The 72,089-nt window shown below is 44.4% G+C and overlaps 1 protein-coding gene and 2 pseudogenes across 1 annotated transcript; 2 read left to right on the forward strand and 1 right to left on the reverse strand.

Annotated features, from left to right (window-relative positions):
• The first annotated feature begins 9,874 nt into the window (after nt 1-9,874).
• Nucleotides 9,875-15,610, forward strand: LOC126068853 (melanoma-associated antigen B4-like). The gene is given in 5 exon segments (XM_049871543.1): nt 9,875-9,932; nt 10,055-10,663; nt 13,674-13,721; nt 13,724-14,473; nt 15,477-15,610. Coding segments are annotated over 5 exon segments (1,599 nt in total).
• An 11,187-nt stretch (nt 15,611-26,797) lies between these two features.
• On the forward strand, nt 26,798-28,075 carry LOC126069315 (melanoma-associated antigen B3-like; annotated as a pseudogene).
• A 37,409-nt stretch (nt 28,076-65,484) lies between these two features.
• On the reverse strand, nt 65,485-66,518 carry LOC126068854 (melanoma-associated antigen B2-like; annotated as a pseudogene).
• Nucleotides 66,519-72,089: the final 5,571 nt, after the last annotated feature.

A 72,089-nucleotide genomic window follows, 5' to 3' on the forward strand; every position in this document is an offset into this window, starting at 1 on the left:
GGAATTCAGTTCTCCAGCGCTTGTGCTCTGAACCATTATACTTTAAGAGATATAAAGAAACCTAGGATTTCAGTCTTAGGTCTGACAGTAACTTCTGCATCAATGAAAAGAATGTAAGTCTCCTTCATCTTTAAGGGTCTATCTAGCTACCCTTTTAGTATGATCCAAAGTAAAAAGTCTTTAAGCTGAGTCCAGTTCCTTGCCACTTACACTGTGCTTCATAGCTTGTGCATTAGTATCTGTCCTCCTCTATTGGGAAACTAAAGCCTTTTTTTATTTTTTATTGTATGTTAGATGAAGGTTTATAGAGCAAACTAGTTTCTTATTAAACAATTAGTACACATATTGTTTTCTGACATTGGTTGCCATTCCCATGACCTGTCAATACTCTTCCCTTCTTGATCTTGGGTTCCCCATTACCAGCTTTCCTGTCCCCTCCTGCCTTCTTGTCCTCACCCCTGGCCTGGTGTGCCCATTTAGACTGTTTTGTTTTATCCACCTGTCTAATCTTTGTCTGAAGGGTGAACCCCAGGAGTGACTTCAGTACAGTAAGGTTGTCCAGAGACCATACTTTCAGGGTTTCTCCAGTTTCTGTCAGACCAATAAATCTGTTTTTTTCTTTTTGTGAGTTAGAATTTTGTTCTACAGTTTTCTCCAGGTATGTCCAGGACTCTCTATGGTGATCCCTGTTAGAGCAGTCAGTGGTGGTAGCCGGGCTCTATCTAGCCGTGCTGGACTCAGTCTGGTAGAGGCTGTGGTAGTTGTGGTCCATTCGTCCTTTGGACTAACCTTTCCCTTTTATTTTTAGTTTTCTTCATTCTCCCTTGCTCTAGATGGGGTGGGACCAGTGGAGTATCTTAGATGTCCACTCACAAGCTTTTAAGACCCCAGACACTACTCACCAAGGTAGATTGTAGAACATTTTCTTTATAAACTATGTTATGCCAGTTGAGCTAGATATTCCCCGAAAGCACGGTCCCCACAGCCCTCAGCCCAATAATTTGGTCTCTTTTGGATTTTGGATGTGTCTATGGAGCTTCTGTGACCTTGCCTTGGAGAAATTGTGCTGGCTTCCCCAGTATTGTGTACTGTCTTATACTTCACCAAAGTTATCACTTATCTATTGTCTATTTAGTGTTTTTCTATCCCCACCCCTTCCCTCCCTCGTAACCATCAAAGATTGTTTCTTTTTCTGTGTAAACCTTTTCGGTACAGGAGTGGACTCATACAATATTTGTTCTTTTGTGATTGACTTATTTCACTCAGCATAATGCCGTCCTGAATCATCCATGTTGTAAGATCCTTCACAGAATCATTGCTGTTCTTTATCATTGTTTAATACTCCATTGTGTGTATGTACCAGTTTGTTTATCCATTCATTGTTCTTTATTGTTGTGTAATACTCCATTGTGTGTATGTAGCACCCTTTGTTTATCCATTCATCTGTTGATGGGCATCTAGGTTGTTTCCATCTTTTTGCTATTGTAAACTGTGCTGCAATGAACACAGGTGTGCATATATCTGTTCATGTAAAGGCTCTTATTTCTCTAGGATATATTCCAAACAGTGGGATTGCTGGATCCTGTGGTAGTTCTATTTCTAGCTTTTTAGGGAAACAACAAATCGATTTCCAACATGGTCGTACCATTTTACATTCCCACCAGCAGTGTGTAAGTGTTCCAGTCTCTCCACAACCTCTCCAGCATATAGTATTTTGTGTTTTCTTGGTTAATGCCAGTCTAGTTCAGGTGAGATGATATGTCATTGTAGTTTTGATTTGCATTTCTCTAATGGCTAATGATTGTGAGCATTTCCTCATCTATCTGTTAGCCACTTGAATGTCTTCTTTGATGAAGTGTGTCTATTCATATCCTTTGCCCATCTCTTAATTGTATTATTTGTCTTTTGTTGTACAGGTGTTGGATTTTCCTGCAGATTTTAGACATTAGACCTTTGTTGGATTTGTCATAGTCAAAATTTTCGTAGGTTCTTTTTTTTATTCTTTTGGTGAAGTCTTTTGATGAGCATAAGTGTTTAATTTTTAGAAGAGCCCAGTTATCTAGTTTATCTTCTGCTGTTTGTGTGTTGCTAGTTATGGTTTGCATTCTGTTAATGCCATGTATTCGGAAAACTAAATTCTTGAAGATTACCATTGTCTTTTCCTTTGCCAAATCAAGTAACATTTGAAGCTATATGAGTTCATTCTGAATTGTCATGCAGCTCTCCATGGGGAATTGATATTTGAACAGATGCCTGAAACAAATAAGAAAGAAAGCTATATGGATATCCAGGGAATAAGCATTTCTGGAAGGATTGTGGAAGGTAACTACCCTGCCATAGGACCATGTTCTGTGCCTCCAAGGAACACACAGGAGCCATTATCATTGACTGAAGTGAACAAGAGGAGAGGGTTGGGAGATAAGTTTAGAGAAGTACCCAGAGGCCAGTTTAGGCAGGCCTTGGAGACTGATTAGACCCTCAGAGAGCACCAAGATAGCTTCCTTTCCTTCTCTGAAATTCAGAACTGGAAACTTGTCATCGTGTTTTAGGGAATAAACCAATACCAAACAAGATGCAAGAAATCGACATTATGAATATAAAACACGAGTTCTAACACTCACACTTTCTTTTCTAAGCCTAAAAAATGTCCCTACACTGGAGTTGCATTCTTGGTCACCAGTCTAAAGGTAAATAGAGTTAGTGACTAAATTATAAGATTAAAAAAAAAAATCAAACACACCTTTCAAAATTACAGGAAGGCTTGACAAGTTTTATGCATCTTAACATAAAACAGCATTCATTTTATAATAATTATACTTTGAGAAACACGATGAAATAGTTGAAATAAATAATATGCACTTTTAAAGGTGGCAAAAGTTGTGTAATGGCAGATACTTATTCATAGGCCCAAAGGGGGGGGGGAAGAGAAGAGGAGAAGGAAAGACAAAGAAGCAGGGACTTATTTTTTGCATACCTTCTCTGCACCTTCTGAGTACCCCAGTGCTGGATGGATAAGACAAGGATTTAAGGGTCATCTGTGCAGATGTGTCAAAACAGAAACTACAGTGTCTGGGAGGATGGCCTGAGGCTAAAACAAACAGCTCTTCTTGAGGTCCTTTCCCCAAACACAAAGTTGTGTTCTTTAGAGAGTCCTGCAAGAAACCAATGTGTAAACTGTTTCAGTGCTGTGTATGTTGCAATGAGTTTTTACTAAATTAGTAGCAACAGGCTTCTGGCTTTAAGAAAGTTACTGGTAACAGACTTGCCCTCCTGAAAACTGGACAAGCTCTATTAAACAGCAGCTTTGGATGTTGGACAACAGAATAGTGCATTATGGAGACTGCCCAAGAGGAGAAGCCCTGGTAGAAGTTAAGAGCTTGGCTGCTAACCAAAAGGCTGGCAGTTCGAATCCACCAGGCACTCTTCGGAAACCCTATGTGGCAGTTTTACTCTGTCCTATAGGGTCTCTATGAGTCGGAATCAACTTGACGGCAGTGGGTTTGGTTTTTGGGAGAGTGCTGTTCTGAGCCCCTTGTCTTGTGCGGAAGCGTCCCCATATGACATTGCTCTCGGATAGGGATCCATTCTCTGCAAAGTTTCCAGGAGGCAAATGACTCAAGACTTGGAGGGATGTGACATTTCCAAGGAAGCCCTGAGTCCAAGAGACAGGAACCAAGATGAGGACATCCATAAGCCCCAAGCAGGACTGGCAATGTATAACCTAATCCTTCCTCTGATTTGCTCTACAGGGTCCTGACCAGGACAGTAGGAGACTTGTGGGGTCCTAGAGCAGTGCCCTCTAAGAATACTGTAAGGTGGCCTTTGTTAAAGCCAAGGAGGCATCTCTCTGCTGCAGGAGCACACACCCTCTTCATCAATTCTGAAAAATCAGCCATTGGAAACCCTATGGAGCACCTTTGTTCCCTGGCACACAAGGGGTCTCCATGAGTAGGAATCAACTCAACAGAAAGTGGTAAGGTTGTGAACTGCTTTAGTTTCTCTTAGCAGCCACATCCCCCGCCCCCATACCCATCACTGCATCTCTCCTTTTAGTTTCAGAGGAAGAGACATCCAGGAACCTCTGGGCCTCCTGAAATTTCTTGGTCTTATGAACTTGTCTTTCCTTTCAGAAGTTTATGTTGTTTTCTTCATCAACGACTTTCCCTTTGCAGTAAATATGCTCAAATATCATGAGATCTATCTGGTGCATTTTTTCCACCTGTGCATAAATGGCCACAGTGATTTATTACCCTCCCTGTTGTCCAAGCCATGGGAAGTCCCTTCCAACACTGACTCTGGGCTTGGCCATAGTGCTGGCTCTGCTCAATGGGATAATAGCAAACACGACGCAAGTAGAGACTTGAAAAGAGATACCTTGTGACCACCACCATGTGAAGAAACGCAGGCTAGCCTGCTGAATGGTGAGAGGTAAATGTTTTAAGTTTAAGAACAGATATAAAGAAACCTAGGAATTTAGTTTTTTCTCTGAAAGTTAGTTCTGAGTCAGTGTCGAGAATGCAAATCTCCTTTACCTTTAAAAGTTTGTCTAACCACCCTTTTACTATTATCCACGTCTGTTAGAAAGGAAAGTATACATGGCTGCTGTTGGGTGGAGTGTTCTGTATATGTCCATGACTTCAAGTTGGTTGACTGTGGCATTGAGATCTTCCGTGTCTTTATTGAGCTTCTTTCTGGATGTCCTGTCCTTCACCGAAAGTTGTGTGTTGAAGTCTCCGACTATTAATGTGGAACTGTCTATTTCACTTTTCAATGCTGTTAGAGATTGTGTTATGTATCTTGCAGCCCTGTCATTGGGTACATAAATATTTAATACAGTTATATCCTCCTGCTATATTGTCCCTTTAATCATTATATAGTGTCCTTCCTTATCCTTTGTTGTGGATTTAACTTTAAAGTGTATATTGTCAGAAATAAATATTGCCACTCCTGGTTTTTTTTTGATTGTTTGATATATTTTGCTTGATATATATTTTTTTTCCATCCCTTGGAGTTTTAGTTTGTCTCTCTGAGTCTAAGGTGTGTCTCTTGTAGGCAGTATATAGATGGATTGTGTTTTTTTAATCCATTCTGCCACTCTCTATCTCTTTATTGGTGCATTTAGTCCATTTATATTCAGAGTAATTACAGATTGGTATGAGTTTAGTGCTATCATTTTGTTGTCTTTTTTTGTGTGTTGTTGACAGTTTCTTTTTCCCACTTTAATTTTTTGTGCTGAGTAGTTTATCTTTATATGTTGCCTTTTCCTCTTATTTGTTGTCGTTGATTTTTTTTTCTGCTGAATCTTTTTTTTTTTCTTGTATTTTATTTTGATGAGTAGGGTTGTTAGTCTCCCTTGTGGTTACCCTAATATTTACCTCTATTTTTCTAAGTTTATACCTAACTTTTATTTCTTTATATCTCCTTATCTTCCTCTCCATATGAAAGATCCATGAGTACATTTCTTAGTTCCTCTTTATTAGTTTAATGTTGTCTTCTTTTATATAATGACATTGCTGTTTCCCTGTTTCAAGCGTTTTTTTTGTCTGGATTTGTTTTTGTGATTTCCCTCTCTGGGTTGACATCTGGTTGCTCTGTCCTGTGTTCTGGTCTTGGGTTGATATCTGATATTATTTTCTAACCAGAGAACTCTCTTTAATATTTCTTGTAGTTTCAGTTTGATTTTTATGAATTCCCTAAACATGCGTTTATTTGGAAATGTTCTAAGTTTGTCTTCATATTTGAGAGACAGTTTTGCCAGATATATGATTCTTGGCTGGCAATTATTTTCCTTCAATGCTTTATATAAGTCATCCCATTGCCTTCTTGCCTGCATGGTTTCTGCCGAGTAGTCTGAGCTTATTCTTATTGATTTTCCTTTGTAGGTGACTTTTTGTTTATCCCTAGCTGCTCTTAAAATTCTCTCTTTATCTTTGGTTTTAGCAAGTTTGATTATAATATATCCTGGTGGCTTTCTTTTAAAATCTACGTTATGTGGAGTTCGATGAGCAACTTATATAGGTATCTTCTCATCATTCACAATATCAGGGAAGTTTTCTGCCAACAAATCTTCGACAATTCTCTCTGTTTTTTCTGTTATCCCTCCCTGTTCTGCTACTCCAATCACTCATAGGTTATTTCTCTTGACAGAGCCCCACATGATTCTTAGGGTTTCTTCAGTTTTTAAAATTCTTTTATCTGATTTTTCTTCTAATATATTGGTGACTTCTGCACTGAGCTATAAGGGTGTCCAGGGGCCATACTCTCGGGGTTTCTCCAGTCTCTGTCAGACACTAAGTCTGGCCTTTTTTATTTTTTTTTATTGTGAGTTAGAATATTGTTCTACATTTTTTTTCCATCTCTGTCTTGGACCCTCTATTGTGACCCTTTCTCAGTAGTCAGTGGTAGTAGCCAGGCTCCATCTAGTTGTGCTGGACTCAGTCTGATGGAGGCTGTGGTACTTGTGGTCTAGTAGTACTTTGTACTGATCTTTCCCTTGTGTGTTTGGTTTTCTTCATTTCCCCTTTTTCCAGATGAGTTGGGAGCAGTGGAGTATCTTAGATGGTCACTCAATTTTTGAGACCCCAGATGCTACTCATTATAGTAGAATGTAGAACGTTTTCTTTATAAAGTATGTTATACCAATTGAGGAAGATGTTCCCCAATACCATGGCCCCATAGCCCTCAGCACAGTAATTTGTCCCTCATGGACTTTGGCTGTGTCTATGGACCTTCCATGACCTTTTACCACAACAAGGGTTCTTGTCCAGTCCTATTAGCCAAATGAAATAAGATGGACGCCACACCACCAGTTGTAAGGGAAACAGAAAGTAGAAATTTATTGTCTGCACAGACAAGGAGCAATGCGGGGTCTAGTGACCATAAGGCCAGGTACTCACTGTCTGAGGGGGTTGGGGAGCTTTTTATGTCCAATGGCTTCTGGGGGTTGGATTTGGTGCCCTGAACTCTCCGCCCTTAGCCCTCCCATGTCCACATTTGGAGTTCTGAGTGCTGAATCATGTCATTAATGTTCAGGTCCAAGGACAGATTGAGGATACAGCTCTTTGGGTCCTGCACATGTACCAAAATCTTGGTTTGCGCATGCACAGGACTCTGATGCCGAGTTCAAAATGTTGTTAGGGCTGCAGCATGGTTGGGCTAAACTGCAGTTAGAAGCTGTGACTTGGCAGGCTGCAAGGGGGCGAGGATCTGTGGCCGAGTGGGGGGAAATCTCAGCAGAGGCTTCAATCCCCCCTGTAACAGGTTCCTTTTAATCTTATAAGGCATTTAGGGCTGAAGGTCTCATCTTCTGTAGCTTCTTCCTGCTGGCTAGGGGCCAGGGAGGGAGGGCCTTGGTCCAAAGGGGCAGCCCCCTTTATGCAGAGGGTGGAACCTTGTCCCTAACTGGAGTACAGTGGAGACCCTGAGTGCTAAAGGGGCGACCTACCCCTAAAAGAACGTCTTCTCAGAGTGCTGACCCAGCCTGCGCTCTTGTGAGGACCCAGACAGGGGTAGCATGAGGCACGCCCTCACTGCTCCCTCTAGGGTCTCTGCGAGGGAGGGTCTTGTTCTCACCCTGTGAATCAGGTTTGTAAAGGCAGAATCCCTAGGCTCCGACAGGTATCAAGGTGAGGAACATGAGTGAGCACAAAGGGACCACCCAAGTCTCCACAGTGGGGTCTCAGGGGTCCCACCCTTTCTGTCGCCCTTGGAGGTCCCCACAACATCCTTGGCCCTTAGAGGGCCCCCTCTAGCCTTAGCCAGATGTGATGTACCCTGACATCCTGTCTCCACACAGGAAGTGCCAGAAAGTTGCCGCCCCTGATCTGAGGGGCACGGCTCATCATTGGAGGAGGGTGGAGTCTCAGGACTGGTCAGGAGTCGAGGTGAGGATCCTGAATGTAAGCTACCGGGACTACCTAACCTAGAACAGAGGAGGTACCACCAAGTCTCGCCCCCAACCGCCAGCCACAAGTCCACCAAGCTGATTTCGACCTGGAGAGTTTCTGGACAGGCAGGCCTTGGTCCAAGGAAGCACCCCAGTTCTCACGAGGGAAGAAGCCCAGACCCTAACTGGAGGTGAGGCAAGGACTCTTACTGCTAATGAGGAGGCCCCCCTGCAAAAGAGGGGTGCCCACAATCCACCCCTGCTCTCAGCTCTGGGAGCCCCCGGGCAGGGGTAGACAGATGTGCAGCACCCTGACTTCCTTCTAGAGAGATGAGGGCCTCGGACTGAGCCAGAAATCCCACCCCTGGATTCAGGTGGACTCACGTTAGTAGAGGGAGGAATCCCAGGTCCTACCCAGAAGCAAGGTCAGAAGCCTGAGTGAGGAATGAATGGGTCAACAATTGAGAACTCTGGGGTCAGGTGACCCCACTGCCCCAGACAGCCCTAGGATTCCCAAAACGGCCTGCAAAGGATGTGGCTCACTCTTTCAATTCTGAGGTCTCAGGAAGATGTAGTCTTTGGTCTGAGGGATGTGGCCTCATGACAGCAGAGGGTGGGGTTCCAGGAATGGTGCAGAGTGAAGGAAGACATGATTGAGGTACTGGGACCACTCAGTGCAAAATGGGGAGGGTTGCAGTGGGCTCTGGTAATGCCATTAGCTCTGGAAGCCCAGGACAAATGTGGCAAGTTCAGAGGACTCTGGACTTCTGCCTAGAGTGTCTGAGGGAGATGAGGGCCTTCGTTTAAGCCCCAATTCAGGAGATAGAGGGATCCCAGATATTGGTGCAAGTTAAGGTAAAAATCCTTCAGAAGACAATAGGGAATTAACTTCTCTTCTCCCCTCCCCCAAGGAGAGAGGAGGGTGCAGCAAAGCCTCCTACTGCTATTGTCCCAAAAGAGCCACGGTCAGAGGTGTCGGGCTGAGATGCCCCCTGGTTTGTTCCTAGGGACAGATGGTCTCAGGGACACGAAGTCCTTGGACTAATGGAGACCCTTATTCAGGAGAGGAAACCCTGGTGGCATAATGGTTAAGTACCGTGGCTGCTAACCCAAAGATGGGCAGTTCAAATCCACCGGGCGCTTCTTGGAAACTCCATGGGGCAGTTCTACTGTGTCTTATAGAGTTTCTATGAGTCGGAATTGACTCGACGGCAATGGGTACCAACGGGGTATTCAGTAGAAACAGGAGACATGGTGTCTAATAGAAGTCAAGGTGAGGATACTGAGTTCTGATGAGGTGACTCCTCCCAGAAAAAAGGGGGAAACAGAGAGCCCGAACACTGTGTTCAGACCTAGAGGACCTGGGTGTGGTTACGTAGTGAGTTACACTCACTAACTCTTAGGGCATTCCGGGGAGGTGAGGGACCTTGTAAAAGGGGGCAGCCATGGTGAAGACCCTGGTAGAGGACTGAGACCTCCAGGGAACCCCAGACAGAACGGGCCCTGGTGTGCTGTCATCACTGAGACGCCCTGCCAGGAGTGGAGGCCGAGCTGCTCCTTCAGTTTCTGCTTGTCGGTCCCAGAGGGAGTTGAGGTTTCAGGGTCAGATTAGTAGAGGGGTGGTGCTCTGGCCCCGCCGGCAGTTGATATGATGGCCCTACGAGTGAAATTAGAAGAACCCCAATAACCCCATAAAAGAGTCCATAGTGTCAGCCCCTGCTGTCACCCCAGTAATCCCCAAGCAGGGATGGTAATCTACAACCTAATCCTTCCTCTAATTTCCTCTATAGGGTCCTGACTGAGATATTAGGAGCCTTGTAAGGTCCTAGAGCAGCATCCTCAAGAATCCTGCATAGGTGTCGGTTGTGAAAGCCAAGGAGGCATCTCTCTGCTACAGGGCGCACACCCTCTCAGCCTCCTTCCTCCTGTGGGCTCGCATCACCTGCCCTCCTTCCACACTCAGGCCTGCTATCATTGAAGAGAGTCATCATGCCTCGTCGTCATAAGAGTAAGCTCCGCACCCACGAGAAACGTCGCCAGGCCCAAGGTGACACCCACAGTGTCCAGGATGCTTAGGCCACTGCAGCAGAGGAGGAAGGGTCACCATCCTCCTCCTCTCCTCCTATTGGGGGGCTTCCCCAGAGCTCCCCTGCTGCTTGCACTCCCCAGGGGTCTCAGAGAGCCCATCCACCACCACTCCTGCTGCAGGTGCTTCGGGCAAAAGAGCTCCTAGAGGGGCCGATGGCCAAGATGAGGGACGTCCAAGTTCTTCTATTGCCCGAGCCCCCAGTGAGAGGTCACGTAGAGACCCTATAACCAGGAGGGTGTTCATGTTGCCGCAGTTCCTGTTCTCCAAGTATGAGACGCAAGAGCACGTTACAAAGGGAAAAATGATGAAGATCATCAACAAAAGGTACAAGGAGCACTTCCCTGAGATCCTGAGGAAAGCCTCTGAGTACATCGAGGCGGCCTTTGGCCTTGACGTGAAGGAAGTCGATTCCAAAGGTCAATCCTATACCCTTGTCAGCAAATTGGAGATCACTGAGGAAGAGAATCTGAGTGGTGGCAATGGGTTTCCCAAGACCGGGCTCCTGATGCCTCTCCTGGCCATGATCTCCATGAATGGCAACCGGGCCACCGAGGAGGAGATGTGGGAATTCCTGAATGCGCTGGGCATGTATGATGGGAAGATGCACTTCATCTTTGGGGAGCCCCGGAAGCTCCTTACCAAAGATTTGGTGCAGGAAAAGTACCTGGAGTACCGGCAGGTGCCCAACAGTGATCCTCCATGCTACGAATTCCTGTGGGGTCCCAGAGCTCAATCTGAAGCCACCAAGAGAAAAGTCCTAGAGTTTTCGGCCAAGGTTAAGGATATGTATTCATTCAATGCCTTCCAAGTCTTCTGTGAAGAAACTTGGGGCGATGAGGAAGAGAGCCACAGGCAGAGAATGGGCCGGGTCTAATGTCAGGGATTGTCCAGCAGGCCCTCCCAACCCTAGTGAAGTCTGAGGCAGATTCCTCACCTTGTCGTTGAAAATGGCTGTTAACCCTCTGAGCAGTGGGGGCAACATGGGGCTGGAGAGAGCACATGTACTTCTTGTATCCCTGTTATACTTGAGTGACTTGTACATTTAGCTCGTTTTTTGTATTTTTCAAATGTTGTTCTTTTTAATTGAATGTTTATTAAGATTCAGAATCTAAATGTACCCTCATGCATTCATTGCTGTCTTCCAGATTTAGGAGTAAGAGTTTCATATTGTGTAAAACAAAATGAAAACCCTTGAATCTTTTCTTAGGAATCCAGAACTAGTTAACGTGGTATCGGAATAGAGATATTCTTGGAAATATTAAAGATATGCACAGGAGTTAGTTGGGATCACAAGGTAGAGGTAGGTAAACATAAATATTGGTCAGTTCTTGGTTTCCTTTATTCCATTCGATAAAAGTAAAAAAACACATGCCAGGATTTGTTTAGCTTATTCAAGGCCATTGTAGAAAATAAATTGTGATGATTTGACCTCTTGTTCCCTGGCTCTTATTTTCCCCAAAGAGTAATTGAGCATCTGCTCTTTGGAAGGCTTCATGCTAGTACCAGGGCCCTTTAGGCAAAGGTGTCGAAGCCCTGTGTATAGATTTTAGAGTCTAACAGCAGCTATGATACAAGGAGGAGGTTGAGATACTCTCCAAGACCTCAGGACTAGTAGAAAGGGGGTGAGCGCTTCAGGGTTCCCTCTAAATGCCCTGAGGCAGGTTATTTTGGGGCCTTGGGAAATTGTGATCTCTCAGTCTGCACTGGGGGAATTTTAAGTTAGGAAACATAGGGTTAGGAAGGGTAGGGGGTGAGGAGCAGGTTGGGTGAGGCTGGGGGCAGAGGCAAGTCCATATAGGCTATGGGAGGAGTGTGTAGGGTCAGATACTCCCATCGTGTGTCTCAGCGTGGAAGGGCTGTGCCTGGAATGGAAACCAGCTCTTCACACTGCCTCTGGGATTGGGGGGAAACCAGAGAGAAATCCCCCCTGGGAAGGACCAGAAGGTGTCTGCTGTTCTTGTCCCAGTGCTCTTGAGCATGACTGCTGACTGAGTGTGTTATGCACTTTATTTCCAGGGTTTCTGAGAAATAGGGAGATACTCCGTGTAAGGAAACCAGTATTAGTATCTTTTTGCCTTTGGCTGGGGGAGCCAGAAGCCATGCCATTGAAAGGACAGTAGAATGAGTTTGTCTTGAGTGTCATTTGGCAAACACCAAGTGAAGACTGGACTTTTGGCCGTGGTGATAAAAACTGGGGTGACATAGATGGAAGGGCAGTTGGGAGGGGAAATTGTTGGTCCTTGACAGCACTTCTAGGAGCTTTGTCTTATATTAAATTGGGACAGTCTACCCACACGCACGTTAAGAATATACTCCCTAATATGGATTGAATGTAACCACCATGTCCCCCCAAAACAAGTGCTGTAAATAATGACCCAATAACTATCCTTATAATGACATTTGGAAATACATGTTGTTATGTTAAAGACAGGGGATTGTAATGTGTATATTAAGTCAACCCAACACCTTCCCCAGGGCAGAAAGATGTGGCAGTCAGCTTCTGTAAAGATTTACAGCCTCAGAAACGCTATGGGCAGTTCTACTCTGTCCTGTTCCATCCCTCCGAGTCAGAATCTTCTGGACAGCAGTTTTTTTTTTTTTTCTGGGGGATGTCTTAAGTCCAATCACTTTTGAAATATAAAGGAGGTGATTGAGCAAGCAAGTAATCACAAGCGGGGAATGATAGTTGCCATGCCACATAAGACCTTCGAGGAAACAAGAAACAGAAGCTACAGAAAGACAAGGACCTTCCCCCATAGCAAACAGAGAATTAAAGCTTTGCCCTAAAGCCACCACCCTAAATTCAGATTTCTAGCCTTCTACACTGTGAGAAAGTAAATTTCTATTTGTTAAAGCCTTCCACTTGTGGTATATGTTATAACAGCACTAGATAACTATGACACTCCCTAATGAGTGATAAAATGCTTTGACCTTGAGTACTAACATAAATGTTGGCAGTGCAGACCCATCTCGTGGCACCGCAGAAAAAAGACCTGGCAATCTGTTTCTTCAAAAATTATAGCCAAGGAAACCCTATAGGGCAGTTTTACATGGGGTTGCATTTAATTGGAATTGACTCGAAGGCAAGGAGGTATTGTAAAATATTACTTAGTTTTTCTTCCTAAGTAGTATTTCTTCTCATTTGGTTTTCTTTGTCCTACCCAGTACCCAGTGCTTCTTTGTCCTAGAGCACTGCATATTCTTACAAACCCTGGAGAAAACAAAACAAAAAATTCTCAGATGGGTGGTTGGTGTTGTGTGGTGTCAAAATAATCCTAGTAATCAGTGCCATTCTTTAAAGACCCGATATGCTCAGTCACTTTGCCAGGTGCTTCTCTCATGCCTTGCACACAGTGTACCAGCCCTAGAAGACAGGGCTTATCAATCCCACTTAACCGAAGAACCTAAAGCTCAGAGAATTTGGTAATGTATTTGAGTTTGCAAGTCTAGTACCTGAGCAAGCTAGATGAGACCTCCGGTCTGAATCTGTCTGGACCCCACGCTGTTCCACCACTCCTCCCAGCCAGAGGCTTACCCTGTGTCTCTTAATTCACTGTTCTCTTCACTACAAAATGTTTCTCAGGTAGAAAATGAATAACGCTATGCCCAGAGCATTGAGTTGGACTGTATAGCCAGAGCTATGTGAATACTAAAATAAGTGAGAGATACGAATAAGGAAAAGGAAAAGATAATATTCAGTGGCTCAGGCCACTGCAGCAGAAGAGGAAGGGTCCTCTTCCTCTCCTCCTTTTTGGGGGTCTCCCCTGCTGCTGGCATTCCCCAGGGGCCTCAGAGCATCCCGCCCACCACCACTGCTGCTGCTGGTGCTTCGGACACAAGAGCTGCTGGAGGGGCCGAGGGCCAAGATGAGGGAGGTCCAAGTTCCTCTGCGGCCCCAGCCCCCACTGAGAGGTCTCAAAGAGACCCCGTAACCCGGAGGGTGAGCATGTTGTTGCAGTTCCTGCTGTACAAGTATAAAATGAAAGAGCCCATTACGAAGGCAGAAATGATGAAGATCGTCAACAAAAGGTACAAGGAGCACTTCCCTGACATCCTGAGGAGAGCCTCTGTGCACCTGGAGGTGGTCTTTGGGCTTGAGCTGAAGGAAGTCGACTCCAAAGGTGAATCCTATGCCCTTGTCAGCCAATTGGAGATCAGCAAGGAAGAGAATTTTATTGGTAGCAGGGGGTTTCCCAAGAATGGGCTCCTGATGCCTCTCCTGGGCATGATCTACAGGAATGGCGACCGGGCCACCGAGGAGGAGATGTGGGCATTCCTGAATGTGCTGGGGATCTACGATGGGAAGAGGCACTTCATGTTTGGGGAGCCCAGGAAGCTCATCACCAAAGATTTGGTGCAGGAAGAGTACCTGGAGTATCGGCAGGTGCCCAACAGTGATCCTCCACGCTACGAATTCCTGTGGGGTCCCAGAGCCCACACTGAAGCCAACAAGAAAAAAGTTCTGGAGTTTTTGGCCAAGATCAGTGCTACCGACCCCGGTGCGTTCCAAGCCGTGTATGAAGAAATTTGGAGATTTACGAAGAGAGGGCCGCAGGCAGAAAATGCACCGGGGCCAGTCCTAATGCCAGGGCAAGAGCCCCTTTCAGGGTGAAGTCCAGCATGTCCTCCCACCCCTAGTGAAGTCTGATGGAGATTCTTCACTTTGTTGTTGAAAATGGCTTTTATCTTCTTAGTGGCGGCGAGGTGGGGTTGGAGGGAGCATGTAAATATCTTCTTGTGTTCCTGTTACACTTGAGCAAATTGTAGATTTAGCACATTTTTTGTATTTTTCAAACATTTTCCTTTTAATTGAAGGTTTACTTAGAGTCAGAATCTAAATTCACCCTCATGCATTTATTGCTCTTTTTCAGATTTAGGAGTGAGAGCCTTTCTGTTTTGTAAAACAAATGGAAAATCCTTGAATCTTTTTTTGTGATCTAGAGCCAGATAACATGGCATCACAATAGGGGTATCCTTGGAAATGTTAGAGTCTGCAAGGAGTAGCTGGGATCACAAGAAAGAGGTGGAAATACATAAGTTGGTCAACCTTTGGTTTCCCTGAGAAATAGAAGCTACCCCTTCCTGTCAGGAAGCCACTGTTAGTAGCTCCCCTGCTGCTCACTTTTACCTCAGAGAGCCCCATCCACCACCACTGCTCCTGCAGGTGCTTCCTATACAAGAGCTAATGGGAAAGGGAATTTCCTAAGAATGGGCTCCTGAGGCCTCTCCTGGGTGTGATCTACAAGAATGGCAACCGGGCCACTGTGGAAGAGATCTGGAAATTCCTGAATGTGCTGGGGATCTATGATGGGAGGCGACACTTCATCTATGGGGAGCCCAGGTAGCTCCTCACCAAAGATTTGGTGCAGGAAAAGTACCTGGAGTACCGGCAGGTGCCCAACAGTGATCCTCCACACTATGAATTCCTGTGGGGTCCCAGCGCCCATGCTGAAACCAGCAAGATGAAAGTCCTGGAATTTTTGGACAAGGAGTATGATCCAGCACCCAGTGCTTTCCCATTGCACTATGAAGAGGCTTTGAGAGATGAGGAAAGGAGAGCTCCAGCCAGAGCTGATCCTACTGCAAGGGCCAGTGCACATTCCAGAGCCACATCCAGCACCTCTTCCCACCCCTAGTCAAGTCTGAGGCAGATGACTCACTTTTCTTTTGGTGACACTGTGTGATATATACATGGATTTCCTTAGGGAATTCAATCTGTTAAATTTATTATTTGTCCTTTTACCTACCTGCTCTTTTATTCTCCAAACATTAATTGAGCATGTGCTCCTGGAAGGATCCTTGATATTGCTGGAATTCTAAGACAAGGAAACCTCAGCCGCTGTCCATAGATTTTACAGCAAGAGCAGCTATCATATAAGGAAGAGGGTGAGATACTATCTCTATGAACTAAAGGATAAGTAAAAAGAAAGGTAAGATAGGATTTTCAGATGTGAGCAGTGAGATGCAAATGCCCTGAGGCCTCGGTGGAAGGGTATTTTAAGTTAGGCTTTATGGTGCGAGTGGTGCACAGGGCCAGACACTCCCATGATGGGTCTTAGCATAGAGAGGCTGAGCCTGGAATGGAAACCAGCTCTTCACAGTGACTCTGGGATTGTGGGTAAACCAAAGAGAAATCCCCTCCTGGAGCAGAACTGGAAGATGTGCTGTGCTCCTGTCCCAGTTCATTTGAACATATGCACTGAGTAGGTGTGTTATGCACAGCGTGTCCAGGGACTTCCTGAGAAATAAGGGCGACACTCCCTTGAGGTAGGATGCTCAGCAGCCTCTGGACTATCACTTGGCCCTGGTCTGGGGGAGCCAAAGTACTCTCAAACAGAAGGGCATTCAAATTAGGTTATTTTGTGGGCAAGTTGGCAAACTCTAAATGAGGTCTAGATTTTGGGGAAGGAGCTCAGGTGGCTCAACAATTAAGTGGGAGAAGAACCTGGTGATCTGCTTCCATAAAGGTCACTGCTGAGAAAACTCTTGTGGGTCAGTTCTACTCTGTCCTACTGGGTTGCTGTGAGTTGGAATCGACTCAGTGGCAACTGTCTGTCTGAGGACTGAAAAACAGCTTGGAAGGAAGGCAGGATCCAGCCTTTGAAACAACTTCTCAGGGCTTTCAGTTGTATCCAACTGGGAAAGTCATCCTCATACCCAAAATATAAAAGATACTCTAATGGGGAAATCTTTTTTTTTAGTTAAATGGGGAAATCTTAGTTTCCTTGTTAATCAGCATTTTGGCTGGTCTGATTTTCTTTGTCCAAAAACACTATGTATTCTCTGACATCACCTAGATATGAAAAAAAAAATCCTACTGGGCCGGGTGGCCCTCTGGGGTTGTTACTCAACCTGGGAAGGTGGGTCCTTGTGTGACGTACTCAGAGTTGCCAATAATCTGGACACCAGTCTTTGAGAAAGAAAGTAACTTTACTGCAATGCACAGAGCAGGGAGCGGGAAAGAAGTTCCTCAGATTCGACTCCCAGAGCTACAGGGGAGCAGGGCTTACATGTGACTTAGGCAGCAAGATGGTGGCCACGCAGGTGTTCTGGGGAGGGAAAATTCTAGAAGGTGGCCAGGAAACAGGAGGTGATGCAGTTTTTGTCAGACCTCTTGCTTTGGAATAGGGTCTGGGTGAAGATTTCTCTTCTGATTCATTCCACCTGTTCCTGTGTCCTCTCTTGCAATCAACTGGGTCATGGCTGGCCCTTCTGCACATGCTGGGTGGCCAAATCTGACTTGGGCTAGTTTAAGGACTAATGGAAATTTACTGGCATTCATAGAGTCAGGTTAGAACCTCCTCTTGATATGTAGCAATTCCTTAACCTTAAGGGATAAGAGTCAGCTACTCATCTGGCTACTTTCTGCTGACATGGGGTGGAGTTTTAGGGACCTAGGAAGAGGCAAGGAATGATTATCTCCTGGAGGCAGCAGGCAAAGAAGACTTAGAAGGTAGAAAAGGAGAGCTTAAATCTTCCCCTTACCTTCCCCACCAAACTCACAAAAAGAAATATAAATGTTTAAGTGGCTTTCAGTTTATCGGCACCACTTGGAAGTCCCCTGACCCAAAATCTAGCAGATCCAAAATTTGAACTCAGGCAGATGGTCTTCAGGATCCTTCTGCTATACTGCCACCAGAAACTTTATTGGTTTTCTTCTTCTGCCAGGCCCTTTCATACACTCAGAGAGGTTTTCCCTTCAATCTAATTAGAACAACCTCCCCATAAACACTGTATACCCGCCAATGGCCTCCAACTTCTGGGCACCAGTGCTACTCACCAGCTTTTGCTGCCTTACTCCACCTCTAAGATATAGGAGGGCAAAGAGAATGGCCAATAAATGTTGCTTAGGTGCTAGAAGTGAAGGAAATTGCCTGTATAAGCAGAACACATCCCAGTAACCCTGAAATGCAAGGAGTACTCACCCCGGCCCAGGAGACTGAAGGAGAACCTTTACCTAAGATACCTGGAAACACTAAGTTCCTGGACTACTTAAGGGTCATCTAGACCACTACATCCCCAGGGTGCCTTAAGGAGAGGTCTCCCACACAACATTTCATAAGGGCTCAGTTGGAGCCAGCTTCTGGTGGCCACCCGGACTCTCAACAGGGCAATGTAGCAACTCGATCCAGGGCAAACTGGTCTCTTATAATATAAGTATTCACCCACATTGCCCACACTACCTTAGGTTTCTAATTAGACCTTTTAAGCACCCAGTCACGGCAGTAGTAGTAACAGTAGTGGTCTCCAGGGAGCATGTAGCTCCCACCAAATTCATAAATGTCCTGACTTTGGATACAAAGGCACCTCCATTATCACTTTGAATTGAATAAGGTAGGCCAAATCCAGGAATCATTTCACTGAGGAGAGCCTTGCTTACCTCGGGTGCCTTTTCCATTCTGTAGGGAAGGCTCCTACCCATAAGGTAAAGGGGTATCTACAAACACTAAAAGATACTTGAAACCTCCTGGAGCTGTTGGCATAACTGTTAAGTCCACTTGCCAGTCTTCTCCAGCTCCAGTCCCACTAGCATGTACCCCAGGCATAGGAGGTGCTGGGCCTGTTTTGGCTTCTTCACGCAGGTGACACATTGTTGAGTCTTTTGTAGATTAGGTCCTTTATTCAGTTTGGCTAGCCAGTGAAACACAGCATGTGGACCGTAATGTGTGCTCTCATGGGCTAGCTTTATTATCGGGTGCATCAGGTGTTCTGGTATTAACACCTCTCCTTGGAAAATCTACAGCTACCTGTCTTCTGCTCTGTTCAAGGTCAAAGCCCCATTCACAAGCTCTGTTTGTATCACATTCAGTGCACTGGGGGTTTTCTGGTAGCTGAAGATTAGGAATTAAAGCAAAGCAAGTTTCGGGGGTTTTGTTCTAGCAGCTTGTTTGGCTGCCTGATCGTTTAACTATGTGAGACTCTCCCAACTGGTGCTGAAGGCAGTGTATACCTGCCACCTCTGTTGAGCATACATAGTACATTACTCCAAAAAGGCATCTCTAGTAGGCTTTCTTTCCTCCAGTCCCACCAGCTGAGACACTTTTTACTGCCACAGCCCTGGCAGGGTGTGGTGCGAGTTAAGGATGGTGACTGTCTCGCCAGTCCCTGAAGCTGTGTGGCAGTTCTGCCTGTGTTTGGCCACTCTCTATCCTGCCAATGAAGCCGGCTGACGGCTGGGACTACAGATTTGTTCCTGCCTGGGGTGGCTGGGGGGGCCCCCCTGTGTGCCTGGGACAGCAGCAGAGTCCATGTTTTCCAGTTCTCTGGTCTGTTGTGTAAGTTGTCCTCCCACTGTTATTGCAACCTGGGGTTCCCTGTGGGCTGCAGGGGAGCCCCAGGGCCCCATCAGTCCAAGTCATCGGCTGACAGCTGCAAAAACTATGGGTTTCCCGCTCTGGCAGGGCTGACCGCCAGGGGCACTCTTATTTCCAGTGGACTTTCTATTTGCAGTAGACACACTGTCTGGGGCTTAGGTGGCCTTGGGTCGGCCACTGTCCTTTTGGGGCCGAGGACTTATTCAACTTGAAGTCTGCCTGGGTGGCAGGTATCCTCTGAGAGCTGCTACCAGAAACACGGCCTTTTTCTTTATACCTGGTTTCAATTATTGAAGACCTTAAAGGCAATCTCAAGAAGCTGTAGTCAGTCCTAGACCTCCTTCTAACTTTTGAAGTTTTCACCTGGTATCGGGGGCGCTCTTGGGTGATGAAACTCATTATTTAGGAACCAAGCATTCTCTGGGTCTTCAGGGTTTATGTCAGTAAAATGCCGGAATGCTTCCTACACCTGTTCTATGAAGCTGGAGGGATTTTCCTTGGGGCCTTGTTGTACATCCTGAACTTTCCTAAGGATCTCCTGTTTTGGGGTCCCTTTCTGTCAAACAATTTTTATCATGTTCTAGCTCTCCTGCCCCCAGCTGATAACCTGTGGCACGTACAGCCTGGGCTGCTGGGAGTCTAACGCCTTTTTGCCGGTTGAGGTTATGCAGCCTGTCAGCGTGTTGGCGTGTCGTTTCTGAGACCATCTTCTGTTCCTCTGGAGTCAGGTGGAGAACGGTGTATGGACCCAGATAAACCCTCTAGGCTGGCCGTTGTGATCCAGTCGGCAGACATTTATCTCAGTGGAAATTGTCCTGAGGAAATCTGGCTGGGTCCCTGGCCAAACTGCACCCCACTATGCGTGTATGCTGGAGACACTATTCCCTAGGCAGGACTGGAAGTCTCTGACTCAGGAGGCCTGGGAGCAATTTTCCGGAGGAGTGGCAGAGGGTTCCGCCAAAGGAGTAACGCTGCCAGGCCTACACCTCCAGGTGGAAGGGGTATGGATAAATGCAAATCTCAGTGCGGCTCAGGTGGTCGACCTAAGCCCCCACTCTATAAACAAGGAGCCTGTGTTTCCCCTGGGCAAATCCTAGTTCCCCTGTTAGCACATCCAGTTTAGTCCTGGCTGAAGGCGGAGTTACATGCTCTCCATAATCTCTAATACTCAGTGTTCATTTCTAGCATACATTTAAGTCTGCTTTACATTAGGTAGGAGAAACGTTCACTATCCATAGTACATTCAGATAAATGCAGAAACCTAAACACAATCCTTTTAACATATTCCAGTTTAGTCTTTTCTACACCTTAACGGGAGCCCTGGTGGCTCAGTGGTTAAATCCTACGGCTGCTAACCGAAGGTCTGCAGTTCAAATCCACCAGCTCCCCCTTGGAAACCCTATGGGACAGAGTAGAACTGCCCTATAGGGTCGCTATGAGTCGAAATCTTCCCATTCGTATGCATTTCCCCTTGGGGCTCTGGCTTGATGGACCCAGAAGACCTTGGCCCCCTATCAATCATCCCTTTTAAATGGCCTAGCCTTGGCCCCACACCTCTCCAGGTGGGGCTTTGCTCCCCCTTTACCATTAGCTTACACTGTTTTTGTAGGTTTTTATTTTGCCAGAGAGACATAAAGATTTGCACTTAGGGGATTTCATCCCATTTTCTCCGTCTTTTGCAAAACAGATCTAACTGTAAGATGGGTTAAGTGACCCCAAATTAGAATCCACATAAAAAAAAAAGTGCGCCAGGGATCTCCCATTTTTGACTCACACTCACACACTCAGAATCAGAACCAGAAGCTAACTAACAACCAGAAACTAGGCTGCCCATTCTCTGCTGTCTGCTAGGTGGAATGCTGGAGTAACGAGGATGATCTATTAGGGCTTCAGTTCCCCCAGTGGGGTCGTCTTAGTCCTACTTCCATCCTCCAGATACCTCCAATTCCAAACACACACTTAAAAAGAGAAATTCTGAGGGCACTTACCTAGTGGACGTGCATTCCTGAGTTCGTATCTAATTCTCAAAGCAAAAGTGCCTCGGGCCGGTCGCCGCCTTGGTGACAGTTAGGAGACACACAGGATCCTCCGAACAAGAGGCTCGATGGTCGCTGAGGGTCAGTGGACTTTCCGCTCATGGTCGAGGGGCTGCCGGGCTCCAGACAGAGGGTCTGTGCGACACTCTGGCCCCACATCGGGCTCCAAAATTGTTACCGAACCTGGGAAGGTGCGTCCCTGTGCAGCACGCTCAGACTTGCCAATAATCTGGACACTGGTCCTTGAGAAAGAGAAAATAATTCTATTGCAATGCGCATAGCAAGGAGCCAGGAGGAAGTTTCTCAGATCTGATTCCTAGAGCTATGGGGGGAAGCAGGGCTTATCTGTGATTTGGGCAGCAAGGTGGCGACTGCACAGGCTTACCGGGGAAGGAAAAATTCTAGAAGGCGGCCAGGAAACAGGAGGTTAACATGGTTCCTGTTAGACTTCTGGCTTTGGAATAGGGTCCTGTTGATGACTTTTCTTCTGATTCATTCCATCTGTTGCTGGGTCCGCTATTGGGGTCAATTAGCAGTCACAGGTGGCCCTTGTGCGCATGTGGGGTAGGCCAAATCTGGCTTGGGCCACTTGAAGGACTAATGGAAATTTACTGGCATTCTTGGGGTCAGGTTATAGGGTCAAAATAATGATAGTAATACCTGCCATTCTTTAAAGTCTCAAAATGTGCCAGGCACTGTGCCAGGTACTTTACATACATCGAACGAATTTCGAGAATCCTAGAATACAGGACTTATCAAATCCACTTCACAAATGAAGAACCTGAGGCTCAGAAAGTTTGCTAATGTGTGCAAGTTCACAAGTCTAGTACATAACAGAGCTGGACTAGAACCCCGGTCTGAATCCCTCAGGAGCACACACTGTTCCACTCCTCCCAGCCTGAGACTTACTTTGTGTCTCTTAATTCACTGTTCTTCTCACCACTGCAAAATGTCTCTCAAGTGAGAAAAGAATATCTTTGTGCTCAAAGCACTGAGTTGGAATACACAGCCAGAAACATAAGAATACCAAAATAAACCAGTGGTATGAATAAGTGAGATAAAGAGATACTTCTCACTGAAATCATGATCATCTACTTATGCTATCTCAGATAACCTCAAAACATACAGGCTCACAAAATCAACTTGGACAGCCCCTTTCCTGTAGAAAGTAAACCTTTTAGGACAGAAGTCAAAATAGATGCCAGAACTAAAACCATTCCCGAAGCCTACTCTTCAGACAAAGATTAGACTGAACTATAAAACAGAAAACAATACTAGTGAAGAGTGTGCTTTTTAGTTCAAGCAGATACAGGAGACCAAATGGGCGGCTCCTGTCCAGAGGCAGGTTGAGAAGGCAGGAATGGACAGGAGCTGGTTGAAACCTGGGGTGGGATGGGGAAGTGTGCTGTCACATTATACGGATTGCAACTAATGTCACATAACAATATGTGTATGTATTTTTGTATCAGAAATTAACTTCAGCTGTAAACTTTCACCTTAAGCACAATAAAAAAAAAAAAAGGACAGAATTGGTTATTAAAAAAAAAAACCAGATGCCAAGTCTGGCTGATGAAGTGATGGACTAGATCCCCGTGTATTTTCTCTGGGAGCCCAACACCTGCCCTGTTATCTTGTGCTGCAGCGTCCCCGTCTCACATTGCTCTCAGACAGGGACCCATTCTCTGCAAGGTTTCCAGGAGGCAAATGACTCAAGACTTGGAGGGATGTGACATTTCCTGGGAAGCCTTTAGTCCAAGACACAGGAACCAAGATCAGGACACCCATGAGTGAGGACTGGGAAGATGAACACCCCAGAATATAGGGATCACTCAGTGAACTACTGGCACCTGCTCTCAAACCTAGAAAGCCCCAGGCAGGACTGTCAGGCAGAGCATCCTGTCACTTATCCTTTAGAGTTCTCAGGGACTTGAGAGCCTTTGCCTAAGAAGGGCACCTCAAGTCAGTAGATGCAGGAGTCTCAGTCTCTGATAGGTATCAAGCTGATGATCCTGAATGAGGATGATGGAAGGACCCAGACAGAATAGTGGTGTCCCATAGAGACTCATCTCTGCTGTCACTCCTTCGAGGTCCTGAAGAGCTGTGGACAGATATGCATCACCCGGATTCCAAATCATGGTGCCATGAAGGTGTGGACCTTGATCAGAGAGGATCTTCAGGTAAGTAGAGGGTAGATTCTCAGAACTGATCGGGTGTTGTCTTGGTCATCTAGTGCTGCCACAACAGAAATACCACAAGCCGATGGCTTCAACAAAGAGAAATTTATTCGCGTATAGTGCAGTAGGTTACAAGTCCAAATTCAGGGTGTCAGTTCCAGCGGAAGGCCTTCTCTCTCCGTCACCTCTGGAGGAAGGTCCTTGTCCTCAATCTTCCCATGGTTGAGGAGCTTCTCAGGTGTAGTGACCCTAGGCCCAAAGGATGCACTCTGCTCTTGGTGCTGCTTTCTTGGTGGTATGAGGTCCCCAACTCTCTGCTTGCTTCCCTTTCCTTTTATCTCTTGAGAGATAAAAGGTGGTGCAGGCCACCCCCCAGGGAAACTCCCTTTACTTTGGATCAGGCAGGTGACCTGAGTGAGAATGGTGTTACAATCCCACCCTAATCCTCTCAACATAAAATTGCAATCACAAAATGGACGACAACCATTCAATACTGGGAATCATGGCCTAACAAACTTGATATACACATTTCGTGGGGGACCTAATTCAATCCTTGACATTCCACCCTTTGGCCCCCCAAAAATTACATTCTTGCAACCTGCAAAACATATTCATCCCATCATAGCATAGCAAAAGTCTTAAATCAAGCCCAAGTCCAAAATTCAAAAATTCCTTTTCATCTGTGAAATCTAGAACACAAGTTATCTGCTTCCAAAGGTACAATGGCAGAAATGGCACAAGCTAGACATACTGCTTTGAAAACAATCCTTTGTTCTCTGAGACAATTTACACAATGGCCCTGCTGTCCAGACTCTAGGTATTGGCCACACTCTCCGGATTCTGAGTGGAGGCCCCTTGGCCCTGGGCTTCAGCTCCGCCTTCCAGGCTTACTAGAACTGCAACTCTGCTCCCTAGGCTTTAGATGCACTATTCCCCTAGTCCATCTTAGTAGCAACTCCACCCTTAGAAACACCAGAGGCCATGGCTCCACCCTTTGAAACCCCTGAGGTCATAGCCATACCTTTTTATACTGAGGCAGCTCCGCTTCTTGTGTTTTTTGTCTCTTCAGCTTCTGTTTCCCGGTTTCTTGGCCTCTTGGCTCATCGGGCCTCATGCCCACTATTGCCCTGCTGGGGCAAGTGTTCCAAAGCTCAGTAGCTCCACTGATAAGTGCCCGGAGGCACCGCACTCCGCCAGGAAGCCTCCTGCACACAGGCACTCAGCTCTCCCCCTCCGTGAGTCAGTTCCAGTGCTGTCTCACGCTGGTCTTCTGCTGCTGCTGCTGTTCCCTGCTGTTGCTGCTTCTCTGTCGCTTCAGGTTTTCTGCAGCGCTGGTCCTCTGCTGCTGTCGCATGTATACCCATTCACAGTTTCCAAACTGCTTCCACGTTGTATCTGTCAGAGCAGAACACCACTCCCAGTACCAAACTCTGTCTTGGTCATCTAGTGCTGCTACAACACAAATACCACAAGTGGATGGTTTCAACAAAGAGAAATTTATTCTCTCACAGTCCAGTAGGCTATAAATCCCAATTCAGGGTGTCAGCTCTGGAGGAAGGTCCTTGTCTTCAATCTTTCCGTGGTCAAGGAGCTTCTCAGGTGCAGGGACCCTGGGCCCAAAGGACCTGCTCTGCTCCTGGTGCTGCTTTCTTGGACTTATGAGGTCCCCAACTCTCTGCTTGCTTCCCTTTCCTTTTATCTTTTGAGAGATAAAAAGTGGTGCAGGCCACCCCCCAGGGAAACTCCCTTTGCCTTGGATCAGGGAGGTGACCTGAGTGAGGGTGGTGTTCCAATCCCACTCTGATCCTCTTAACATAAAATTACAATCAGAAGGCTGAGCCAAGATGGCAGAATAGACAAGCCTCCGGCGAGCCCTCTTACAACCAAAACCCGTTGCCGTCGAATCGATTACAACTCATAGAGACCGTACAGGACAGAGTAGAACTGCCCCATAGAGTTTCCAAGGAGCGCCTGGTGGATTTGACTGCTGACCTTTAGGTTAGCAGCCGTAGCACTTAACCACTACACCACCAGGGTTTCCCCTCTTACAACAAAGACCCGAAAAAACAAGTGAAAGGAGGGAGGAGTCTTGGGCTTATCTAGAGTCAAGGTGAAGACTATGAGGACAAATGAGATGCAAACAAGGAGTGCCACAAAGCCCCACCCCTAATGTTGGCCCTGGGAGGCTCCATGCAGTTTCAGCCAGACTTCTACCTGAAGGGTCTCAGAGAGATGAGGACCTTAGTCTAATGGAGGCTGCCTGATTCTGCTATTGGAATTCACCTAGTCCTTAACAGGAGTCAGTGTAAAAATCCAGTATGAGGTCTGAGGGAACTGGGCACCCCATAACTGAGTATGCCCTCTTCTCTCAGCTGTGGGAAACTCTAGAATAAGTGTCAGCCTGAGGTACCTCCTCATTTTCCTCCTGAAGTGGGCTAAGGAGGTATGGACCTTTGTCTAATGGAACAGCCCCAATTCTGCAAAGGGAGGAGACCTAACAGGAGTTACAGTGAGGACCCTGTATGAGGACTGATGGTATCACTCACCACAGAAAAGTGGAAGCGGCAGACAGTTCCTGCTTGCAGTCTTTGCAGGTGTGTGTGAACCTTCCTTTCTTTTCGCTGCTTTCAGTTTGGTGGGAGCCTTGATCTGAAGGGAGTGGCCTCAGATCAGCAGAGGCAGGTGTCCCAGGCCTTAACTACAGACAAAGGTGAGGCTCTCAGGCCCTACTTAGAGCCAAGGTAAGGACTCTGAATGACTACTGAGGTCTCCAAGGAACCCAAAACAGAAAGGGCCCAACTGAGTGTGCCCTGACAGGGTGCTACTTCACTTTATCTTAGGTGGTCCCAGGGAGATGGGGATATTGGTTCAATGCGTCAAATTTAGAGCATAACTGAGAGAGGGGGCGAAGGTGAAGGCCCTGCCAACAGTTGACACAATGGTGTCGAATTTGAACTGAGTGTGCCATCCACCCCAGAACAGAGGAGGTCTCACAGAGCCTAGACCTGCCAATTCCTGCTCTCAGCTCCAGTAAGCCCCAGGCAAGGCTGGCAGGATGCAGCCTCAGGCACACTCTAATTACTTCCAAAGGGCTCTCAGGGAACAGGCTGACCAAGCTGCAGGAGCCCTATAAATTTCTAGATTAGTACCTTCAAGTAAACCTGCAGCAGTTGTCTTCTTAAAGCCTAAGTAGTATCTCTCTACTTATGGTGCTAACACTGACTCTTCTCCCTCTTCCAGGGGGCCTACGTCACCTGTTGTCCTGCTCACACTCCTCCTGCCTGTGTCCCTGACCAGTCATGCCTCACAGTCAGAAGAGTAATCTCTGTTTACGTGAGAAACGCCGGCAGAAACAAGGTGAGACCAAGGTTCTCAGGGGTGCTCAGGCCGTGGCAACAGCAAAAAAAGAGTTCCCCTCCACTTCCACTCCTCCTTTTGGGTGTACTACCCAGAGAAAGCCTGGTGTTAAGTCGTGTAGCACTCTGCAGGGGCCTCAGAGACCCCTATTCACCCCCACTACTCCAGGGGCTTCATGTGCAAGATCTTATGCAGGTGCCAAGAACAAAGATGAGAAAAGGCGAAGTTCCTCCCAGGACCAACCATCCACTAAGCGGTCCCACAGAGACCCTCTAACCAAGAAGGTGGGTACACTGGTGCAGTTCCTGGTGCAAACGTATAAAATGAAATAACTCATCATGAAGGAAGACGTGCTGAGATTGTCAACAAAAAGTACAAGAACCACTTCCTTGAGATCCTCAGGAGACCTTCGTTGAGCATGGAGGTGGTCTTTGACATTGACTTAAAGGAAATTGACTCATCAGGCCATCCTACGCCCTTGCCAGCAAAACGGACCTCCCTAACTATGGGATTTTTTTTTTAACAATGGGATGCTGAGTCGTGGCAGGGGGTTGTCAAAAACTGGTCTCCTGATGATTCTCCTGGGCGTGATCTTCATAAAGGGCAACTGCACCAGTGAGGAGAAAATCTGGGAATTCCTGAATAAGATAAGAATTTTTGCAGGGAAGAGACACTTCACGTTTGGGGAGCCTAGGATCACCCAAGATTTTGTGAAGCTAAAGTACCTGGAGTACCGGCAGGTGCCCAACAGTGATCCTCCAAGCTATGAATTTCTCTGGGGTCCCAGAGCCCATGCTGAAACCAGCAAGACGAAAAACCCTGGAGTTTTTGGCCAAGATCAATGATACTGTGCCAAGTGCTCTCCCATCCTTGTATGAAGAGGCCTTGAGAGATGAGGAAGAGAGAGCCAGAGCCACAGTTCCAGACCGGGCTGATCCTACTGCTATGGCCAGTGCAGTGCGTGTTCCCGTGCCAGGTCCAGCAGCTCCTCCCAGGCCCAGTGAAGCGTGAGGCAGATTCGTCACTTTGTGGTTGAAGAGGGCAGTCATTGTTCCATGTAGTGGAGGGCTGGGTGGGACAGGAGGGAACACAGTGTCTCATACCTTTCTGTTTCTGCTCTGTGTAGGTCACTTAGGGATTTAACTGTATGTTCGTTCTTTATTTTTCAAATGTTAACCCTTTCAAGCGAAGGCTGTTTTTAGCATTCTAATCTAAGTTTATTAATGACATGGATAACACATTTAGCAATGTTTCTCAGGTTTAAGATGAAAAGCTTTGCTATTTTTTTGTAAAAAAAAAAAAAGAAAGAAAGAAAAGGAGGGGGAAACTTCCTTTTTAGTGATCCGAAGCAAGATAACGTGACATTGGAATAGGCATTTCTTAGGAATGTAAAGAATACAGCAATAAAAAAAACATGAAATCAAGACAGAGAGAAAAAACTAAGACAGTAAATATTTAACTTTTAACTTGAAGGCAATGGGTTTGGTTATTTTGGTTAATCTCTACAAGGTCCTCCAAGGTTGCTATGAGTAGGAATCCATTCGAAAGCAATGGATTTGGTTTGGTTTTTGAATCTCTTTCAGTCTGTTATTAAATAAAATAAAAAGATGCATAACTGTATTTGCTTAACTTATTTAATAATGTAGTAAAAATTAATAAATTAGGAGTCCTGGTGGCACAGTGGTTAAAAAATCACCTGGTAACCAATAGGCTGGCAGTTTGAATCCACCAGCCACTCCTTGCAAACCCTATGGGGCAGCTCTACTCTGTCCTATAGGGTCACTATGAGTCGGAATTGATTCGTCAGTAATGGGTTTATTTTTCTGTTCGTTTGTTAGTTTATTCACCTGCTCACTTATGCCTCCAAGATTAATTGAGCATGTACTATTTGGAAGATGCAGTACTAATGCTGGGAATGTTAAAAAAAAAAAAAAAAGGAGACTAACCACTGCCAAAGAAGTTTATGGTCTAGAAGCAGCCATCATGTAAGGAAGATGGTGATGTACTCTAAGACCTAAAAGACAAGTGAAAAGAGTGAGAAGGGGGATGGTTTGGGATGAGAGCCCTCTAGTGTAAATGCCCTGAGGCAGGGCAGTTTGCAGCTTTGGGACACTTTGATCCCTCAGTGGAGGTCATGTTAAGTTAGGTTGCATGGGGTGGGGGAGTGAGGGGATGAGGGCTGGACTAAATGACGCTTTCTGCAGGAGTACGCAGGGCCAGACAAAAACCCATGATATGTCTCAGCACCGAAAGGCTGAGCCTGGAATGAAAACCAACTCTTCACAGATACCCTGAGATTGTGGGTAAACCAGAGAGAATTCCCCACCAGGGGCAGGACTGAAAAGTGTCCTGTGTTCTTGTCGTGGTGCACTTCAACACATGCACTGACTGGGTGTGTTACGCACGTTACTTCTAGGAAGATTCTGAGAAGTAGGGTGATACTCCCTTGAGGTGAGCTGTCAAGAAGCCACTGTTCTGGCACTTTGTGTTAGGCTAGGGAACCAGAGCCCACTCCATTCAACAGACATTTGAATGAGGTTATCCTGAGTGTCTTTGGCAAACTCCAAGCGAAAACTAGATTTTTGGTGATGGTGTTATCAGTGAAAACAGGGGCCTTGGAAGGGCAGCTGGGAGAGTGAATGGTTGTCCTTGACAATAATTCTAGAAGCTTTGTGTTCCATCCAGCTGGTGAAGTCTGCCCCACACCCACATTAAATAACATATTCCCTAATGGACAATATTACCTAGTTTTCCTTCCTAAGCAGCATTTTGGCTGATTTGGTTTTTGTTTTTTTCTAGGACACTGCATATTCACTGACACATCCTGGATTTAAATAAGAAAAAAATCCCAGAGAGGTGGGTGGTATCATCTGGGGTGCAAATAATCCTAGTAATAACTGCCATTCTTTAAAGACCCAGAACATGCCAGGCCCCGTACCAGGTGCATCCCAGCAGTTTTATAGGCTACGGCTTCTCAGACTTAGTTGTTTATGGAGACCTTGCTGTTTTCTCATTTTCACACACTGGTCAGTGACAGGGCTGCACTAGACCCCTGGTCGGAATCCCTCTGGAGCCCAGAATGTTCCACAACTCCAGCCTGAGACAGATCTGTGTCTCTTAAATCACTTCACAGCTCACTATTCCAAAATGTATCTCAAGACAGAAAGAGAGAAATTGTGTGCCAGTGTACTGGGTTGGAATACACAGCCACAGTAATAAGGATAAAAATACAAATGAGTAAAGAAAAGAAGATAATGTATGGGGACATTATGATCACCTACATATGCAGTGTCGTCTTGGACAGCCCCTTTCCTTTAGAAAGTAAACCTTTTGGGACAGAAGTTGAAACAGATGCCAGGTCTGGCTGGTGAAGTCATGGACTAGATCACTGTGTATTTTCTCTGGCAGCCCACCACCTGTCCTGGGCCTCTTGTCTTGTGCTGCAGCGCCCCCATCCCACATCGCTCCGGGACAGGGGCCCATTCCCTGCAAGGTGTACAGTAGGGAAACTGCTCAAGAGTTTGCAGGGATGTGGCATTTCCCAGGAAGATGTTAATCTAAAAGACAGGAGTCAAGATGACACCCATAAATGAGGACTGGGTACCCCAACATGCCAGACAGAGCTATCAGGCTGAGCAGCCCCTCACTTATTCTTCAGAGTTCTCACGGACTTGTGAGTCTTGGCATAAAGAGGATGACCTCAGATTGGAAGTGTGAGCAGTCCCAGCCTCTAACAGAAAGTGAGGAGTATGAATGAGGAATGATGGAAGCACCTACCCGGGGGGGGGCCCACAATATCCTGCCCATGCTGCCAGCCCTCAGAGGCCTCAAACAGCCATGGCAACGTTCGGTTCAACCTAACCTCTACTTCAGAGGTCTTAGGAATGTGAAGACCTTGGTCAGACAATGGCAGGCTCAGGTCAGAAGACAGGTGATTTCCAGGATATGTCAGGAGTCAAGGTGAGGACGCTGACGTGTATTGGGAGCACCCACAACATATCAGCGGAGCCCCACAGAACTCCTCCCTGTTGTCAGCCCTGTGAAGCCTCAGGCAGCCATGGCCCATGGTTCCTCCTCAGGGGTAAAAGAGAAGCGAGAGTTTAGACATGAAGAGTATGGTTTCAGTTCACCAGAGGGAAGAATCTAAGGCCTCCCAGGAGTGAGATTTAGGACCTGAAGTGAGGAGCCCAAGTGGGGACGACCCATCATAGAGCCCGAACCTGCTATCACTGAATTAACTTTGGGAGACCATGGTGTGGCCAGGTGTGGCCAGACAGAAAGATCATCACTACCCCTAATGGGTGTCAAGGATACGCAGGCCTTAATATGAGGAGGTAAGACTCAGCATAAGAGAGAGAAGGGCCCCATGCCCCCTGCCTGGTGTCAAAGTGAGGACTCTGAGTGAGAACTGAGGGATCCATCCACCCCTAAATGGAGGGAACAAGGCAGAGTCTAGCCCTGTCCCTGCTTTCAGCCCTTGTAGGCCCAGGGGGTACTATCAGGGGAGATTCTTGGTCTGTAGGTACAGCCACTGGTCTGCAGAGGGAAGAAGTCCCAGCCCCTACATGGAGGCAAGTGAGGACCCTGAAATGGGGACTGACCCCTCCAAAGATCCCAGGATAGAAAGGGCCCCACTGCACTGTCAGGACTGGGGGTCTACACTCTGCCAGGGATGGTGGCTCGGCTGCCCCTTCCCTTCCTTCTAGAATGTCCAAGGGGGCTCTGGTGTGTCAAGTTCAGAGTAACAAAGGGAAGGGGCCCAAGCCCTGCCAACTGTTGATATGATGTCCTTGAATGTGGACTGAGAGGACCCATTGACCCCAGTACAGAGGAGCCCACTGCCAGCCCTTGCTGTCACCAGAGCAAGCCCCAGGCAGGACTCCCAGGCTGCAGCTTAACCCTCACCCCAACTTCCCCCACAAGGTTTCGGGACAGGCTGACCAGGAGATCAGGAGCCTTGTGGGTTCCTAGAGCAGCGCCCTCCAGGAAAAACTGCGGAGGCAGTCGTTGTTGAGGCCGAGGAGGCATCTTTCTGCTGAAGGAGTGCACACCCTCTTAGCCTCCCTCCTCCAGTGGGCCGGTATCACCTGCCCTCCTTCCATACTCCTGCGTACTGTACTTGAGCAGAGTCATCAAGCTACGCGGTCAGAAGAGTAAGTTCCGTGCCCGTGACAAACGTTGCCAGGCCCAAGGTGATGCACACGGTTTCAAGGGTGCTCAGGACACTGCAGCAGAGGAGGAAGGGTCCCTGTCCTCATCCTCTCCTCCTTTTGGGGGGTTTTCCCAGAGCTCCCCTGTTGCTCACACTCCCCAGGGGCCTCAGAAAGCCCCACCCACCAACCCTGCTGCTGCAGGTGCTTCGTGTACAAGAGCTAATGGGAAAGGGGCTTTCCTAAGAATGGACTCCTGAGGCCTCTCCTGGGTGTGATCTACATTAATGGCAACCGGGCCACTGAGGAAGAGATCTGGGAATTCCTGAATGTGCTGGGGATCTATGATGGGAAGAGGCACTTCATCTATGGGGAGCCCAGGTAGCTCCTCACCAAAGATTTGGTGCAGGAAAAGTACCTGGAGTACCAGCAGGTGCCCAACAGTGTTCCTCCACGGTATGAACTCCTGTGGGGTCCCAGAGCCCATGCGGAAACCAGCAAGATGAAAGTCCTGGAATTTTTGTCCAAGGTGTATAATATACTCCCCAGTGCTTTCCCATTGAAATACAAAGAGGCTTTGAGAGATGAGGAAAAGAGAGCTCCAGCCAGAGCAGCAGCCAGGGCTGATCCTACTGCAAGGGCTGGGCCAATGCACATTCCAGAGCCACATCTGGCAGCTCTTCAAGTCTGAGGCAGATGATTCACTTTTGGTGACATTGTGCGATATATACATGGATTTCCTTAGGAAATTCTATCTATTAAATTTATTATTTATCCTCTTACCTACGTGCTCTTTTATTCTCCAAACATTGAGCATGTGCTCATGGAAAGATCCTTGGTATTGCTGGAATTCTAAGACAATGAAATCTCAGCCTCTGTCCATACATGTTACAGTAAGACCAGCCATCATATAAGAAAGAGGGCGAGATACTATCTCTATGAACTAAAGGATAAGTAAAAAGAAAGGAAAGAAGGGACTTTGAGATGTGAGCACTGAGGTGTAAACGCCCTGAGGCCTTGGTGGAAGGTTATTTTAAGTTAGGCTTTATGGTGGGAGTGGTGCATAGGGCCAGACACTCCCATGATGGGTCTTAGCATAGAGAGGCTGAGCCTGGAATGGAAACCAGCTCTTCACAGTGACACTAGGATTGTGGGTAAACCAGAGAGAAATCCCCTCCTGGGGCAGAACTGGAAGGTGTGCTGTGCTCCTGTCCCAGTTCATTTGAACATATGCACTGAGTAGGTGTGTTATGCACAGTGCGTCCAGGGACTTCCTGAGTAATAAGGGCGACACTCCCTTGAGGTGGGATGCTCAGCAGCCTCTGGACTATCACTTGGCCCTGGTCTGGGGGAGCCAAAGTACTCTCAAACAGAAGGGCATTCAAATTAGGTTATTTTGTGGGCAAACTGGCAAACTCTAAATGAGGTCTAGATTTTGGGGAAGGAGCTTAGGTAGCTCAACAATTAAGTGGGAGAAGGACCTGGTGATCTGCTTCCATAAAAGCCACTGCTGAGAAAACTCTTGTGGGTCAGTTCTACTCTGTCCTACTGGGTCACTGTGAGTTGGAATCGACTCAATGACAACTGTATGTTTGTCTGAGGATAGAAAGACAGCTTGGAAGGAAGGAAGGGACTAACCTTAGAAACAACTTCTCAGGGCTTTTAGTTGTATCCAGCTGGGAAAAGACATCCTCATACCGAAAATATAAAATATTCTCTAATGGGGAAACTTTAGTTTTCCTTGTAAAGCAGCATTTTGGCTGATCTGATTTTTTTTTTAATTTGGCAATTTTTTTTATTGTGTTTTAAGTGAAAATTTACAAATCAAGTCAGTTTTTCATAAAAAAAAAAAAAAAACTTATACGCACCTTGCTATGTATTCTTAGCTGCCCTCCCCCTAATGAGACAGCACACTCTTCCTCTCTACCCTGTATTCCCCATGTCCATTCAACCAGCTCCTGTCTCCTTCTGTTTTCTCATCTTGCCTCCAGACAGGAGCTTGGCAATATTTTTTCTTTTTATAATTTTTATTGTGCTTTAAGTGAAAGTTTACAAATCAAGTCAGTCTCTCACACAAAAACCCATATACACCTTGCTACACACACTCAATTACTCTCCCCCTAATGAGACAGCTCGCTCTCTTCCTCCACTCTCTCTTTTCGTGTCCATTTTGCCAGCTTCTAAACCCCTCCACCCTCCCATCTCCCCTCCAGGCAGGAGATGCTAACACAGTCTCAAGTGTCCACCTGATCCAAGAAGCTCACTCCTCACCAGCATCCCTGTCTAACCCATAGTCCAGTCCAATCCATGTCTGAAGAGTTGGCTTCGGGAATGGTTCCTATCCTGGGCCAACAGAAGGTCTGGGGGACATGACCACTGGGGTCCTTCTAGTCTCAGTCAGACCACCAAGCCTGGTCTTATGAGAATTTGGGGTCTGCATCCCACTGCTCTCCTGCTCCCTCAGGGGTTCTCTGTTGTGTTCCCTGTCAGGGCAGTCATTAGTTGTAGCTGGGCACCATCTAGTTCTTCTGGCCACAGGCTGATGTAGTTTCTGGTTCATGTGGCCCATTCTGTCTCTTGGGCTCTTAATTGCCTTGTGTCCTTGGTGTTCTTCATTCTCCTTTGATCCAGGTGGGATGAGACCAATTGATGCATCTTAGATGGCTGCTTGCTAGCGTTTAAGGCCCAAGATGCCACTCTTCAAATTGGGATGCAGAAGGTTTTCTTAATAGATTTTATTATGCCAATTGACTTAAATGTCCCCTGAAACCATGGTCCCCAGACCCCTGCCCCTGCTATGCTGGCCTTTGAAGCATTCAGCTTACTTAGGAAACTTGTTTGCTTTTGGTTTAGTCCAATTGTGCTGACCTCCCCTGTGTTGTGTGCTGTCTTTCCTTTCACCTAAAGTAGTTCTTATCTACTATCTAATTAGTGAATCCCCCTCTCCCACCCTCCCTCCCTCCCCCCTCTGGTAACCACAAAAGAATGTTTTCTTCTCAGTTTAAACTATTTCTCGAGTTCTTATAAGAGTGGTCTTATACAATATTTGTCCTTTTGCAACTGACTAATTTCACTCAGCGTAATGCCTTCCAGGTTCTTCCATGTTATGAAATGTTTCACAGATTCCTCACTGTTCCTTATCGATGTGTAGTATTCCATTGTGTGAATATACCATAATTTATTTATCCATTCATCCATTGATGGGCACCTTGGTTGCTTCCATCTTTTTGCTATTGTAAACAGTGCTGCAGTAAACATGGGTGTGCATGTATCTGTTCCTGTAAAGGCTCTTATTTCTCTAGGATATATTCCAAGGAGTGGGATTGCTGGAACATATGGTAGTTCTATTTCTAGCTATTTAAGGAAGTGCCACATCGATTTTCAAAGTGGTTGTACCATTTGACATTCCCACCAGTGGTGTATAAGTGTTCCAATCTCTCCACAGCCTCTCCAACATTTATTATTTTGTGATTTTTGGATTAATGCCAGCCTTGTTGAAGTGAGATGAAATCTCATTGTAGTTTTGGTCTGCATTTCTCTAATGGCTAATGATAGTGAACATTTCCTCATGTATCTGTTAGCTACCTGAATGTCTTCTTTAACGAAGTCTATTCATATCTTTTGCCCATTTTTTAATAGGGTTATTTGTCTTTTTGCAGTTGAGTTTTTGCAGTATCATGTAGATTTTAGAGATCAGGCACTGATTGGAAATGTCATAGCTAAAAACTTTTTCCCAGTCTGTGGCTAGTCTTTTTACTCTTTTGGTGAAGTTTTTGGATGAGCATAGGTGTTTGATTTTTAGGAGCTCCCAGTTATCTAGTTTTTCTTCTACATTCTTTGTAAACTGTTTATGCCATGTATTAGGGCTCCTAACGTTGTCCCTATTTTTTTTTCTTTCATGATCTTTATTGTTTTAGATTTTATATTTCGGTCTTTGATCCATTTTGAGTTAGTTTTTGTGCATGGAGTGAGGTATGGGTCTTGTTTCATTTTTTGCATATGGATATCCAGTTATGCCAGTACCATTTGTTAAAAAGACTGTCTTTTCCCCATTTAACTGTTTTGGGGCCTTTGTCAAATATCAACTGCTCATGGGTGGATGGATTTATGTCTGGATTCTCAATTCTGTTCCATTGGTCTATGTGCCTGTTGTTGTACCAGTACCAGGCTGTTTTGACTACTGTGGCGGTATAATAGGTTCTAAAATCAGGTAGAGTGAGGCCTCCCACTTTGTTCTTCATTTTCAGTAATGCCTTATTTATCGGGGGCCTTTTTCCCTTCCATATGAAGTTGGTGATTTGTTTCTCCATCTCATTAAAGAATGTCGTTGGGATTTGGATCGGAATTGCATTAAATGTATAGATCGCTTTTGGTAGAATAGACATTTTTATAATGTTAAGTCTTCCTATCCATGAGCAAGGTATGTTCTTCCACTTATGTAAGTCTCTTTTGGTTTCTTGCAGAAGTGTACTGTAGTTTTCTTTGTATAAGTCTTTTACAGCTCTTGTAAGATTTATTCCTAAGTATTTGATCTTCTTGGGGGCTACTGTAAATGGCATTGATTTGGTGATTTCCTCTTCCATGTTCTTTTTCTTGGTGTAGAGGAATCCAACTGATTTTTGTATGTTTATATTGTATATACTCTCAACCCTGGTGGCGTAGTGGTTAAGTGCTACGGCTGCTAACCAACGGGTCGGCAGTTCGAATCAGCCAGGTGCTCCTTGGAAACTCTATGGGGCAGTTCTACTCTGTCCTATAGGGTCGTTATGAGTTGGAATGGACTCAACGGCACTCGGTACTCTGATGAACTCTTCTGTTAGTTTCAGTAGTTTTCTGGAGGATTCCTTAGGGTTTTCGGTGTATAAGATCATGTCATCTGCAAATAGAGATACTTTTGCTTCTTCCTTGCCAATCTGAATCCCCTTTATTTCTTTATTTAGCCTTATTGCTCTGGCTAGGACCTGCAACACAATGTTGAATAAGACTTGTGATAAGGGGCATCCTTGTCTGGTTCCTGATCTCAAGGGGAATGTTTTCAGGCTCTCTCCATTTAGGGAGATGTTGGCTGTTGGCTTTGTATAAATGTCTTTTATTACGTTGAGGAATTGTCCTTCTATTTCTATTTTGCTTAGAGTTTTTATCATGAATGGCTGTTGAACTTTGTCAAATGCCTTTTCTGCATCAGTTGATAAAATCATGTGATTCTTGTCCTTTGTTTTATTGATGTGGTGGATTACGTTAATTGTTTTTCTAATGTTGAATCATCCCTGCATACCTGGTATGAATCCCACTTGGTCATGGTGAATTGTTTTTTTGATATGTTGTTGAATTCTATTGGCTAGAATTTTGATGAGGATTTTTGCATCTACCTTCATGAGGGATATAGGTCTATAATTTTCTTTTCTTGCTGTGTCTTTACCTGGTTTTGGTATCAGGGAGATGGTGGCTTCATAGAATGAGTTTGGTATTATTCCATCCTTTTCTATGCTGTGAAATACCTTTAGTAGTAGTGGTGTTAACTCTTCTCTGAAAGTTTGGTAGAACTCTGCAGTGAAGCCATCCAGGCTAGGCCTTTTTTTTTTTATGGGAGTTTTTTGATTACCTTTTCAATCTCTTCTTTTGTTATGGGTCTATTTAGTTGTTCTACCTCTGTTTGTTAGTTTAGGTAGGTAGTGTGTTTCCAGGAATTCATCCATTTCTTCTAGGTTTTCAAATTTGTTTGAGTATAGTTTTTCATAGTAATCTGATTACAAAAAAAAATTTTTTTTATGTGATTCTTTTAATTTCAGTTGGGTCTGTTGTAATATCGCCCCTCTCATTTCTTATTTGCGTTATTTGCTTCCTCTCCTGTCTTTCTTTTGTCAGTTTGGCCAGTGGTTTATCAATTTTGTTGATGTTTTCAAAAAAACATCTTTTGGACTTGTTAATTCTTTCAATTGTTTTTCTGTTTTCTGTTTCATTTAGTTCAGCTCTAATTTTTATTATTTGTTTTCTTCTGGTGCCTGAAGGTTTCTTTTGTTGCTCTCTTTCTATTTGTTCAAGTCGTAGGGATAATTCTTTCATTTTGGCCCTTTCTTCTTTTTGTATGTGTTCATTGATTGATATAAAATTGGCCTCTGAGCACTGCTTTTGCTGTGTCCCAAAGGTTCTGATAGGAAGTGTTTTCATTCTCTTTGGATTCTCTGAAATTCTTTATTCCATCCTTAATGTCTTCTATAATCCAGTATTTTTTGAGCAGGATATTGTTCAGTTTCCAAGTGTTTGATTTCTTTTCCTTGCTTTTCCTATTATTGATTTCCACTTTTATGGCCTTATGGTCAGAGAAGATGCTTTGCAATATTTCAGTGTTTTGGATTCTGCTAAGGCTTGCTTTATGACCTAATATGTTGTCTATTCTAGAGAATGTTCCATGTGCACTAGAAAAGAACGTATATTTGGTTGCTGTTGGGTGGAGTGTTCTGTATATGTCTATGAGGTCAAGTTGGTTGATTGTGGCATTTAGATCTTCCGTGTGTTCACTGAGCTTCTTTCTGGATGTCCTGTCTTTCACCCAAAGTGGCGTGTTGAAGTCTCCTACTATAATTTTGGAGCCGTCTATCTCACTTTTCAATGCTGACAGAGTTTATGTATCTTACAGCCCTGTCATTGGGTGCATAAATATTTAATATGGTTATATTCTCTTGGTATATTGTCCTTTTAATCATTATATAGAGTCCTTCCTTATCCTTTGTGGTAGATTTAACTTTAAAGTCTATTTCGTCAGAAATTAATATTGCCACTCCTGCTCTATTTTCATTGTTGTTTGCTTGATATATTTTTTTCCATCCTTTGAGTTTTAGCTTGTTTGTGTCTCTAATTCTAAGGTGTGTCTCCTGTAGTCAGCATGTAGACGGATCGTGGTTTTTTATTCCATTCTACCACTCTCTGTCTCTTTATTTGTGCATTTAGCCCATTTACATTCAGCGTAATTATGGATAGGTATGAATTTAGTGCTATCATTTTTATGTCTTTTTTTGTGTGTTGTTGACAATTTCTTTTTCCCAGTTAATTTTATGTGCCGAGTAGATTATCTTTATATATTGTCCTTTCCTCATATTCATTGTTGTTCATTTTGTTTCTGTTGAGACTCTTATTTTTTTCTTGTATTTTATTTCGATGTGTAGCATAGTTTGTCTCCTTTGTGGTTACCTTATTATTTACCCCTATTTTTCTAAATTTAAAAGTAACTTATTTCGTTCTATTGCCTTATCTTCCTCTCCATATGAAAGATCTATGACTACATTTCTTAGTCCCTCTTTATTGTTTTAACCTTGTCTTCTTTTATATAATAACATTGCTGTTACCCTGTTTTGAGTATTTTTTTATATTGATTTTTTTTGTGTGATTTCCCTGTCTAGGTTGACATCTGATTGATTTGTCCAGTGTTCTGGTCTTAGGTTGATACCTGATATTATTGATTTCCTAACCAAAGAGCTCCCTTTAGTTTTTCTGGTAGTTTTGGTTTGGTATTTACAAAGTCCCTAAACTTCTGTTTATCTGGAAATGTCCTAATTTCACCTTCATATTTGAGAGACACTTTTTTATGATCCTTTGCAGGCAGTTTTTTTCCTTCAATTTTTTATATAAGTCAGCCCATTGCCTTCTTGCTTGCGTGGTTTCTGCCGAGTAGTCCGAGCTTATTCTTATTGACTGTCCTTTGTAGGTGACTTTTCATTCATCCCTAGCTGCATGAAAATGCTCTGTTATTCTTTGGTTTTGGCAAGTTTAAATATAATATGTCTTGGTGGCTTTCTTTTAACATCTACCTTATGTGGAGTTCGATGACCATCTTGAATAGATATATTCTCATCTTTCATGATATCAGAGAAGATTTCTGCCCACAAATCAACAATTCTTTCTGTATTTTCTGTTATCCCTCCCTGTCCTACTACTCCAGTCACTCATAGGTTATTTCTCTTGATAGAGCCCCACATGGTTCTTAGGGTTTCTTCATTTTTTTCAACTTATTTTATCTGATTTTACTGTTGAAATGATTCCAACTCATGGAGTCATCATGTGTGCCAGAAAACAACAGTGCATCCTAGGGTTTTCAATGGCTGATTTTTTAGATTTGGATTGCCAGACCTTTCTTCCGAGGTGCCTCTGGTTGAACGGGAACCTCCAGCCATTTACTTAGCAGACCAATGTAAAGTGTTAACCAATTTGCATCAGCCAGGAACTCCCAGTTCACAACAAGACTCCTTATTAATTGAAGTCTGATGTCTTGGTCATCTTGCTAGTTTCCTTTTAGCTTCTGTCTATTCTTTCGTGTGCTCCCTAAGACATCTATCCTAGGCCACATTCCACCAGAGATGCAAACATCTCCTTCATGTTTCTATTATTTTAGAAGACTCCATGCCTGGAAAGCATTTTAAAGTGCATTAAACATAACAGGCACTAGAAGAGGTATTTTTTGACTCTGTGGTCAATCCAAAACCAAACTAAACCTCTTTCTGTCAAGTTTATTACAACTCATGGCAACTGCCTATGTGTCAGGGTACAACTGGGTTTGCTCCATAGGGTTTTTAATGAGTGATTTTTTGGAAATAGATTGCCGGGCCTTTCTTCTAAGGTACCTCTGGATTGACTCAAGCCAACAAAATATTTCCCCAATGAATAAACTGCTTGTTGGGTTGATGCCATGTAGAGCTAGCCTTAGATCCAATTACCTTTTCCCAGTGTTCATTTTTAAAAGGATTGTTATTACAAAAAAAATTATTTTAATGTTATCTTTTTTAAAAATTTTGTTGAATTTCAAAAGATATTACTTTCAAATTAGGTTTGAAATTTTGTTGAAAAACTACTACATGCACATGGTACAAAAATTCAAATAGTAAAAAATTGTTTAAATGGAAAGAATGTCCTCTTTCCCAAAGACAACTACTGTTAAGTTTTTGTATCCTAGTGGTAACTTTGGTGATGGGGAAGAGAGTACACAATACTGGGGAAGCCAGCACAACTCATCTAAGACAAAGCCATGGAAGCTCCATAGACACATCCAAACTCACTGAGGGACCAAGTTATGGGGTGAGGGCTGTGGGGGTCCATGGTCTCAGGGAACATCTAGTTCAATTGCAATAACATAGTTTACAACGAAAATGTTCTATATTCTTACTTTGATGAGTAGCATCTGGGATCATAAAGCCTGTGAGCGGCCATTTAAGATACTCTACTAGTCTCACTCCTTTGGGAGCAAGGGAGAATGAAGAAAAATAAAGATATGAGGATGAGATTAGTCCAAAGGACTAATGGACCACAACTACTATGGTCTCCACCAGTCAGTCCAGTACAACCAGCTGGTGCCAGGCTACCACCCCTGACTGCTCTGAGGGGCATCAACAATAGAGAGTCCTGGGCAGAGCAGGAGAAAAATGTCGAATAAAATTCTAACTCACACACACACACACACACAACACACTTAGTGTCTCACAGAGACTGGAGAACCCCAAGAGTATGGCCCCCAGACACCCTTACAGCTCAGTAGTGTCATCACTGCTGAAGTTCCCCCTTCAGCCAAAGATTAGGCAGGCCCATTAAAAAAAATGAGTCTAAATGGGCACACCAGGCCAGGAGCGAGGACGAGAAGGCAGCACTGGACAAGAAAGCTGGTAATAGGGAACCCAAGGTCGAGAAGAGGAGAGTGTTGATATGTCTTGGGGCTGACAACTCTTGTCACTAAACAGTATGTGTATTGTTTAATAAGAAACTAGTTTGCTCTGTAAACTTTCATCTAAAGTACAATAAAAAAATAAAATAGGATCTAAAGGGGGGCCAAGATGGCTGACTAGGTAGACGCTACCTCGGATCCCTCTTGCAACAAAGACTCGGAAAAACAAGTGAATCGATCACATACATGACGATCTACGAACCCTGAACAACAAACACAGATTTAAAGAATTGACCTGAGTGATAGAGACGGAGAACGAACAACTACGGGGAAGCAGCAACTGTTTTCGGAGCCTGGAGCCAGCGTCCCAGTCAGGTAACCTTGGCGCCAGGCTTAGGACTGGGCCCAGGGGAGCTGAACACAACATCCTGTGACGGCACAAACACGGGGCGCAGCCCTACCCCCCTGAACTGACCTCAGAAGGGGGCCCAGCCGGTCCGTGCAGGCGGTGTGGTGATGCGGCTGGTGGGAGGAGAAGTCCCTGGGAGGCAGTGACTGCTTTTGGAGCCAGGAGTGCAGGGTCCCAGCCAGGGAACCTTGGCGCCGGGCTTTGGACTGGGCACAGAGGAGCTGAGCATGGCATCCGGTCATGGCACAAACACGGGGCGCAGCCCTACTGTCCTGAACTAACCCCGGGAAGGGGCCCAGCTGGGCCGCGGGGGTGGCACGGTGACGCAGCTGGTGGGACCAGTAGTCCCCGGGAGGCAGCGACTGATTTTGGAGCCCGAAGTGCAGCGTCCCAGCAGGGGAACCTTGACGCTGGACTTTGGACTGGCAGCGGAGGATCTGACCGCAGCTTCAGCAGGCCAGACCCTCAGGGGCAATCTCCACACAGCCAGCGCACATAGGTGACACGCCCCTCGGGAATCTCAGATAAAATAGTCATCCCAAGCAAGATAAGCAACTTTGGCTATATTCCGGGGTGCTACTCTCTGCTGTTTCTCTGAACCCTCCCCTCCCCTTCCCAGGCGGCTTCATTAACATTGAAATTTCCTGAGCCAGAGGGAGAACGGCTCAGGCTTCCTGGCTTTGCTTTTCCCTTTTTTTTTTTTTTTTTTTTTGGTCTTTTCCTAACCCATTCCTCTGGCCTGAGAGAAGCAACCACAAAAAACCCAGGGACAAAAATCCTTCCCTAATTGGACTAAAAACACAGAACCAGCTCCAGCCAAGCATATATGATCCAAATCTCGGGCTTTCATCCTTACAGGGAACAAGGTGGCTGTTATAATGCAAAGGCAGTTCTGATAGGGATCTGACTGCATTTTGTTTAGGCGGATTTACTGGAAAAACAAGTTTCCCAGGTCTGCTATCTCTGCTTATTCAACAGAGCCCTAACTGACCCACAACAGGGAACTGAGGGCTGAAGCTCCCCCAGACCACCTAGCCTCTCGCCTTAGGGGTCTAAGGAGGGTGACACCTACCAATCAGTAGAGGTACTTGCATTGGGGGCCTAAGGTACAGCTGCAGAGCCCTCCCACCAAGGTGCTTTAGGAATAGAGACACACTTACTTCACTGACACTTGGGGGAAGCCTGTCAGCATCCTGCCCCCACTGGAGTGTGAACCCCAGCTGCTAATAGAATCTGGTGCACACAACTATCACCACTACTTCTCGAGGTGGATAGGTGTTAGGGTGCAGCACACACTTGATGACCCAAAATGAGATTCTACTCAAGAATAGTGAATAGACTCAGGCATATATATCTGGCAACAGCCCGAACCAGCTGGTAATAGGTCATAAGTAAGTCAAGGGCTACAACAAACAAGACAGCACAATCTACTAGCCCATCCACGTATATTGATAGAAAACAAAACAAGATAAGACTCAGTGAGCAAATATAGAATAAATCACTTTTTTTATATCTTAGTGATGGCTTGGAGACAGCAGTCGATATCAAACCACATAAAGAAGCAGACCATGACAGCTTCTACAACCCCCCAAACAAAAGAATCAAAATCTTTCCCAAATGAAGATACGATCCTGGAATTATCAGATACAGAATATAAAAAACTAGTTTACAGAATGCTTCAAGACATCAGGGATGACCTCAGAAATGAAATAAGGTAAACTGCAGAAAAAGCCAAGGAACACACTGATAAAACAGTTGAAGAACTCAAAAAGATTATTCAAGAACATAGTGGAAAAATTAATAAGTTGCAAGAATCCATAGAGAGACAGCATGCAGAAATCCAAAATATTAACAATAAAATTAAAGAATTAGACAACACAATAGGAAGTCAGAGGAGCAGACTCAAGCAATTAGAATGCAGAGTGGGAAATCTGGAGGAGCAGGGAATTAACACCAACATAGCTGAAAAAAATCAGATAAAAGAATTAAAAAAAAATGAAGAAACCCTAAGAATCATGTGGAACTCTATCAAGGAGGATAACATACGTGTGATTGGAGTCCCAGAACAGGGAGGGAGGACAGAAAACACAGAGAAAATAGTTGAAGATCTGCTGACAGAAAACTTCCCTGACATCATGAAAGACGAAAGGATATCTATCCAAGATGCTCATCGAACCCCATTTAAGTTTGATCCAAAAAGAAAAACACCAAGACATATTATCATCAAACTTGCCAAAACCAAAGATAAACAGAAAATTTTAAAAGCAGCCAGGGAGAAAAGAAAGGTCTCCTTCAAGGGAGAATCAATAGAATAAGTTCAGGCTACTCAGCAAAACCATGCAGGCAAGAAGGCAATGGGATGACATATACAGAGCACTGAAGGAAAAAAACTGCCAGCTAAGGATCATATATCCAGCAAAACTCTCTCTGAAATATGAAGGCGAAATTAAGATATTTACAGATAAACACAAGCTTAGAGAATTTGCAAAAACCAAACCAAAGCTACAAGAAATACTAAAGGAAATTGTTTGGTCAGAAAACCAAAAATATCAGATACCAGCACAACACAAGGTCACAGAACATCCTGATATCAACTCAAATAGGGAAATCACAAAAACAAATTAAGATTAATTTAAAAAAATGCTCAAAACAGGGAATCTTTGAAGTCAATATGTAAAAGATCACAATAATCAAAAAGAGGGACTAAATACAGGTGGCATAGAACTGCCATATGGAGAGGGATACAAGGCGATATAGGACAATACAAGCTAGGTTTTTACTTAGAAAAATAGGGGTAAATATTAGGGTAACCACAAAGAGGTATAACAACTCCATAATTCAAAATAAAAGCCAAGAAAAACGTAACGACTACGAGGATCTCACAATTTACAAAGAAAAACGTCTCAGCACAAAAAAGTAAGTGGAAAAATGAAATTGTCAACAACACACGTAAAAAGGCATCAAAATGACAACACTGAACACTTATTTATCTATAATTACGCTGAATGTAAATGGACTAAATGCACCAATAAAGAGACAGAGAGTCACGGACGGGATAAAGAAACACGATCCGTCTATATGCTGCCAACAAGAGACACACCTTAGACTTAGAGACACAAACAAACTAAAACTCAAAGGATGGAAAAAAATATATCAAGCAAACAATAAGCAAAAAAGAAGAGGAGTACCAACATTAATTTCTGACAAAATAGACTTTAGACTTAAATCCACCACAAAGGATAAAGAAGGACACTACATAATGATAAAAGGGACAACTGATCAGGAAGACATAACCATATTAAATATTTATGCACCCAATGACAGGGCTGCAAGATACATAAATCAAATTACAACAGAACTGAAAAGTGAGATAGACACCTCCACAATTATAGTAGGAAACTTCAACACACCACTTTCGGAGAAGGACAGGACATCCAGTAAGAAGCTCAATAGAGACACGGAAGACCTACTTACAACAATCAACCAACTTGACCTCATAGACTTATACAGAACTCTCCACCCAACTGCTGCAAAATATACTTTTTTTTCTAGTGCACATGGAACATTCTCTAGAATAGACCACATATTAGGTCATAAAACAAACCTTTGCAGAGTCCAAAACATCGAAATATTGCAAAGCATCTTCTCAGACCACAAGGCAATAAAACTAGAAATCATTAACAGAAAAACTAGGCAAAAGAAATCAAATACTTGGAAACTGAACAATACCCTCCTGAAAAAAGACAGGGTTATAGAAGACATCAAGGAGGGAATAAGGAAATTCATAGAATGCAACGAGAACGAAAATACTTCCTATCAAAACCTCTGGGACACAGCAAAAGCAGTGCTCAGAGGCCAATTTAGACCGATAAATGCACACATACAAAAAGAAGAAAGAGCCAAAATCAGAGAACTGTCCCTACAACTTGAACAAATAGAAAGTGAGCAACAAAAGAATCCATCAGGCACCAGAAGAAAACAAATAATAAAAATTAGAGCCGAACTAAATGAATTAGAGAACAGAAAAACAATTGAAAAGAATTAACAAAGCCAAAAGCTGCTTCTTTGAAAAAATTAACAAAATTGATAAACCATTGGCTAGACTGACTAAAGAAATAGAGGAAAGGAAACAAATAACCCGAATAAGAAACGAGAAGGACCACATCACAACAGAACCAAATGGAATTAAAAGAATCATATCAGATTATTACGAAAAATTGTACTCTAACAAATTTGCCAACCTAGAAGAAATGGATGAATTCTGGGAAAAACACTACCTACCTAAACTAACACATTCAGAAGTAGAACAACTAAATAGACCCATAACAAAAAAAGAGATTGAAACGGTAATCAAAAAACTCCCAACAAAAAAAAGCCCTGGCCCGGACAGCTTCACTGCAGAGTTCTACCAAACTTTCAGAGAAGAGATAACACCACTACTACTAAAGGTATTTCAAAGCATAGAAAATGACGGAATACTACCTAACTCATTCTTTGAAGCCACCATCTCCCTGATACCAAAACCAGGTAAAGACATCACAAAAAAAGAAAATTATAGACCTATATCCCTCATGAACATAGATGCAAAAATCCTCAACAAAATTCTAGCCAATAGAATTCAACAACATATCAAAAAAATAATTCACCACGACCAAGTGGGATTTATACCAGGTATGCAAGGCTGGTTTAATATTAGAAAAACCATTAATGTAATCCACCATATGAATAAAACAAAAGACAAAAACCACATGATCTTATCAATTAATGCAGAAAAGGCATTTGACAAAGTCCAACACTCATTCATGATAAAAACTCTCACCAAAATAGGAATTGAAGGAAAATTCCTCAACATAATAAAGGGCATCTATGCAAAGCCAGCAGCCAACATCACTCTAAATGGAGAGAGCCTGAAAGCATTTCCCTTGAGAACGGGAACCAGACAAGGATGCCCTTTATCACCGTTCTTATTCAACATTGTGCTAGAAGTCCTAGCCAGGGCAATTAGGCTAGACAAAGAAATAAAGGGCATCCGGATTGGCAAGGAGGAAGTAAAATTATCTCTATTTGCAGATGACATGATCTTATACACAGAAAACCCTAAGGAATCCTCCAGAAAACTACTGAAACTAATAGAAGAGTTTGGCAGAGTCTCAGCTTATAAGATAAACATATAAACATCACTTGGATTCCGCTACATCAACAAAAAGAACATCGAAGAGGAAATCACCAAATCAATACCATTCACAGTAGCCCCCAAGAAGATAAAAATACTTAGGAATAAATCTTACCAAGGATGTAAAAGACCTATACAAAGAAAACTACAAAGCTTTACTACAAGAAATTAAAAGGACATACTTAAGTGGAAAAACATACCTTGCTCATGGATAGGAAGACTTAACATAGTAAAAACGTCTATTCTACCAAAAGCCATCTATACATACAATGCACTTCCGAACCAAATTCCAATGTCATTTTTTAATGTGACAGAGAAACAAATCACCAACTTGATATGGAAGGGAAAGAAGCCTCGGATAAGTAAAGCATTACTGAAAAAGAAGAAGAAAGTGGGAGGCCTCACTCTACCTGATTTCAGAACCTACTATACAGCCACAGTAGTCAAAACAGCCTGGTACTGGTACAACAACAGACACATAGACCAGTGGAACAGAATTGAGAACCCAGATATAAATCCATCCACATATGAGCAGCTGATATTTGACAAAGGCCCAGTGTCAGTTAATTGGGGAAAAGATAGTCTTTTTCACAAATGGTGCTGGCATAACTGGATATCCATCTGCAAAAAAATGAAACAGGGCCCATACCTAACACCACGCACAAAAACTAACTCCAAGTGGATCAAAGACCTAAACATAAAGACTAAAACGATAAAGATCATGGAAGAAAAAATAGGGACAACCCTAGGAGCCCTAATACAAGGCATAAACAGAATACAAAACATTACCAAAAATGATGAAGAGAAACCAGATAACTGGGAGCTCCTAAAAATCAAACACCTATGCTCATCTAAAGACTTCACCAAAAGAGTAAAAAGACCACCTACAGACTGGGAAAGAATTTTCAGCTATGACATCTCAGACCAGCGCCTGATCTCTAAAATCTACATGACTCTGCCAAAACTCAACCACAAAAAGACAAGCAATCCAATCAAGAAGTGAGCAAAGGATATGAACACACACTTCACTAAAGAAGATATTCAGGCAGCTAACAGGTATATGAGAAAATGCTCTCGATCATTAGCCATTAGAGAAATGCAAATTAAAACTACGATGAGATTCCACCTCACTCCAACAAGGCTGGCATTAATCCAAAAAACACAAAATAGTAAATGTTGGAGAGGCTGCGGAGAGATTGGAACTCTTATACACTGCTGGTGGGAATGTAAAATGGTACAACCACTTTGGAGATCTATCTGGCGTTATCTTAAACAGTTAGAAATAGAACTACCATACAACCCAGAAATCCCACTCCTGGGAATATACCCTAGAGAAACAAAAGCCTTCACACAAACAGATATATGCACACCCATGTTTATTGCAGCTCTGTTTACAACAGCAAAAAGCTGGAAGCAACCAAGGTGTCCATCAACGGATGAAAGGTTAAATAAATTGTGGTATATCCATACAATGGAATACTACGCATCGATAAAGAACAGTGACGAATCTGTGAAACATTTCATAACATGGAGGAACCTGGAAGGCATTGTGCTGAGTGAAATTAGTCAGAGGCAAAAGGACAAATATTGTATAAGACCACTATTATAAGATCTTGAGAAATAGTATAAACTGAGAAGAACACATACTTTTGTGGTTATGAGGGGGAGGGGAGGGAGGGTGGGAAAGGGTTTTTTACTGATTAATTAGTAGATAAGAACTGCTTTAGGTGAAGGGAAGGACAGTACTCAATACAAGGAAGGTCAGCTCAACTGGACTAGACCAAAAGCAAAGAAGTTTCCGGGATAAAATGAATGCTTCAAAGGTCAGCGGCGCAAGGGCAGGGGTTCGGGGACCATGGTTTAAGGGGACTTCTAAGTCAATTGGCAAAATAATTCTATTATGAAAACATTCTGCATCCCACTTTGAAATGTGGTGTCTGGGGTCTTAAATGCTAACAAGCGGCCTTCTAAGATGCATCAATTGGTCTCAACCCACCTGGATCAAAGGAGAATGAAGAGCACCAAGGTCACGCGATAACTAAGAGCCCAAGAGACAGAAAGGGCCACATGAACCAGAGACCTACATCATCCTGAGACCAGAAGAAATAGTTGGTGCCTGACCACAATCGATGACTGCCCTGACAGGGAGCACAGCAGAGGACCCCTGAGGGAGCAGGAGATCAGTGGGATGCAGACCCCAAATTCTCATAAAAAGACCACACTTAATGGTCTGACTGAGACTAGAGGAATCCCGGCGGTCATGGTCCCCAAATCTTCTGTCGGCCCAGGACAGGAACCATTCCCGTAGACAACTCATCAGACATGAAAGGGACTGGACAGTGGGTAGGAGAGAGATGCTGATGAAGAGTGAGCTAATTATGTCAGGTCGACACTTGAGACTGTGTTGGCATCTCCCGTCTGGAGGGGGGATGGGAGGATAGAGAGAGTTGGAAGCTGGCAAAATTGTCACGAAAGGAGAGACTGGAAGGGCTGACTCATTAGGGGGAGAGCAAGTGGGTGTATGGAGTAAGGTGTATATAAACTTATATGTGACAGTCTGACTTGATGTGTAAATGTTCACTTGAAGCTCAATAAAAGTTAATTAAAAAAATAATAAAATAAAATAAATTTTGTTTCCTCATAGAAGAGGACAGACGCTAATGTACAAAATATGAAGCAAAGTCTAGGTGGCAAGGAAATGGAGTCAGGAAAAGACTTTTTATTCTGGATCATAGTAAAAGATCAGCTAGACAGAACCTTAAAGATACAGAAAAGAGAGTTACATTCTCTTCACTGACGCAGAAGTTACTGTCAGGCCTAAGCCTGAATTCCTATGTTTCTTTAGTCCCTAAACTAAAGGATAATGGTCCAGAGCACAGGTGCTGGAGAAAGATCTGAATTCCATCACTTTTACTGTGACTTAAAGCAAATATCTTAACATTGCCTGAACCTCCATTTCTGCATCTGTAAAATGGGGCCAATAACAAAATTCGTGTATGAACTAATGTATGCTAAAAGATTAACATGCTAGATGTTACATAGAAAACACTCAATAAATTTTAGCTATCACCATTTTCATTGTTCCATAAAGACAGTTCCCATGTCTGTTATTGCTTACTATTCTATGCATTATTGGTTAGCACAGTCCCTATCACATAGTATGCTTATATAATTATGTGGTATATGAGTGAATATTTAGTAGGAAATAAAAGATTTGGCAATAAATGGAAGAAAACAATGAAAGTATGAGCTAGAAGGGTTATATAGTTAAGATTTACGTTATATAACAAACCCTGCCAAAATTTAGTGGCTCAAAACAACAGCCATTAATTTGTTCCTGAGTCTGTGGTTTCAGTTGGGATGGCACATCTCTGCACCATGTAGCGTTGTCTGGGTTCACTCCTGAGTTTGTGGTCAGCTGATGGTCCATGGCCTCACTCACATATCTCTTGCTTGCCTGTCTGTCTTTCTGTTGGCAGGGCAAAGGTGGTATCTAGGCCATTGAGCTCTCACCATCCAGCAGGCTAGCCTGCATTTGTTCACATGGTGGTGGTCACAAGGTATCTCTTTAAAAGTCTCTACTTGTGTCATGTTTGCTATTATCCCATTCAGCAAAGCAAACACTATGGCGAAGTCCAGGGTAAGTATGGGAAGGGGCTTCCCAAGGCTTGGACAACAGGGAGGGTAATCAAGGTGGCCACTTATGGACAGGTGAAAAAAATGCACCAGGTAGATCTCATGATACTTTAGCATATGTACTGCGAAGGGAAGTTTGCTGGTGAAGAAAGGAAGATAAACTTCTGAAAGGAAAGACAAGTTCATAGGACCAGGAATTTTCAGGAGCCAGAAGGGTTCCTGCATGTCTCCTCCTCTCAAACTCAAAGGAGAGATAACATGCTGGGTATAAAGGGGAGATGTGGCTACCAAGAGAAACTAAGGCACTTCACAACCTTACCAGTTAGTGTTGAGTTGATTCCAACTCAGTGCGAACCCATGTGTGCCAGAGAACAACTGTGCTCCATAGGATTTCGAATGGCTGATTTTTGAGAACTGGATTGCCAGGCCTTTCTTCTGAGGTGCCTCTGGTTGAACCAGAACCTCCAACCATTTGATTAGCAGCCCAATGTAAAGTGTTAACCATTTGCACCACACAGGGACTCCCAGTTCACAGCAACATCCCTTTTTAACTGAAGACTGAAGCCTTGGTCATCTTGTTAGTTTCCTTTAGCTTCTGTCTATCCTTTTGGGGGCTCCCTAACACATCTATCCTAGGCCACATTCCACCAGAGATGCAAACATCGCCTTCAAGTTTATGTGATTTGAGAAAACTCCAAGCCTGGAAAGCATTTTAAAATACATTCAACATATCAGGCACTAGAGGAGGTACTTTATGAATAAGTCACCTTGCTGAATCTCCACAAATTCTAGATCATCTCATTTCGACTGTATGGTCTATCCCAAACCAAACCAAACCTCTTTCTGTCAAGTTGATTACAACTCTTGGCAATCCCATGTGTGTCAGGGTAGAACTAGGCTCCAGAGGCTTTTCAGTGACCGAATTTTCTGGAAGTGGATCACCAAGCCTTTCTTCTGAGGCACCTCTGCATTGACTTGAACCCCCAAAATCTTCACCCAATGAATAAACCGCTCGTTGGGTTGACATCATGTAGAGATAGCCTTAGATCCAATTACATTTTCCCAGTGTTCATTTTTAAAAGGATAATTATTCTAAAAAGATCATGATTTTAGTATTATCTTTTAGAATTGTGTTGAATTTCAAAGGATATTACATTCAAAATAGGTTTAAAATTTTGTTGAAAATTTTAATCCATGCACATTGTACAAAAATTCAAATAGTAAAAAACTGTTTCCGTGGAAAGAATATCCTCTTGCCAAACAACTACCATTAGGAGTTTTTGTATCCTAGTGGTAACTTTGGTGAAGGGTAAGACAGTAGACAGTACTGGGGAAGCCAGCACAACTTATTCAAAGAAAGGTCATGGAAGCTCCATAAACACATCTAAACTCCCTGAGCAACCAGATTACTGGGCTGAGGGCTGTGGGGACCATGGTCTCAAGGAGCCTCTAGCTCAATTGGCATGAAATAGTTTATAAGGGAATGTTCTACATTCTCCTTTGGTGAATAGCATCTCGGGTCTTAAATGCCTGTGAGCAACCATCTAAGATACTCCACTGATCCCACCCCACCAGGAGCAAAGGAGAATGAAGGAAACCAAAGACACAAGGAAAAGATTAGTCCAAAGAACTAATGGACCATAACTACCACAGCCTCTACCAGACTGAGTACAGAACAACGAGATGGAGCCCGGCTACCACCTCTGACTGCTCTGACAGTGATCACAATAGGGGATTGTGGACATAGATGGACAAAGATGTAGAACAACATTCTAGCTCATAAGAAAAAAAAAAAGAGAGAAGACCAGACTTACTGTCTGATAGAGAGTGGAGAAATCACGAGAGAATGTTTTTGGTACTGATGTCACTCCTAAGGTTGACCGTTCAGGCAAAGATTAGGCAGGAACATAAAACAAAATGAGTCTAAACGGGCACACCAGCCCAGGGGTGAAGATGAGAAGGCAGGAGAGGACAGGAAAGCTGGTAACAAGGAACTCAAGGTCAAGGAGAGTCTGTTGATATGTCCTGGGGTTGGTAACCAATGTCACAGAATAATATGTGTACTAATTTTTTAATAAGAAGCTAGTGTGCTCTGTAAACTTTCATCTAATGTACAATAAAAAATGAAATAATAAAAATTTAGTTTCCTGGAGGCGGGGCCAAGATGGCAGACTAGGTGGACGCTACCGCGGATCCCTCTTACAACAAAGACTCGGAAAAACAAGTGAATCGATCACATATATAACAATCTACGAACTCTGAACAACAAACACAGACTTAGAGATGGAGAATGAACAAATACGGGCAGACAGCGATAGTTTTCAGAACTAAGAGCCAGCATACCAGGCAGGTGACCTTCGGAGCCCGGGCTGGGGCAGAGCCCAGGGGGGCAGATGGCACAGACAAGGGGCCCAGCCCTACCCCCCCCGAACCCATCCCGGGAGGGAGTCTAGCTGGTTGGCACGGGTGGCGTAGTGGCGCAGCCGATGGGAGAAACACCCGGGAGGCAGTGACTGATCTTGGAGCGGGGAGAGCAGCGTCCCAGCCGGGGAGCCGTCCTGCCGGGAGTTTGGCGGGAGGCGGGCGAAGCGCGAGCATGGGGATCACCTATATTTCCCTAAAACGACCCCGGGAGAGGCGCCCAGACGTTCGTGAGTGCCACGTCCACCCAGTTCGCGCGAGCGGTGCAGCGCACCGGAGGGAGAAATCCCCGGGAGGAAGTGACAGGTCTTGGAGCGGGGAGAGCAGCGTCCCAGCCGGGGAGCCGTCCCGCTGGGATCTTGGCGAGAGCGGGCGGGGTGTGAGCGCATTCCCCTGAATAGACCCCGGGGGCGAGCCCAGCTGTTCGTGAGGGCCACGCCCACCCAGTTCGCGCGAGCCGTGCGGTGCACCGGAGGGAGAAATCCCCGGGAGGAAGTGACTGATCTTGGAGCGGGGAGAGTAGCGTTCCAGCCGGGGAGCCGTCCTGTCGGGATTCTGGCGAACGGGGTCAGAGCGTGAACACGGGGATCAGCTCTATATTCCGTGGTGCTACACGCCTAGCTCTCTGATCCCTCCCCCACCCTCCCCAGGCGGCTCCATTAACATCCGAATACCCTGAGCCAGAAGGAGAATTCAGATAGGGATCTGACTGCATTTTTTTTTAGCTGATTACCTGGAAAATCTAGTTTCCCAGTGATGGCTCAGAGACAGCAGTCCATATCAAACCACATAAAGAAACAGACCATGACAGCTTCTACAACCCCCCAAACAAAAGAATCAAAATCTTTCCCAAATGAAGATACAATCCTGGAATTATCAGATACAGAATATAAAAAACTAATTTACAGAATGCTTAAAGATATCACAAATGAAATTAGGATAACTGCAGAAAAAGCCAAGGAACACACTGATAAAACTGTTGAAGAACTCAAAAAGGTTATTCAAGAACATAGTGGAAAAATTAATAAGTTGCAAGAATCCATAGAGAGACAGCATGTAGAAATCCAAAAGATTAACAATAAAATTACAGAATTAGACAACGCAATAGGAAGTCAGAGGAGCAGACTTGAGCAATTAGAATGCAGACTGGGACATCTGGAGGACCAGGGAATCAACACCAACATAGCTGAAAAAAAATCAGATAAAAGAATTAAAAAAAATGAAGAAACCCTAAGAATCATGTGGGACTCTATCAAGAAGGATAACCTGCGGGTGATTGGAGTCCCAGAACAGGGAGGGGGTCAGAAAACACAGAGAAAATAGTTGAAGAACTCCTGACACAAAACTTCCCTGACATCATGAAAGACGAAAGCATATCTATCCAAGATGCTCATCGAACCCCATTTAAGATTGATCCAAAAAGAAAAACACCAAGACATATTATCATCAAACTTGCCAAAACCAAAGACAAACAGAAAATTTTAAAAGCAGCCAGGGAGAAAAGGACGGTTTCCTTCAAGGGAGAATCAATAAGAATAAGTTCAGACTACTCAGCAGAAACCATGCAAGCAAGAAGGGAATGGGACGACGTATACAGAGCACTGAAGGAGAAAAACTGCCAACCAAGGATCATATATCCAGCAAAACTCTCTCTGAAATATGAAGGCGAAATTAAGATATTTACTGATAAACACAAGTTTAGAGAATTTGCAAAAACTAAGCCAAGACTGCAAGAAATGCTTAAGGAGATTGTTTGCCCTGATGATCAATAATATCAGGTACCAGCACAATACAAGGTCACAAAACAGAACGTCCTGATGTCAAAGCAACTCAAATAGGGAAAGCACAAAAACAAATAAAGTAAGATTAATTCTAAAAAATAAATAAATAAACAAAATAATACACATAACAGGAAATCATGGAAATCAATAGATAAAAGATCACAATAATCAAAATGAGGGACTAAATACAGGAGGCATTGAACTCCCAGATGGAGAGTGATACAAGGCGATATAGAACAATACAAGTTAGGTTTTTACTTAGAAAAATAGGGGTAAATAATAAGGTAACCACAAAAAGGAATATCAATTCCATAACTCAAGAAAAACGTAACAACTCAACAAACATAAAGTTAAACATTATGAAAATGAGGATCTCACAATTTACTAAGAAAAAGTCTCAGCACAAAAAAGTATGTGGAGAAATGAAATGGCCAACAACACACATGAAAAGGCATGAAAATGACAGCACTAAAAACTTATTTATCTATAATTACGCTGAATGTAAATGGACTAAACGCACCAATAAAGAGACAGTCACAGACTAGATAAAGAAACACAATCCATCTATATGCTGCCTACAAGAGACACACCTTAGACTTAGAGACACAAACAAAGTAAAACTCAAAGGATGGAAAAAATATATCAAGCAAACAATAAGCAAAAAAGAAGAGGAGTAGCAACATTAATTTCTTACAAAATAGACTTTAGACTTAAATCCGCCGCAAAGGATAAAGAAGGACACTATATAATGATAAAAGGGACAATTGATCAGGAAGATATAACCATATTAAATATTTATGCACCCAATGACAGGGCTGCAAGATACATAAATCAAATTTTAACAGAATTGAAAAGTGAGATAGACACCTCCACATTTATAGTAGGGGACTTCAACACACCACTTTCGGAGAAGGACAGGACATCCAGTAAGAAGCTCAATAGAGACACGGAAGACCTACTTACAACAATCAACCAACTTGACCTCATAGACTTATACAGAACTCTCCACCCAACTGCTGCAAAATATACTTTTTTTTCTAGTGCACATGGAACATTCTCTAGAATAGACCACATATTAGGTCACAAAACAAATCTTGGTAGAATCCAAAACATCAAAATATTACAAAGCATCTTCTCAGACCACAAGGCAATAAAACTAGAAATCAATAACAGAAAAACTAGGGAAAAGAAATCAAATACTTGGAAACTGAACAATACCCTCATGAAAAAAGACTGGGTTATAGAAGACATCAAGGAGGGAATAAGGAAATTCTTAGAAAGCAACGAGAATGAAAATACTTCCTATCAAAACCTCTGGGACACAGCAAAAGCAGTGCTCAGAGGCCAATTTATATCGACAAATACACACATACAAAAAGAAGAAAGAGACAAAATCAGAGAACTGTCCCGACAACTTGAACAAATAGAAAGTGAGCAACAAAAGAATCCATCAGGCACCAGAAGAAAACAAATAATAAAAATTAGAGCCGAACTAAATGAATTAGAGAACAGAAAAACAATTGAAAAAATTAACAAAGCCAAAAGCTGGTTTTTTGAAAAAATTAACAAAATTGATAAACCTTGGCCAGACTGACTAAAGAAAAACAGGAAAGGAAACAAATAACCCGAATAAGAAACGAGAAGGACCACATCACAACAGAACCAAATGAAATTAAAAGAATCATTTCAGATTGCTACGTAAAATTGTACTCTAACAAATTTGAAAACCTAGAAGAAATGGATAAATTCTTGGAAAAATAATACCTACCTAAACTAACACATTCAGAAGTAGAACAACTAAACAGACCCATAACAAAAAAAGAGATTGAAACGGTAATCAAAAAACTTCCAACAAAAAAAAGCCCTGGCCCAGACGGCTTCACTGCAGAGTTCTACCAAACCTTCAGAGAAGACTTAACACCACTACTACTAAAGGTATTTCAAAGCATAGAAAAAGACGGAATACTACCCAACTCATTCTATGAAGCTACCATCTCCCTGATACCAAAACCGGGTAAAGACATTACAAAAAAAGAAAATTTTAGACCTATATCCCTCATGAACATAGATGCAAAAATCCTCAACAAAATTCTAGCCAATAGAATCCAACAACACATCAAAAAAATGATTCTCCCTGATCAAGTGGGATTTATACCAGGTATGCAAGGCTGGTTTAATATCAGAAAAACCATTAATGTAATCCATCACATAAATAAAACAAAAGATAAAAACCACATGATCTTATCAATAGATGCAGAAAAGGCATTTGACAAAGTTCAACACCCATTTATGATAAAAACTCTTACCAAAATAGGAATTGAAGGGAAATTCCTCAACATAATAAAGGGCATCTATGCAAAGCCAACAGCCAATATCACTGTAAATGGAGAGAACCTGAAAGCATTTCCCCTGAGAACGGGAACCAGACAAGGATGCCCTTTATCACCGCTCTTATTCAACATCGTACTTGAAGTCCTAGCCAGGGCAATGAGGCTAGACAAAGAAATAAAGAGTATCCAGATTGGCAAGGAGGAAGTAAAGTTATCACTATTTGCAGATGACATGATCGTATACATGGAAAACCCTAAGGAATCCTCCAGAAAACTACTGAAACTAATAGAAGAGTTTGGAAGAGTCTCAGGTTATAAAATAAACGTACAAAAATCACTTGGATTCCTCTACATCAACAAAAAGAACACCGAAGAGGAAATAACCAAATCAATACCATTCACAGTAGCCCCCAAGAAGATAAAATACTTAGGAATAAATCTTACCAAGGATGTAAAAACCTATACAAAGAAAACTATAAAACTCTGCTACAAGAAATTCAAAAGGACATACTTAAGTGGAAGAACATACCCTGCTCATGGATAGGAAGACTTAACATAGTAAAAATGTCTATTCTTCCAAAAGCCATCTATACATATAACGCACTTCCAATCCAAATTCCAATGTCATATTTTAAGGGGATAGAGAAACAAATCACTAATTTCATATGGAAGGGAAAGAACCCCCGGATAAGCAAAGCATTACTGAAAAAGAAGAAGAAAGTGGGAGGCCTCACTCTACCTGATTTCAGAACCTATTATACAGCTATAGTAGTCAAAACAGCCTGGTACTGGTACAATAACAGGCACATAGACCAATGGAACAGAATTGAGAACCCAGATATAAATCCATCCATGTACTAGCAGCTGATATTTGACAAAGGACCAGTGTCAGTCAATTGGGGAAATGATAGTCTTTTTAACAAATGGTGCTGGCATAACTGGATATCCATTTGCAAAAGAATGAAACAGGACCCATACCTCACACCATGCACAAAAACTAACTCCAAGTGGATCAAAGACCTAAACATAAAGACTAAAACGATAAAGATCATGGAAGAAAAAATAGGGACAACCCTAGGAGCCCTAATACAAGGCATAAACAGAATACAAAACATTACCAAAAATGATGAAGAGAAACCAGATAACTGGGAGCTCCTAAAAATCAAACACCTATGCTCATCTAAAGACTTCACCAAAAGAGTAAAAAGACCACCTACAGACTGGGAAAGAATTTTCAGCTATGACATCTCAGACCAGCGCCTGATCTCTAAAATCTACATGACTCTGTCAAAACTCAACCACAAAAAGACAAGCAACCCAATCAAGAAGTGGGCAAAGGATATGAACACACATTTCGCTAAAGAAGATATTCAGGCAGCCAACAGATACATGAGAAAATGCTCCCGATCATTAGCCATTAGAGAAATGCAGATTAAAACTACGATGAGATTCCATCTCATACCAACTAGACTGGCATTAATCCAAAAAACAGAAAATAATAAATGTTGGAGAGGCTGCGGAGAGATTGGAACTCTCATACACTGCTGGTGGGATTGTAAAATGGTACAAGCACTTTGGAAATCCATCTGGCGTTATCTTAAACAGAAATAGAACTACCATACAACCCAGAAATCCCACTCCTCGGAATATACCCTAGAGATACAAGAACCTTCACACAAACAGACATATGCACACCCATGTTTATTGCAGCTCTGTTTACAATAGCAAAAAGCTGGAAGCAACCAAGGTGTCCATCAACGGATGAATGGGTAAATAAATTGTGGTATATTCACACAATGGAATACTACGCATCGATAAAGAACAGTGACGAATACTGTGAAACATTTCATAACATGGAGGAACCTGGAAGGCATTATGCTGAGCGAAATCAGTCAGAGGCAAAAGGACAAATATTGTATAAGACCACTAGTATAAGATCTTGAGAAACAGAAAAAACGGAGAAGAACACATACTTTTGTGGTTACAAAGCGGGGAGGGAGGGAGGGAGGGAGAGGGCTTTTTATTGATCAATCAGTAGATAAGAACTGCTTTAGGTGAAGGGAAAGACAACACACAATATAAGGAAGGTCAGCCTAATTGGACTGCACTAAAAGCAAAGAGGTTTCTGGGATAAAATGAAAGCTTCAAAGGTCAGGGGAGCAGGGGCTGGGATCTGGGGAACATGGTTTGAGGAGACTTCTAAGTCAACGGGCAAAACAATTCTATTATGAAAACATTCTGCATCCCACTTTGAATTGTGGCGCCTGGGGTCCTAAATGCCAACAAGTGGCCATCTAAGATACATCAGTTGGTCTCAACCCACCTGGAGCAAAGGCAAAGGAAGAACACCAAGGCCACATGACAACTAAGAACCCAAGAGACAGAAAGGGCCACATGAACCAGAGACCTACATTATCCTGAGACCAGAACTAGTTGGTGCCCGGCCACAATCGAAGTCCACCCTGCTAGGGAGCACAACAGACAACTCCTGAGGGAGCAGGAGGCCAATGGGATGCAGACCCCCAATTCTCATAAAAAGACCATACCTAGTGATATGAAAGCGACTAGAGGAATCCCAGAGACAATGCTCCCCAGAACTTCTGATGGCACAGAACAGGAACCATCCCCGAAGACAACTCGCCAGGCATGAAAAGGACTGGTCAGCGGGGGGGGGGAGAGAGATGCTGATGAAGAGTGAGCCAATTAAATTAGGTGGACACTGGAGAGTGTGTTGGCAACTCTTGACTGGAGGGGGGATGGGAAGATAGAGAGAGAGGGAAGATGGCAAAATTGGCACGAAACGAGAGACTGAAAGGGCTGACTCAATAGGGGGAGAGCAAGTGGGAGAAGGGAGTAAGATGTATGTAAACCTACATGTGACAGACTGATTGGAATGGTAAATGTTCACTTGAAGCTTAATAAAAATTAATTTAAAAAAATTTAGTTTCCTGATAGAGGAGGACAGATAATAATGGACAAGATATGAAGAAACGTGTAAGTGCCAAGGAACTGGACTCAGGTTAAAGACATTTATTTTGGATCATAGTCAAAGGTAGCTAGAAAAGGCCCTTAAAGATGAAGAAAGGAGACTTGCCTTCTCTTCAGTGATGCAGAAGTTACCTTCAGAGATAAGAATAAATCTTATCAGTATAATGGTTCAAAGCACAAGCGTTGAAGAAAGATCTGAATTCCATCACTTACTGTGACTTAATGCAAATAACGTTCTCTCGACCTCCAGTTCTCCATCTGTAAAATGGGGTCAATAATAGGGCTGGTGTATGAACTAATGTATGCTAAAAGATTAACATGGTAGATGGTATCTAGAAAACAACCAATAAATTTTAGGTATCATCATTTTCTTTGTTCTATAAGGATAGTTCCCACGTGTATTACTGCTTATAGCTCTCATGATATTTTAACATATTCACTGCAAAGGGAAAGCTGCTGAAGAACAAAGCAAGACAAACTTCTGAAAGGAAAGATGAGTACAAAGGACCAATAATTTTCAGCATCCAGAAGGGTTCCTGAATGTCTCTTCCTCTGAAACTCAAAGGAGAGATGAAGTGAAGGGTATAAGAGGGGGATGTGGCCCTTAACAGAAACTAAGGCAGTTCACAACCTTACCAGTTATTGTTGCATTGATGCCAACTCATGGCAACCCCATGTGTGCCAAGAACAACTGTGCTCCATGGGTTTTCCAATGAGTGATTTTTCAGAACTGGATTGCCAGGCCTTTCTTCTGAGGTGCCTCTTCTTGGACTGGAATGTCCACCCTTTGGATTAGCAGCCCAATGTAAAGTGTTTCCTCATTCCTTATTCAGGGTCTTCACCTTGACACTTGACTTGTCATGGAACTCCATGCTCTACTGACCTGAGGCTGCTCCCCTCAGATGAAGGTTCCTGCTGACTCGGGTCCCCAGAGCTACATCCAGACAAGGCTGTTCTGGAGCTGCAAGGACTGATAGCCAGGGTGGAAGTCTATGGGACCCCACTGTTCTGGCTGGGTCCTTCCATCATCCTCAGTTAGGACCATCACCTTGTTGTCTATCAGAGGCTGAGACTCCTGCATCTACTGACTTGAGGTGCCCTTCTCAGGCCAAGGCTCTCAGGTCCCTGAGAACTCTGAAGGATAAGTGAGGGGATGCTCAGCCTGACAACCCTGCCTGGGGCTTTCTAGGTCAGAGGGCATGTCATGGATTGAATTGTGTCCCCCCCAAATTGTGTGTATCAATTTGGCTGGGCCACGATTCCCAGTATTGTTTGCTGGCCCTCCATTTTGTGATTGAAATTTTATGTTAAAGAGGATTAGGGTGGGATTGTAACACCCTTACCCAGGTCACAGCCCTGAGCAAATGCAGAGGGAGTTTCCCTAGGGTGTGACCTCTACTGCCTTTTATCTCTCAAGAGATAAAATGGAAGGGGAAGCAAACAGAGAGGGGAGGCCTCATAACACCAAGAAAGCAGTGCTGGGAGCAGATTGTGTAGTTGGACCTGGGGTCCCTGCACGGAGAAGCTCCTAGTCTGGGGTAAGATTGATGAGAAGGCTGACAGAGAAGGAAAGCCTTCCCCTGGCCTGACACTCTCAATTTGGACTTTTAGGCTACTTTGCTGTTAAGAAATAAATTTCTCTTTGTTGAAGCCATCCACTTGTGGTATTTCTGTTACAGCAACACTAGATGACTAAGTTAGAGCAGGTGCCAGTCAGTCTCTGGGTGACTCCTAAACTCTAGTGTGCTGGTTTCCCCAGTCTGCCTACATGGGGGTCTCTATACAATCTTTGATTAAAAAGTTGAGCAGTTTTTAATCAAAGAATGGGTGCCTGTCCCAGGAGTGATGTGAGATGAGGAAGCTGCAGCACAAGGCCGGAGGCCCAGGACAGGTGGTCTATGCTGTCAGAGAAAATAAATCTCAGCTATCCCTTCTTTTCATCGGCCACACGTAGGGTGTCATGTGATTTGTGTTCTAATAGATATATTTTCTCCAGGCAGGGGCTCCCCAGGATGATTTTGTGAGCCCCTCATCTTCTCAGGTCACCTGACATTGCATGTATAGATGTCACCAGATATTACCTTTCTTTTCCTTATTACTGTTGTTATGTTAGGTGCTGTCCAGTCGGTTCCTACTCACAGTGACCCCTGTGACAGAGCAGAACTGCCCCACGGGCTGTAATCTGTATGAGGGCAGATCACCAGGTCCTTGTCCTGTGGAGCCACTGGATGGGTTTGACCTGCCAGCCTTTTGGTTAGCGGCTGAGGGCTTAACCACTGCTCCAACAGGGCTTTCTCCTTATCGTTACCTCTCATTTACTCTTACAACTCCGGCTGTATAGTCCAGCCCAATGCTTTGGGCACAAAGTTATTTGTTCTTCTTGCCTGGGATACATTTTGGAGCAGCGAGAAGAAAAGTGAATTTAGAGACACCAAGTCAGTCTTTGTCTTGGAGGAGTGGAACAGTGTGGGCTCCAGACAAATCCAAACTAGCGGTCTAGTCCAGCCTGGTCGTGTACTAGAGGTGTGGACTCGCCCACATCACCAAACTCTCAGCGCTCCAAGTCCTTCGTCTGTGAAGGGGGTTTGATAAGCCCTGTCTCCTAGGGCCGGTGCATTCTGTGAAATGCATGTGAAGCACCTGGCAAAGTCCCTGGCAAATATTGGGTCTTTAAATAATATCAGCTATTACTTTATTTTGACACCACACAGTACCACCCTCCTCTCTGAGAATGTTTTGTTTTGTTTTCTCCAGGAGATGTCGGAGAATATACAGTTCTCTAGGGGGGAAAAAAACCGGAAATCAGAAAAAATAATTGCTTAGAAAGAAAAACTAAATTATATTTTATATTGTTCTTGCCGTTGAGTTGATTTTGGCTCAGCGCGACTCCATGTGTTAGAGAGTAGAACTGCACCCATAGGGTTTTCTTGGTGGGAGTCTTTACACAGACATATTGCCTGGCCTTTCTTCTCAGGTGTTGCTGGGTGGGTTCGCACTTCCAACCTTGAGGTTAGTAGTCAAGGGCAAACCTTTTTGTCACCCATTAGGTAGTGTCTAACTTATCTAGTGCTGCTCTAAGAGAAATGGCACTGGTGGGTGGCTTTAACACACAAATTCATTTTCTCACAGTTTAGGAGGCTACAAGTCTGATTCGAGGGCACCTGCTCTGGGGGAAGGCTTGCTCTCTCTGTTGGCTCTGGGGGAAGGTTCTTGTCTTTGTTCAGCTTGTTTCTTGGTTCCTTGGAAAACTTAGGTGGCATGGTACCAATCTTCCCCTACCTGTGCTTCCTTGGTTCACTGCTTGCTCAGTCTGCTTTTTTATATCTCCATACAGAGTGAGTTAATAAAACCCTGACAAAAAATAAAATAAAAGCCCCACAAAAACCCTAAACCCACTGCCATGGATTTGATTCCCTCCCTATAGGACGAAGCAGAAATGCCCCATAGGATTTCCAAGGCTGTAATCTCTATGGAGGAAGAGGGCCACACCTCTTTGCAGTGGAGCCACTGGTGGGTTGACTTAAGACAGGCCCTATACTAACACTGTAACATTAACATAACAAAGAAATCCAATGCCCAAATGGGATTATATCCACAGGAATAGGGTTAGGAATTACAACAACTATTTGGGGAGGGGGGAATTCAATCCATATTAGGCAGTATGATATTTAATGTGCGTGTGGAGCAGGCTGCCTCAGTTTAATGGAACACAAAACTCCTAGAATTATTGTTAAGGAACAACAACTCACCCTTCCAGCTGCACTTCCATCCAAGTCACCCCAATTTTTGTTCACATCAGCACTGCCAAAAATCTAGTCTTCATCTGGGGTTTGCCAAATGACACTCATGGTAACCTACTTCTAAAGCCCCTTCAATGGAATGGGCTCTGGCTCCCCCAGCTCAACACAAAGGCTTCTAACAGTGGCTCCCTGACACGAAGGAGTAGCTCCCTATTTCTCAGGAACTCCGTGGACACACTGTGCAGACCACACCCAGTCAGTACATGTGTTCCAGTGCACCAGGACAAGAACACAGGGCACCTTCAGTCCTGACCCAGGAGGGAATTCCTCTCTGCTTTGTCCACAAACCCAGAGTAACTGGTAAGAGCTGGTTTCCATTCCAGGCTCAGCCTCTCCATGCTGAGGCATCATGGGAGTGTCTGGCCCTGCTCATGCCCCGCCATAGCCTTATCTGGACTTCCTCCACCTCACCCCACCCATTTTACCCACCCCCTACCCTTGTCAATCCCATGCAGCCTAATGTGAAAATCCACTCCCCAACACTACCCCCCACCCCCACCATGAGAGATCAAAGTGTCGCAAGTCCCCAAACTGACCCCCCCTCAGGGCATTTATATCAGAGGGCTCCCTGAAGTGCTCACTCCTTTTGTACTAGTGTTTAGGTCTTGGAGAGTATCTCATCTCTTCCTCATTTCTTAGCTGCTCTTAGACTTTAAAATCTATGCACAGGGGCTGAGATGTGTTTGGCTAAAGGTTCCCAGTACTAGCGTGAAGCCTTCCAAAGAGCAGACACTCAATTACTCTTTAGGGAAAATAAGAACCAGTGAACAAGAGCTGGAAATCATCACGATTTATTTTCTCCCATGTCTCTGAATAAGCTAAACGAATCCAGGCGCATGTATATTTTACTTTTATCAAAAGGAATAAGGGAAACCAGGAGTTGACCAACTTTTGTATATTTCCACCTCTACCTTGTGATTCCAACTGCTCTTTGCAGACTCTTTAACATTTCCAATGTTATCCCAATCCTGATCCCATGTTAACTGGCTCTAGATCATGAAAAAAGGTCCAAGGATTTTCAATTTGTTTTACACAATACAAAACTCTTACTCCTAAATCAAGCAATAAAACAGCAATAAATGCATGAGGATGAATTTAGATTCTGAATCTTAATAAACCTTCAGTTAAAAAGAACATTTGAAAAATGCAAAAATGAGCTAAATCTACAAGTCACTTAAGTATAACAGCAACACAAGAAGACATACATGTGCTCCCTCCAGCCCCACCCGCCTCCACTAATTAGAAGGTTAACAGCCATTTTCAACAACAAAGTGAAGAATCTCCATCACACTTCACTAGGGGTGGGAGGACCTGCTGGACTTCACCCTGAAAGGGGCCCTTGCCCTGGCATTAGGACTGGCCCCGGTGCATTCTCTGCCTGCGTCTCTCTCTTCTTCAATCTCCAAATTTCTTCATACAGAGCTTGGAAGGCACCGGGGTCGGTAGCACTGATCTTGGCCAAAAACTCCAGGACTTTTTTCTTGTTGGCTTCAGTGTGGGCTCTGGGACCCCACAGGAATTCGTAGCGTGGAGGATCACTGTTGGGCACCTGCCGATACTCCAGGTACTTTTCCTGTACCAAATCTTTGGTGATGAGCTTCCTGGGCTCCCCAAACATGAAGTGCCACTTCCCATCGTAGATCCCCAGCACATTCAGGAATGCCCACATCTCCTCCTCGGTGGCCCGGTCGCCATTCCTGTAGATCATGCCCAGGAGAGGCATCAGGAGCCCATTCTTGGGAAACCCCCTGCTACCAATAAAATTCTCTTCCTTGCTGATCTCCAATTGGCTGACAAGGGCATAGGATTGACCTTTGGAGTCGACTTCCTTCAGCTCAAGCCCAAAGACCACCTCCAGGTGCACAGAGGCTCTCCTCAGGATGTCAGGGAAGTGCTCCTTGTACCTTTTGTTGATGATCTTCATCATTTCTGCCTTCGTAATGGGCTCTTTCATTTTATACTTGTACAGCAGGAACTGCAACAACGTGCTCACCCTCCGGGTTACGGGGTCTCTTTGAGACCTCTCAGTGGGGGCTGGGGCCGCAGAGGAACTTGGACCTCCCTCATCTTGGCCCTCGGCCCCTCCAGCAGCTCTTGTGCTCGAAGCACCAGCAGCACCAGTGGTGATGGGCGGGATGCTCTGAGGCCCCTGGGGAATGCCAGCAGCAGGGGAGCTCGGGGGAGACCTCCCAAAAGGAGGAGAGGAAGAGGAAGGGGACCCTTCCTCCTCTGCTGCAATTGCCTGAGCACCGTCGACACTGTGGGCGTCACCTTGGGTCTGGCGACGTTTCTCACGGGCACGGAGCTTACTCTTGTGACCACGAGGCATTGACGACTCTAGTCAAGGTTAGCAGGGAGGAGTGTAAGGAGGAAAGGCGATGTGGGCCCACTGGAGGAGGGAGGCTGAGAGGCTGTGCACCCCTGCAGCAGAGAGATGCCTCCTTGGCTTTAACAAACGCCGCCTTTGCAGGATTCTTGGAGGGCACTGCTCTAGGACCCCACAAGGCTCCTAGTGTCCTGGTCAGGACCCTGTAGAGGAAATTAGAGAAAAGTTTAGGTTGTAGATTGCCAGCTCTGCTTGTGGCTTACCGGGGTGACAGCAGGGCCTGGCACGATGGACTCTGTACTGGGTTATACGGGGTTCTTCTACGTTCACTCTTAGGGCCATCATTTCACCTGCTGGCAGGGCCAGGGCACATCCCCTATGCTACTCTAACTTGACACCTCAAATCCCTCTGGGACTCACAAGCAGAAACTAAAGGAGCAGCTCAGCCACCACTCCTGGCAGGTTGTCTCAGTGATCACAGCATGGTGGGGCCCATTCTGACTGCGGTTCCTTGGAGGCCTCAGTCCTCCACCAGGTTCTCACCATGGCTGCCCCCTTTCACCAGGTCCCTCGCCTTCCCGAGATGCCCTAGGAGTTAGTGAGTGCAACTCACTGTGTCACCATACCCAGATCCTCCAGGTTCGAAAGCAGTGCTGGGGCTCTATGTTTCCCCCTCACTTCCGGGAGAAGTCACCTTATCATAACTATGTATCCTCAGCTTGGCTCCTACTAGGGACCAAGTCTCCTGCCTCTGCTGAATAAGCCTCTCTGTTAGGCCAAGGACTTCAAGTCCCTGAGACCATGTGTCTCTAGGAACAAACCAGGGGGCACCTCAGCCTGACACCTCTGACTGTGGCTCCCCTGGGCCAATAGCAATAGGAAGCTTTTCTGCATCCTTCTCTCTTCTTGGGTGAGGGAAGTAGAGGTTCTGGGATCCCTCTATCTCCTGAATTGAGGCTTAAACAAAGGTGCTCATCTCCCTCAGACACTTCAGACAGAAGTCCAGAGTCACCTGAACTTGCCAGATATTTCCTGGGATTCCAGGGCTAATGGCATTAGCAAATCCCACTGCAATCCTCCCCATTTTGGGTTGAGTGGTCCCAGTACCTCAGTCATGTCTTCCCCTCACTCTGCATCGTTCCTGGAACCCCATCCTCTGCTGTCATGAGGCCACATCCCTCAGACCAAAAACCACACCTTCCTGAGACCTCAGAGTTGGAATTCAGGGTAACCCATATCCTTTGCAGGCTGTTTTAGGAATACTAGGTCTGGCTGGGGTGGCCGGGGTTACCTGACCCCAGAGTTCTCAATTTGGTGACTCCTTCCTTCTTCACTCACGCTTCTGACCTTGCTTCCAAGTAGGACTTGGGATTCCTCCCTCCACTAACGTGAGTCCACCTGAAACCAGGGGCGGGATTTCTGGCTCAATCCAAGGCCCTCACCTCCCTAGAAGGAAGTCGTGGTGCTGCACAGCTGGCTACCCGTGCCCGGGGGCTCTCACAGCTGACAGTAAGGTTGAGTTGTGGTTGGCCCCTCATTTGCGGGGAGACCTGCTCATTAGCACTAAGGGTCCTCGCCTCACCTCCGCTTAGGGTCTAGGTTTTCTCTCTCCTGAGAACTTGGGTGCTTCCTTGGACAAAGGCCTACCCGTTCCCGAGACTCTCCAGGCTAACATCGGCCTGGTGGTCTTGTGGCTGGCGGTTGGAGGCGAGACTTGGTGGTATCTCCTCTGCTCTAGGTTAGGTGGCTCCCTCACCTCACACTCAGGGTCTTCACCTGGACTCCTGACCAGTCCTGAGACTCCACCCTCCTCCAATGATGAGCCGCGCCCCTCAGATCAGGGGCGGCAACTTTCCGGCACTTCCTGTGCGGAAGACAGGACGTCAGTATACGTCACATCCGGCCAAGGCTGGAGGGGGCCTTCCAAGGGCCAAGGCTGTTGGGGGGGCTTCCGAGGGCCAACAGCAAGGGCGGGACCCCTGAGACCCCACTGTGCAGATTTGGGTGGTCCCTTTGTGCTCACTCAGGGTCCTCACCTTGATACCTATCAGAGTCTGGGGATTCTTCCTATACAGACCTGAGTCACAGGTTGAGAACAAGACTCTCACCTCGCAGAGACCCTAGAGGGGGCAGTCAGGGCGTGCCTCAAGCTACCCCTTCCTGGGGACTCACAGGAGTGCCCTCTGGGTCAGTGCTCTAAGAAGACCCTCTTTTGGAGGTAGGTCGCCTCTTTAGCACTCAGGGTCCCCACTGTACTCCAGTTAGGGAGAAGACTCCACTCTGTGCATAACGGGGGCTGCCTCTTTGGACCAAGGCCTTCCCTCCCTGACACCCTTAGTGCTGAAATGAGGGGGCACTTCAGGCTGATAACTCTGCCTGGTGCTTTCCACGATCAAAACAGGGCCTGAGCCCTATATCGGGGTCTTTCTCTTGATGGGGGTCTCCTCAAAACACACAGCGTCTTCACTTTGACTCCTGTTAAGTCCTAAGTCTATTCCTGCTCAAGAACCACGATCGCTCTCCCTTCCACACCGCACTAGACCAAAGTCCTTGCCACACAGAAACCCTACAGGAGGAAATAAAGGGGCGCCTCAGACTGACAGCTTTGCCAGGACCTCACAGAACTGTGAACAGGGGTGGGACTCTGTGAGGAGCCGTTTGTTTTGTGGATCCCTTCATAAGAGGAAGGATCCTTATCCTACCTCCTACGGCCTAGGTGTCCTCCCTCTGCAGAACTAGGGCCAACTGAATTGTACCAAGGACCTGAGACAATCTCTGCATAGCCATTTGTGGGAAGGAAAGGAGGGTAGTGCTTAGTCTGAGGGCTCTGAGCTTTGCATCCCAACTCAGACAGCAGCAGGGGAAGGGACTTTGTGGGGTCTTCTCTGTTCTGGGGTGGATGGTTCCCTCGTTCCTCAGTCAGGGTCCTCACCTTGACACCTGATTGTATCTGAGAATCTACCCTCTACTTACCTGAAGATCCTCTCTGATCAAGGTCCACACCTTCATGGCACCATGATTTGGAATTCGGGTGATGCGTATCTGACCACAGCTCTTCAGGACCTCGAAGGTGTGACAGTAGAGATGAGTCTCTGTGGGACACCACTATTCTGTCTGTGTCTTTCCATCACCCTCATTCAGGATCATCAGTCTGATATCTATCAGAGACTGAGACTCCTGCATCTACTGACTTGAGGTGCCCTTCTTAGGCCCAGGCTGTCAAGTCCCTGAGAACCCTAAAAGATAAGTGAGGGGATGGTCAGCCTGACAGCCCTGCCTGGGGCTTTCTAGGTTTGAGATCAGGGGCTAGTTGGTCTCTGGATGATTCCTATATTCTGGGGTGTTCATCTTCCCAGTCCTCACTCATGGATTTCCTGATCTTGGTTCCTGTGTCTTGGACTAAAGGCTTCCCTGGAAATGTAACATCCCTCCAAGTCTTGAGTCATTTGCCTCCTGGAAACCTTGCAGAGAGTGGGTCCCTGTCCAAGAGCGATATGAGATGGGGACGCTGCAGCACAAGACAAGGGGCCCAGGATAGCGCTCTCACAAAAACCAAACCCATTGCTGTCGAGTTGATTCTGACTTATAGTGACCCTGTAGGACAATATAAAACTGCCCCATAGGGTTTCCAAGGAGTGGTTGGTGGATTCGAACTGCCAACCTTTTGGTTAATAGCCAAGCTCAACCACTACCAGGGCTTCTCCTCTTGGGCAGCCTCCATAATGCACTATTCTGTGGTCCAACATCCAAAAAAAAAAAGCTGCTGTTGAATAAGAGCTTGTCCAGTTTTCTAGTTGTTTATAGCAGGAGGGCAAGTCTGTTACCAGTAACGTCCTTAAATCCAGAAGCCTGTTGCTACTAATTTAGTAAAAACTCATTGCAACATTCACAGCATTGAAACATTTTACCCATTGGTTTCCTGCAGGGTTCTCTAAAGAACACAATTTTGTGTTTGGGGAAAGGACCTCAAGAAGAAGTTTGTTTTAGCCTCAGGCCATCCTTCCAGACACTAGTTTCTGTTTTGATACATCTGCACAGATGACCCTTAAATCCTTGTCTTATCCATCCAGCACTGGGATACTCAGAAGGTGCAGAGAAGGTATGCAAAAAATAAGTCCCTGCTTCTTCATCTTTCCTTCTTCTCTTCTCTCTCTTTTTTTTTTTTTTTGCCTTTTGGCCTATGAATAAGTATCTGCCATTATACAACTTTTGCCACCTTTGAAGGTACATATTATTTATTTCATCATGCTTCTCATAGTATAGTTATAAAATTAATGCTGTTTTCTGTTAAGATGCATAAAACTTGTTCAAGCCTTCCCGTAATTTTGAAAGGTATATTTGAATTTTTTTTTTAATCCTATAAAACTTTAGTCACTGACTCCATTTACCTGGATGACTAAGACTGCAACTCCAGTATAGGGACATTTTTCATGCTTAGAAAAGAAAGTGTGAATGTTAGAGCTCGTGTTTTATATTCATAATGTCAATTTGCCTGCATCTTCTTTGGGATTGGTTTATTCCCTTTACATTGTTGCATATAACCCCATTGGCATCAAGTCGGTTCCAGCTCATAGCGACCCTATAGGACAGAGTAGAACTGACCCATTGAGTTTTCAAGGAGCACCTGGTGGATTCGAACTGTGACCTTTTGGTTAGCAGCCGTAGCACTTAACCATTACACCACCAGGGTTTCCATTGTTGCATATAGTCCAAACCAAACCAAACCTATTGCCATTACCGTCGAGTCCATTCCAATTCATAGTGACCCTATAGGACAGAGTCGAACTGCCCCATAGGATTTCCAAGGAGCGGCTGATGGGTTCAAACTGCTGACCTTTTGGTTAGCAGCCTAGTTCCTAACCACTGCAGCATCAGGGCTCATGTATAGTTCAGTGCTTGACAGATATGTTTTGAAAGCTTATTTCTCCTATTATTTTGCAGGTCTAAAATCAGTTCCATGGGTCTTATGAAAAGGAAAAGAATTGCACCTGCGATAGAGTTAGATAGTGATTTTCTTGTTGTTCACACACAGACTGCTGATATTAGAGTCCTTTCAAATTCCAGATTGAGAGACAGTCATCATGAACAATAACTCAGAAGAAGCCTCTTTACTGCTAATGCAATTGTTAAGTGTATTTTTTGAAAATGAAAACGTACGATTTGCACAAAGTTCTGCAATCTGCACTCATACCACTTCTGAATTGCATAAAATAACAGAAAAATGATAGCACGAGTCTTTCAGATGTGAAGTCGTTATTTTCCTTTCTAAAATGCAATATGTGTGTCTTTTGATTCACAGTGAAGTGCCCCATCTGAAACACAGAGGCAATTGTACAATAATTCTCCCCCAGGATGAGGCTCCATAGACTAATATCTCTACTTCTCAGCATGAAGTTAATTTATGCAATTTGTTACACTTGAAGATAAAATAATGTATGCACATATCTACTATATCCACATGCTTTTTAAAAAGAAAGTTTTAGTCCTTGTTAGAACAATGTGTAATCACTTTAATTTCACAGAGATACGTATGCTTTCATTGTAGTCCCATTAGCACAGATAGTGGCTCCCTGC

Source organism: Elephas maximus, chromosome X (genome assembly GCF_024166365.1).
Source record: "Elephas maximus indicus isolate mEleMax1 chromosome X, mEleMax1 primary haplotype, whole genome shotgun sequence".
Taxonomy (NCBI): Eukaryota; Metazoa; Chordata; class Mammalia; order Proboscidea; family Elephantidae; genus Elephas; species Elephas maximus.